The 71,933-nt window shown below is 45.6% G+C and overlaps 1 protein-coding gene across 1 annotated transcript; it reads left to right on the forward strand.

Moving 5' to 3' along the window:
- The first annotated feature begins 7,813 nt into the window (after positions 1-7,813).
- TGM3 (transglutaminase 3) lies at positions 7,814-35,538 on the forward strand. Its single transcript, XM_054574168.1, has 12 exons — positions 7,814-8,042; positions 8,400-8,642; positions 9,267-9,385; positions 10,736-10,864; positions 13,840-14,017; positions 14,126-14,261; positions 22,560-22,663; positions 24,233-24,478; positions 28,011-28,319; positions 30,859-31,016; positions 34,853-34,986; positions 35,391-35,538. Exons 1-12 carry the CDS (start codon positions 7,814-7,816, stop codon positions 35,536-35,538), a joined length of 2,133 nt encoding a protein of 710 aa, XP_054430143.1.
- Positions 35,539-71,933: the final 36,395 nt, after the last annotated feature.

Below are 71,933 nucleotides of genomic sequence, written 5' to 3' on the forward strand. Positions count from 1 at the left end.
TTTCATGAGCCTAAAGAAAAATCCTATGAGGTGAAGTTCATTTTCTACTCAACGGCGATTCTTGGGAACTTCTCCCACTAAGAGCCTCCCCTGCCCCCCTTGCCAGCCCCCCTCACACATTTCCAAGTCCCCAGCGAGCTGTTCTTGTTCACCTCAGATAATCTCTCTGTTCTGCCTCCACCCTGCTGGGCCATGCTCCACAGGTGGGGCAATCACTCTCCTCCCCAGGGCTCACATGCCAGCCTGGGGTGTGAGCTGAAGCTAGGAAATTATTTTCCCTGTTACTCAGGAGTGGAGGGAATGAGGCCCCAGGGTCTTGGGTAGGGGCTAAGAGACGAGGTCAGAAGGAGTCGCACTCCGCGCTCTTAGCCTTAGTTTTCTCCTTTGTAAGAGGAGGCAGCGATGCCCCCCGCCACCCCGCCTCCCTCCCAGAGCTAATCACGAGGCGAGATTATTAATGTGAAAGAGTTCCAGTAAATGTAAAATGATACGTCAGCCTAAGGTAGAGATTCTCTGTCCTGGGTGCTTTCACCAAGAGAATCACCAAGAGAGTTTAAAAAAAGAAAATGTCAATGCTGTCCCTAATCCAGAATTTCTCATTTAATTGGTCTATGGTGGGGCTCAGGCCAGCCTGTGCTCACCAGGTGACTCCATGAGCAGCAAGGGTAGGGGACCGCTGGCCTAAGTCAAGTTCTCTTTGGAAGTGAACTTGTCCAGGAGTCCTTCTTCCTCTTCCCCTGACTGTGTAATGTCGAGACAGACAGTAGGATAAGGGTAGTCCTTTCATCCTGGCAGCTTCCTGGAACCACCCTAAGTCATTGTCACCACAACCACCTTGGTTGGCTGCAGGGTGGCAGCTTGGAGTCCTACATGGTCAGACAAAACTGGTTTCCAGCCTGGGCTTGGGTCCAGGCTCTGCCTGAGTGTGCGATGTTCGGCAAGTGATGTCACCTGACTGGACTTTCAGTCCCTTACCTGTGAAATGAGAATAATAACATCAAAGGGGTTTGTAACTATTAAAGGACATAATGCAAGGAAAATGCTTAGCAAAGTGCCTGGCACAAACGGCATCCTAAATGGCAGCCCATAAAAACCCCAAACCCTCCCGTATAGCTTTTGCCATTATGTATAGAATCCCAAGGGATTTGCATCCCTGACTTCTGGAGGCCCAGAGGCTAGTGATGGGTATATACTGGATCCCAGTAATAATCACACAGGGGAACATGTGCAGGTTTCAGTATCTCCTTCCACGGAGGGGGAAAGCACATTCCAGAAACACTGAGACCTCGCCCAAGGCCTCAGCTTTCCAGGCCACCAGTCCAGGGCTCCCTCACGTCATCCCAGGGAGCCTCCCTGGCCCCTCACTCAGCCACCCTCTGAACTCCCCCCACCCCGGCTCCTCAGCCAGCTGGGGACCAAGCCATCACACCACTAGCGCCGCACAGCGATTGCCAGTATGTGAATGTGGGGGAAAAGGAAAGCAGACAGCCTGGGCTAGAGGAGGAGAACAGAGAGGTGAGAGCCGACAGGGAAGCACCTGGTTCTCGGGGCCTGGGGGCGGGGCACATTGGGAATGACTCACAGCCCCACAGCGACCAGGATCCAAGACCTGAATTCTGGGCCAAGCTTTGCCTCTAAAGTACCCTGTAACCTCAGCAGATGGTTTCCCTGCTGGGGCCTCCACTTTCTTACCTGTAGTATGGGAATATGGGATCACATCACTGTTCTTCAAGCTGCCATATTTCACCCCTTAGCAGCTTGTAAAATCAGAGCAGTGGATTGTGACCAGCAGTTAAAATGAAGCAGAAGAAAAAATCTCAGTAAGAGTTAGTATTGTTTGTGAAACTTTGTGTCAGCTATAGACCCATGTATGAAAAACACTGTGTAAAACGTATTTCTTAACGTGCTCTCTAAAAGTACTTGAAAACACTTGGCTGGATGATGTTTAATATATTTATCAGCGCTAAATTCTAGAAATCTGTGAGATAAAAATATATCTTTGCCTGGAGAAGAAACATAGGGAGGAAGGCCTGGGCAGGTGGGGGAGACGTAGCCCATGGAGTCTCAGTTTTGTCACGAAGGGCCACCTGCCAACAACTCTATGCAGGGGTCCTCCTAGGAACAGGAAGTGAAACAACCCCAGTCACCTGCCCACAGCCAAGTCCTAGTTACCTGTCTGCTGCAGGTGATTCAAGGAGAGAGCCAAGCTGATAAGGACTGAGGCAGCTGACTAGTAACCCCCTTTCACAGTCTGGAATCTGTCCTGAGCTTCTCGTGTTACCCCTGCCAAAGTGGACCCCAGGATAAGTTGGGAGGTGAGGTCACATCATCAGGTATTATATGTGATTAGGCCTGGCTGTGAGTGACAGTGAATCTCCATATAACAGTGGCTTAGAGAAATAAACAAGGCGGAAGTTGACGTTTTCCAACACAGTATGTCTGGATGTAGGCAGTTCTGGGCAGATGAGCCAGCTGCACAACCTCCGGGGGCCCAGGCTTGGGGCAGCCCCCTGCAGCTGTCCTCAGGCCACACGTGGCCCAGGATGACCACCAGAGCTCTGTCCCTGTCACACCCGCAGTCCAGGAAGCAGGGTGGAAAAAGAGGGTAAGCAGGCTAAGGGGACTGGCCAACTGTTTTGAAAAAGTGGCTTCCTCAAAAAACTGGAGAACAGGTATTCAAACAAGCACTTGCCTATGAATGTTCACAGCAGCCAGTCATAAGAGCCAGAAGGTAGAAACAACCCAAATGTCGCTCAGCTGATGAATGGATAAACAAAATATGGTAAATCGATACACAGTTGACCCTTGAACAACACAGTTTTGAACTGCCAGGTCCACTTATATGTGGATTGTTTATAATAAATTCAGTAAATGTATTTTCTCTTACCTATGATTTTCTTAATAACATTTTCGTTTCTCTAGCTTGCTTTATTACAAGAGTGCGGTATATAATACATGTGACATATAAGATACATATTAATTGACTTCATATTTTAGTAAAGTTTCCAGGCAATAGGAGGCTATTAGTAGTTGAGTTTTGGAGGAGTCCAAAGTTTTCGGCGGTGCAGGGGCCAGGGCCCCTTATGCCCGCGTTGTTCAATGGGGTGCTGACAAATGCTACCTCATGGATAAATCTCGAAAATGCTATGCTTGGTGGGGTGGGTGGAAAAGGTGAAGGGAGTAAGTAGTACAAATTGGCAATTACAAAATAGTCACGGGGATGTAAAGCACAGCGTGGGGAATATAGTCAGGAATATTGTAAGAACTGTAATGGTGCCAGGTGGATACTAGATTTATCGAGGGAAATTACTTCGTAAATTACATAAATGTCTAACCACTATGCTATACACCTGAAACTAATATAAAATAATATTGAATGTCAACTATAATTGAAAAATAAGAAACTTTTTAAAGAGGAAAACGTTATGCTAAGTCAACGATTTTCAACCTTCTTCATCGCATGGCACACATAAACTAATTACTGAAATTCTGCAGCACACCAAACAATATATTTTTTGCCGATCCGACAAAACAAATCGGTGTAATTTTGATTCATTCACACTGGATGGCTATTATTATGTTGGCTGTTGTCATTTTTTCATTTGCCAATCTACGGAAAAGAGGTCAGTGCCCCTGACTAAATAGTCCGGTATTGCATAGTTTAAAACCTCTCGCAGCATGCCAGTTGAAAATTGTTGTGCTAAGTGAAAGAAACCAGACCCAAAGACCACATATTTCTGTGAGTCCATTCCTACGAACTGTCCAGAATAGGCAAATCCATGGGAACAGAGAGTAGATTGCGGTTTGCCAGGGGCTGGAATTAAGGGGGAAAAGGGAGTGACTGCTAATGGATGGAGGGGTTCTTTGGAGGATGATTAAAAAGTTTTAAAACTAGATAGTGGTGATGGTTGCACCACACTGTGAATGTACTAATTCCCACTGAATTGTACACTTTAAAATGGTGAACATGATTAATATTATGTTCTGTGAATTTTACCTCATTTAAAAAAATTTAAAAGAGATTGCCTGGAAGTTAACACATTAACTTCCTCCTACAAGTCACTGATCACAACTCATTCACGTGACCCCCAGCTTCAAGGGAGCCTGGGAAATGCAGTGCCCATGAATATGGCGGATTGTATTACCAAGGAAGAAGGAGCAAGTGAATATTGGCATAGACATTGAACCGTCCTGCCACATTAGGACTGCTGGTGGCACTGGTATGCTCAGGGAGGTGGCCTACAATTGGGAGGAGGGTACAGGAATGGGAGTCCAGAGATATCCCTCTGAGGGCAAATCACCTTCCAGGCCTCCATGTCCTCATATGTGGATAAGAGTGGGAGTATATGACCTGTCTCCAAGGACTCTTTCCCTCTGATGTTTTTAAGAGTATATGCTAATGAGTCAATTGTAGGGTCGATGCAGCCCTCCTTTTATTCCTTCCCTTCACTTGGCTGGTGCAGAACACAGCCCTGGGACTAATAAATACCCCCGAAGTTGTAAACTTAGATGTGTACCTCCCCACCCATGCCCTTTCCCTTCCAGAAAACACTCTGGCAAAAGGGGTTGTGATTACTGCTACGCCAAAGCGTGGTAGGTAGGGGAAACTATGGAATTTACGTAATCCACAGACAAGATCATCAGATCCTTGACTTGGGGGCTGGCAGAGCCAGTCCTTGGGTTTAAGGGGTGCTGATGACCACGGGCAGCGGCGAGTGGAAGGAGAGGGTTTCAGAAACCACAGGGGAGGCTTTATGAGCATGCTCTCACCCTGCCCGTCCCACTCCAGGACACAGAGGTAGGCCGTTCCCCTGCTGGTCACCTCCCATGCAGAATGCCCTATTGGAACACATTTTCCCCATCCACAGGCTCACTCTCTCCTCTATCAGGACCCAAATGCCAGAGGGGAGGACAAGGCATAGTGAAGGACCCTTACCCTCTATGTACCTGTTGGACTGAAGGTCCTGCATGGGTCCCCCTTCCAGGCAGAGAACTGGGGACCAGAGCAAAAGGGGAGGGTCAGTAAGACTTGGATTCAGAACCCTGGCTCTGCCAAGCCCTAGGTGTTGACCTCAAATAAGATGCTTATCTTTCTGCACATCGGTTTCTAGTTTCTGTAAGGATTCCATTGATGATATATAAAGTCCTCTGTATGCTGTCAATAGCAGCTGACATGCAAAAGCTTGATGGCAAATGTGAGTCCTGTTTTTCCTCACTCTCTAGCCCAGAGAAGCTTTGCATATCTCACAAGCACCCTAATGGAAAGCCAGGCTCCTTAGTACCAGGGCTCACGTGTGATGTCGGAAGCAGAGATGACTTAGCAGAGAGTGCCCTTCATCTCTTTTCAGTGTCTCTGCAGCCCAGGCACCCAGGAGCTCAGTCTCTTCTTTATCATTTTCCCTATTGATGAGCCACTGTCTCTGGGGTGAAAGGGTAAAGCCTCAGCTACTGGCACAGCTACAACATAGGATGCCTAACCCTTGGCAGATCAAAGAAGGATGTGGACCTGTTGAAGGGGATGCCAGCTGTAGATGTGTCCCACCCTCTTTCCTTAGCCCTGTGTTCAGCAGAGGCTGTCAGGGGACATTCTTTCTGCTCTCAAAGAGCTCGTGGTCTGGAGTGGTGAGCTTCGCCTCGGGAGAAGGCACGCATGCTTTTGTGTTAGAGAGTAGGGGAGGAATCTCTAGGGGGTTTATGTTATCTGAACCCACACGTTCCTTAGGAAGCTCTTCTTTTTTCTAAAACAAGACAAGGAATAGAGGCCTAACAAATCTCAGCTGGCGGGGATGCACAGCTGGTAGCAAGCAAGGTTGAGGAGGGGGCAGGAATTTGCAAGGCAGAGCCATTGCCCCAGAGAACTAGCAACTACAAGCATGCAGAGCTCAGGAATGTCAGAGAGGGTCTAAGATCTGAGCTGCCTCCATTCAATATTCATGTGCAGGAACATTCATCTTCTCTCCTCCCTCACTCTGTCCCTTCGTTCCTCCCTTTGCCCTTCCCTTCATTCAATAGATACTTGTCAATTGCGTGAATATTTTAGTTTCTCTGAGCTTGTGCAAAAACTGATTAATTAATCCTTTCTATAACTATTTGTTGAATGAATGAATGAATGAATGAGAGGATATGTGAATAAATGAATCTTTAGTACCCTGAACTGGTGGCAAGATCACTTCCTGAACCCCCTTCTCCAGTAGCTTTTTTTGGCTGGATTTCACTTGAAACAGTATCTATGATGATTCTCTCTGCCCATGTCCAAAGCTGCGGGGGGCTAGGCCTGCCCTGGAGCCACACTCTCTTTGCCTCACCTTTCTCTTCCGGACAGAGCCTTAACTCTAGCCAAATAACACACCTGCTCCCCTGTGCCTTAGCCTCTTTTCTGTTGTCTGGAATTCAGGCTGCTCCATTGCACCTGACAAAATTCTCTCTTCCTTCAAGGTTCAGGATTTTCATGAAGCTTTTTCTGGTCCCTGCAACTGAAAGTGATTCTTCCCCGCCTGCATCTCCTAGACACACTTCATTGGGGAGGTTGGATTTACCCTTTTCCATCATTCGTTATGCGCTTGTCTTACCCACTGCTGAAGCTCTTTGAGGGCTCAAACTACTTTTCATACTTTTTACACTGCCAACATTGTGCCTAACTAGTGTCTGTAAATAATAGGTTCTCTCTGTATATTTACTGAATGAATGTCCCCATATTCACCTTTTCTTATGGACTAAATCTTGGGCCATAGCCATGATGGTCATTGCATGACATTAGTTTTCGTTTGCTTGTTCATTTAATTCCTTCATTCATTTGTTTATCTGGTTATACTAATGTAATCAGCAATGTGCTAAGCATCAGGATACAAAAATCAAGAAGGCACATCCTGAGAGAGAGAGACAGACACATTTATAAAGAGAAGTTGTGCCTGGCGCTGGGATGTGCCACCAACACTCATAGTTGTGGTCTGATGACCAAGACAGAAGTCAGACCGGTGTGCAGAGGCATGGATGATGAAACGTCTCGAACAAAACACAGAGGAATCAACCTCTTTAAAGGTTTATATGGGGTAAACACCTCAGACCTCGTGGTACATCTCATAAACTCTTCTCAGCTCAGCTCCTACACCTCTACAGTCACATGAGAAGAAGTGGGGGTAGGCAGTGAATTTCGTGGTGTTTGCCTTTCAGGTGGTCTCCGGAGATCTCCTAGGCCTTTGACCTGCTCCTTTATACTGCTTTTGCCAGTGACTATTTGGAAGTCCAATCTCTAGGCCTGCAATTGCTGCCCAGAGTCATGCCGCCCTCCCCAGGCTCAGAGGCCCAGGCCAAGCTGTTGCACTTAGAAAGTACAGAATACACAAGGAAACATTTGCTGGATGTTGGAGTGGTAGATGGCACTTAGTGTCTGGGGAGATGCAAAGTCAACTGGGGTGGTGGATTTGGGAAAAGTAGCCTCCTTCCAATTCTACTTGAGCCCCCACCCACCAAGGAATGGTGTTAAAAGCGGACAGAATGTGGGTGCTCTGGTTACACAGTTCCCCTGGCTGGTTGGGGGAGGCTACACTGAGCACATGGCCTGCTCCATGAGGGCTGAGTGACAGCTGACCAGGCAGAGGGGGAAGCAGTGAGAATGGCAGCTGAGTGGCAGCAATGTGAATAGTGGACGCAGAGGTTCAGCTGCCTGAAAGGGCACATGGGGAATAAGCTGCGAAGTTCTCGCCATGCTGAGTCAAGGTCTTTGGATTTCAATGTGATTTTTCCTAGAAGTTTGGCTTTGCCCTGACTAGCCCTGCTTAAGAGCTATCCCTTTGGTAACTGACACCTTTCCCCCATGCCACTATTCCTTGCCTCCAAGGAACTAAGGTCCTCTCTTTTCTTTCTCACAGATATAAAACTCCAGAATATCAACTGGCAGACGGCTGCCAACCAGCAGGAGCACCACACAGACAAGTACTACAGCCAGGAGCTCGTCTTGAGGAGAGGTCAACCGTTCTCTTTTTCACTGACCTTGAACCGACCTCTTAGTTATGAAGAAAGTCTGGCGTTCATAACCTCCACAGGTACCTACTCATTGCTACCCCCACCCCTCCACACACACCCACACCTGAGTAACCCCAGTGGCTCTGCATCCAGGGGGTGGTGATGGTGACACTGGGGCCACTGGGCTCTGGGCTCTAGCCCAGCTCTGCCATTGACTTTGTGTGACCTTGGGCAAGTTTCCTCCTGTCTCTGAACCCAAGAATCCTAACCTTCAAATCAAGAGGAATTTGGCCCACATGGTCTCCCCAGTAGTCCCAGTGCCATAACGTGGTGCTTCCTTGGATGACGTCCCTCAAAGGGCCCCTGTGGTTGTATTGGAATCTGTTCTCTCCCCACAGTCCAGCCTTGGTTTCCACTGACCTCGTCTTTTTTTTCAGGGCCCTCCCCCTCAGAGTCGGCCAGAACGAAAGCTGTGTTTCCACTCTCCAATGCGCCAAGAAGTGATAGCTGGAATGCACAGCTTGTGCTTCAGAGAGACAGTACTCTGACCATCTCCATCTCCAGTCCTGCCAACGCACCCATAGGATGGTACGCGTTGAGCATGCAGATCTCTTCCGGTGGCAGTAATGCTACCCTAAAGCTTGGGGTGTTTAAACTGCTCTTCAACCCCTGGTTGCAAGGTAGGAGCCTAACCACCCACACTCCCAGCCACAAGCTAAGCAATGCCTATGGGAAGGAGATGAGGCAGGGGGTTTTCATGGGCTCAGGTTCGATTAGGAAAAGTTTTTTTTGATATTGAAAAAGCATGGAAGCTAGAAGTCAGATTTGAGTCCCAGCTCTGCCACTTAACCAGCTATGCTAGTCTGGGCAGTCCCTCTACCTTTGTGAATTTCAAATTCATCACCATTCAATGGGCATCCTGTGATTTCTTCTGGGGTTATTGCAGGAATCTCAGATCTTTTACAAACTGCATGGTATGGTGTAATCACAAGGGACAATGACTGCAGTGCAAATCTGTGGCACCGAGATAGCTTTTTTCCCTAAAGAAGCAAGTGTTTCATTCCTGGGGGTCTCATTTTCACACTCTCAGATCCTCCCAGCTTCTCTCTCAAACTCACAGTTCCCACAATATGAGTTGGAAGCATTATAGCCCAAGGCTCCCTTCCTCAGTGGAAACTGGGGGGAAGGCTGCAGGTACGACCTGCTCCAGCCCCCAGGCCAGTACTCAGGAGTGGGAGGAGGGCTGATCTCTCTAGTCCTCTGTAGGGTTCTAATCCCTGATATCTGATTTTTATGTTAAACAGCGGATACTGTCTTTATGAGTAACCAGGCTGAGAGAGAAGAGTATGTTCTGGAAGATGCTGGAGCCATCTATGTGGGAAGCTCAAATCGCATTAACATGGTTGGCTGGAACTTTGGACAGGTAAAAGGGCCATAGGGAGCCTGGGGTTAATGTCCCTATTGCCCAAGAAGCTCAGCAGCTGGCCTCACAGGCAACTGGAAGTTCCCAAATCTGTCTAGTTGCCTGCCCTTCTGTTTATTTATTCATTCATTCAGAAGACATTTATTGATGACCTACTGTGTGCCAGACCCTGGCTGCACAGTGAGAATACAGGAGATTAATAAATAGATTTCTTGTCTTTGAGAGAGTTGCAGTCTAGTGGACAAAACAGACATATAACTAAACTGGTGCAATGAAGTGATATTGGTGCCACAGTACACAAATGAGGATAAGACCCAGTAGAGACACTTGGGCAAAAAGGTAGTTTCTGTTCATTCATTCCACGTAAGGATGTGATCAAATTTCCTTGCTGTGCACATTTAACCTTCCAAAGTTCTTTCATTACTGTGGTCCCTATCCAAGACCACAGAGTTTCCAGGTTTGCTCAACCTAGAAAATGTTAGGGATTTCCTCCACCATTTCTATTCTAGCAAACGATGGTCTTAGGTTGGGGTAACTTGGGTGTTATACCTTAGATATGTAGGTGGGCAGGTGCATGTTCTGCCTACCTCCAGACCCCATTCTAGTCTGTGATACATTTCCTATGTTGCAGTTTTGTGTCAAATTTCACTGGAAGGGGAAAAAATAGGTTAGGACACAGAAGGCATCCGGGGTGGAAAAGGCGCTACTTTTGATGGCATGGCCTGGGCAATCCTTTCTCAGGAAGGAACTTTTGATCAAAAACCTGAAGGAAGCAAGGGAACCAGGTAGATATCTTGGGGAAGAGCACCGAGGGCAGAAGGAATAACACTTGCAAAGACCCTAAAGCAAGAGAGAGCTTAATCTTCTCCATTTGAGAAACAGTGGCTAAAAGTAAGTCTTATTTTGTGAAAGTACCTCCAAATATCTTGTTCAGCAAGATATTTTATCTTTATTATTACTTCCTCAAGAGTATAAATAATATGCTGAAGATCACAGTCAGAGTTAAATGGAAACTTTAAGATGAACTTGGGCCAATCCTCTGCTATGCAGATGGAACAATTGGGGCCCAGACAGGCTAAGTGATTTGCCTAAGTTCATGACACTGAGAGATCCCTATCCATTTAGGGGCCTCAGCACAAGGCCTCATGTGTCGTAAGAGCTGTGGACAAGCTTGCAGGACTAGAGGCTGGGTGAGGTGGCTGTTCCTCAGTAGCTCTCAGTTCTGGAGGCCACAGAGTGAAATCACCTGGGCAGTTGTTGCGGTTCTCAGCACCGTAGCCCCCGTACCCTTAATTAGCCAACACTTCTTGTCATTTATTTCTTTATAATATATGGTTCCATTTCGAACAGTTTGAAGATGACATTCTGAACATTTGCCTCTCAATCCTGGATAAGAGTCTGAATTTCCGCCGTGATCCTGTTACTGACGTGGCCCGCAGAGGCGACCCCAAATATGTTGGCCGGGTGCTGAGTGCAATGGTGAGTGGTAAGAGGACCATAACAATTAGTTGTTACCATATGGCAAACCCAACTGTGGGTTAGGCACTGGCACTCTTCCACGTCATCTCACAAAAGGCAGCTGGTGGCTGTTAGCATCCCCATTTTGCACACGTGGAGTGTGAGGCTCTTCTAAGTTAAAGGACTTGCCTGATGGCACGGTGAGTGAGTGGCAGAAGCTGAAGTGGAGCCAGGTCTGCCTGATTCCAAAACCCTTTACACTGTATCATGAGGCCTTTCTCAGATGACAAGAGGGCTTGGCCTTTTAGTGTCCATCAGGGCTGGGAGGATGCAAAACTGAGACGTTGCCCCATCCTGGGCCTTCCTGGAAAGGAGGTAAAGTCCTGAGTGAGCCTCAGGCACTAAAATTCTTTGTGGCGATCCATTCCCTCCATGAAAAAGTGCTTGAATGTCAGACTAGAAAGAAAGAAGGTCAACCCACTCATCATCTCTATGGGGAAACTGAAGGCCCAGAAGCTGAAATGCCTCACTCACAGCACACAGCTCATGTGTGAGTCAAACCAGAACAAGGCCTTGAACTGCCCACCCAGGGCCTTTTCACTCATCCAGTTTCCCTACTTGAGACACTGTCCCCCTTCCCCAAACATACACACGCATGTACACACACACACATGCGCACACGCTGGATCCTGGAGGAATCTCCCACTGGTGCACTCTATATGGAGAACACCTCCATCGGAAAGCATCCAAATATGGGAACAACCTGCTCAAGAGCTACACATGAAAAAGCCAAAAGTCAGAGAGTTCTTGATCTTTAATCCTCTGAAACCAAATAATTACCCCAGAGGTGTCTTTAACTGCTTTGTTAATGGACTAGGCATGTCCCAGTCTCTTTACTTTTGAGTTGGAGAATATCCAAGCTAACAAGCTAATTACATGGTTAAGAATTTGAATGATCTTCTAACTGGATGATAAATATCTGGGCGTAATCAAAGAGGGCTTAAACCAAATCGTGCAGGAAAGGAGTGAGGAGGCCCAGGGAACATGGAGGCACTGAGATGTGGGGGAACCAGGGCGGCTGGGGAAAGGTACAGAGAGAAAGTGGGATCTGGGCTGAACCTTGAAAACCAAGTGGCCCAAGAAGGATGGGTTTAAAGCCGAAGCCAAGGTTAAGGGAAGCTGGCCTTCAGGGTGACTTATGAAGCTGAGCATCGTTGGCCCAGAAGAGGGTGGGAGAGGCCAGCAGGCTCCAGCAGCTGCTGACTCACTCTCACCCTTGGGACAAACCAATTTTCTCAGTGCCAATTTCCTCAGCTACAACTCCCTGCTGCTCTCTCCAGGCCTTCTGGTTGGGCTGGGCCCGGAGCTAATTATGGCCTGTGTGGGGCTTTGAAATGCTCAGCTTTCAGCCAGAGATGACCCTGCTGATTACCACTTTGGTGGCTGGGCTACACAATCTTCCACCTGGGAGGAGGCCCCATCTGGCCTGATCCTGTGATCACTGTCCGGGCCCTCCTGGAGTGGGATGCGGAGCTCCCCCGCCACACGGAGGCGCCACAGAAGACTTGGGTGGGCCTGTCCCAGGCAAGGATCCTTCTGTTCCCAGACTGTTTGCTTAGGCCTTGCCACTTGTGGGCACAAAAAGAGGGAGCAGGGCTCACAGGCTGACAGATCCTGGTCTGGCCTCTCGCCTTAGGGTTTGGGTAAATGCTGGTGCGGGTGTCGTAAACTGAAAACTTGGCTGCTGGAGCCACCTGAGAGCTCACTTGTTTCTAACTTTCTCTATATTGGAAGGTGAAGAGCTAAGGCTCAGAATGGTGAATGAACTTGCCCACAATCACTGATGATGGTGATGGTGCCAAGCTGATGAGCTGACGGTGCCAAGGCTGGGCTTGTTATTCCGGTTTCTCTTTCATTTTCTCTTTTAACTTTGTATTATGGAAAAGTTCAGACTTCCACGAAAGTAGAGGGGAAAGTAAAATGAACTCCTACATACTCATCACCAACTTCGGCAATTACCCATTCCAGACCAGTCTTGTTTCATCTCTGACCACCCCCTCCCCTGTCCACAGATTATTTGATAAACCCCAGATGTTACATCATTTCATTAAAAAATATTTCAATATGTATCTCTAAAAGGCAATGGAACTCAGGTCTCTCCATTCCTAGCTCTATGCTCTTTTCACACTGCATCATGGTTGTGTTACTTGTATGAGGATCATGCCTTAAATTGAATGAATGAATGAATGAATGAATGAATAGCAATATTCTTTATTTTTTCCAAGAAGTAGTTAGTTGCTAAAATTCTAAAGTGATCATTTAGAAGACCGGTACACTAAAAGAGAGTTTTAAACGTTGGACCCCCAAGTCAGACATCAGCAATAGCCTGTGCGATAGCCCATCAGTTGTGTGGAGAAATCCTCTGCAGGGCAGCTCATTTGGTTGGAGCATCGTTTCATGCACCAAAAGGTTGCGGGTTTGATTTCTGGTCAGGGCACATACCCAGGCTGCAAGTTGGATTCCCAGTCAGGGTGGGTACAGAAACTGATCAGTGTTTACCACTAACAATGATCTCTCTCTCTCTCTCTCTCTCTCTCTCTCTCTCTCTCTCAGATCAATAAACATATCCTTGAGTGAGGACTGAAAAAAATTTAACAGAAATCCTCTGCAAGCTGGATCTCTGACCTCACTTTGCCACTGATAAGCCATGGAGCCTTCGTTTCCATGTGTGCCCCGCTGCACGCGATTGATACATGGGTTAGGGGCAATTGAACATGACCCATTAAGCAAAGCACTTTTAAATTCATAAACTACTCAATACCCCTAAGGGAACATTATTACAATTACCATTCCCAAGTCTCCTAGAAAGACTTGATTTCCATTTGATTTCCTTCCGTCCTTCCTCATCTCCCCACCTTGTCCCCTCAACTCTGCTTGTCACTCTCCGCTGATTCATTTGAGGTTTTGTTTGTTGTTGTTTTTTTTTGTCTGCCCAGGTCAATAGCAATGATGACAATGGTGTGATAGCTGGGAACTGGAGTGGCAACTACGTAGGTGGCCGGGATCCCAGGAACTGGAACGGCAGTGTCGAGATCCTCAAGGAGTGGAAGAAATCTGGCTTCAGGCCAGTCCGATATGGCCAGTGCTGGGTCTTTGCTGGGACCCTCAACACAGGTACTCTGGGTGTGACGTGTCTCTGCTGGGTCAGTGGGCAGCAGTGGGGTGCTCCAGGGTGTTGTCCCCACTGCCACATGAAGCCTCAGACTGGCCCTTGACTTACAGTGCTGCGGTGTTTTGGGATTCCTTCCCGCGTGATCACGAACTTCAACTCAGCTCACGACACAGACAGAAACCTCAGCGTGGATGTGTACTACGACCCCATGGGAAATCCCCTGGACAAAGGCAGTGATAGTGTATGGTGAGTGTCTAACCTTCTCTGAGCGCCAAATCTGGGCAGCGTCTTGCTCTCCCCGGCCCCTGGGACCTGGCTCCAAACAGGAGTTGGGAGGCAAGTAACATGCCATCATGTAGTTTAAAATAAAAATGCCAACAGTGCTCATCATACAACTAGCAAAACCCAAAACAACTCCTCTCAGGGTTCTGCAGACTCTGATGGGTTGCTCTATCTCGCAGCTGGGTGAACGGGTCAATACCAATTCATACCCCATGGGCTCATGGGCTCATGGGTTCTGCGAAACTGCCCTAATTTACAGGGTCCATTAGACTCTATGCTGCAACTTAAGAAGATAAACATTGACGCTATTGATTTTCCAGTATTAAATTTATCTCATTTCAAGTAATCCATATAACTTATGGACTTTCTTTAAAAAAAAAAGGCTACCCATTTTCTCTTACGCTTATATACTTTTTATGTACCTTGGATGATAGAATAAAAAGTTAATTTATTCTGGATTCCAACTGAAAATAAGAAGCTTTATATGCATATGGGCATATATATTTCTAACCATAAATAGACCATATGCACATGTATCTGCATACACCTACATATGTCATGTATAATACAAGTGAACTAGAAGTTGCATAAAACACATATGCATGTATTTATAGCTTCACAAAGCAGTATATATATATATATATAAAATATATATTATTTCAGCTATTGAAGGTTATACCACATGCCAATTACCAGATGGCAACTAAAAATAATTATTTGTTTATTCACATAAATGTCTATGTGTCTATATAGAAAATATACACATATGTCAGTTATCCATTGTTTTAATCCATTTCAAAAGAAACACACACACACAGTCACATGCACAGATATGGAGGGTAACCTGATAGCAGGTGCCATCTTATTTCCAGATGTTCAACTTTAAGTTAGTCTATACAAAATATCCTTTATTACTTGTTATAATAAATATAACATCCCAGAATAAGTATGTCCAAATTTTCTGAAGCGTGCTTAGCGTACCTAATGGGATAGTCAAAGGAAAATAAAAACTAATGAGAAAAGCTGTTAAAACAAACAACAACCCTGTGCCAGCAACGGAAGTGCATAATATAAGCCACTCCAAAGGAGAGTAAGGTTCATGTGGTTCCTCCAAGGTCCCACAGGTTCAAAGCTTAGTTGGGGTGTTCTTCTGGATCTGCACATACAGCCTTCTCCCCAAAGGCAATGCTGCTTATGGCAAGGTTTTGTTTCCCAGCTTCTCTTAGATGGATATCTTTGCTACTCCTTGGTTTTTTCCTTTTGTTGTTTTGTCCAAAATCCCACTGCAACCTGTTCTGCTTCTTGGGGCAACGCCATTCCTGGCCTTGGTTTCCTTCACTAAACGAAATGATTGGTCCAACAAGGTGACTGATTTGGTGGCAGGATAGGGGGTCCCTTTTGGCATAATCCTGCCACAATTATCCTGCACACGAGGAACTGCAGAGATCAGAAAGCTAAAGACTCATTCCCTCTCCTGAAAGCATTTCTGGTGCTGTTGGCGACCAGGGCATGGCGAAGCCATTAGTAGAGGCTGATTAATGACTCAGGATGGTGTGTGAAGCACCAGGTGAGTGACTCAGACAGTGTGACAACTCAGGGAGGGAGCCACCAAAAAAGGCTTCTTGGGAGCAGGAAGGTGGGGCTTCTAAACTGAACTTGGAATTAGAACCCAGATCTTTTGATTACTGTTTCATGCTGCCACCTCACGTTGGCTTCATAATTCATTCCAAATGTAATCACCATGGGGAAGTATGGTCCCATGGAGACATTCCAGGGTGTTTCTGCTACTGTCTCCTTTCTTTCTTAAGTTCTTTCTTTCTTTAGTTCTTTCTTTCTTTCTTTCTTTTTCTTTCTTTCTTTCTTTCTTTCTTTCTTTCTCTCTTTCTTTTTCTTTCTTTCTCTCTCTTTCTTTTTCTTTCTTTCTCTCTCTTTCTTTTTCTTTCTTTCTCTTCTTTTCCTTCCTTTCTTTTTCTTCCTTCTTTTCTTCTTCTTCTTCTTCTTCTTCTTCTTCTTCTTCTTCTTCTTCTTCTTCTCTCTCTCTCTCTCTCTCTCTCTCTCTCTCTCTCTCTCTCTTTCTTTTTTGCCTCATTGGAGGGTGTAGGTCTCAAAATCTCTGACTTTTGCTGAGAGTCTCACCAACCCTCACCTTCCCAAGACCTACCAGCTTTTTCTGAAGCCTCCTCAGAAAGCGGTGGATGCTGATGTTCCTCCCTCCCCTTTCCCCATTGGCTATGTGTGGGGAATCAGCACCAGAGGGTCTGAGGACAGGGCGTCCTGAGCCCTAGTTTCCACCCCACCACCATCCTGCTCTAGCACTTACGTAAGCCACTTCATCTCTCTGGTCTCAAGTTTCTCCGTCAGTGAACTTGGTTGGCCTAGAACTAGATGTTCACTTAAAGTTTGTACCAGCTTTCATCTTTTGATTCTCTGCCACTTCAGCTCACCCCATTTTTTTGTATGAGGGCTGCCCCTCCCAAGGGAGCTCTCCTCTTCCCTCTACATGGATCCCACTCAGGGTGGGGGCATTAAACCACAGTCATTTTCTGCCTGGAGTGAAATTACTAACCTATTGTTATAAGGAGAGTTTAGGTTTGGAGAGGAAAACTTTGATCCGAGTCTTTGTATGTTGCAAATGTTGAAAGCTTTTAGAAACTTCTCCAGATTTTCCTAAAGTATTCGAATGTATGAATCAAATGAGATTATGCATCAGAAAATAATTAATAATAATAACCACAATAAGTAATAATGCATTAAGCAATTGTGTGCCGGGTACTTTCCTAAGTGCTTACATTTACTCTTCAAAATTGATGAGGTGGGTACTATAATGATCATCCCCATTTTATACTTGAGAAAACTCATTTACCCAAGGACATGTAACTAGAAAATAGTGAGGCTGGACTTTGAACCCAGCTGGCTTTGTAAACTCTGGAGTGGCAGAGAGACGCCAGACAATATTTTTCTCTTTTTCTTTTCTCTTTTTTTTCCAGACAATATTTTTATTATTACTCCTGGCAGATGTTTGAGAAATCTGACATCTTATCTTGAAATTTTTTCAGAAGGGTTGATGGGCACCAGCTGGGGCTCCGGTTAGGTTGGGTCTGTCCAACCTGTTCAGATGGAGAAGCTGGGTTCTCTGGTTACACTTGGGCAGCAAATGCCGCTTCTCTGTAAGACTAAACCCTGTCTCCAGAGCTCGGTAGAGAAATGACTTGCCCAAACTGTGAAGTAGCGCCAAAGCCAGGAGTGGAGCACAGGTTTCTTTCAACAGGACTCTCCCAAGTCAAAGGATATTAGGACTGAAAGGGACCTTAGAGAGAGGACTTCTCATTTCATAAACGAGAACACAGACCTGGAGAGAAGTAAGGGTAAGCAGCTGGAGACATGTAGGCACTCTAAATAAGTGTATGACTCCACATAAGTTCCTTAACTTTTCTGTGCCTTCATTTCCCATCTGCAAAATGAAGGGCTGGGTCAGGGGACCGCAGCAATTTCTTTCAGATCCTTCTTTAAGTCATATTCTTTGAAGCCATTCTGTTCATAAGAATGGTTTGGCTTAAGAGGCACCAGGTTCTGGAATACTCACTTTTCTAGGCCAGATGAGTACAGATGTTTTGTAGGAAGTTATGTTTGGGCTGCTTCTTTTGTACAGTTCCCTTCTGGACCACTGTACAGGAGTCTCTGGGGCCTGCTCTGAAACCAAGTGACCAGGAACAGTCTGGACAAGCTTATCTTTATCTTGACATTTTGGACTTGTTTTCTTAATTTATTTGACTTGATTCCTCTGTCTGTGGACTTTATAGAGCTCTAAGGTGGAAGGCACCAGGATAGCCCTGCCCTGTCAATGGGGAGGTAGAGTTGGCCAGTTCTGGAGAAAAGCTGGCACCCCGCCCCTCAGCCCAAGCCCCTGGCTGCTAGTGCAACCTCTCCACGGCCACTAGTTTCCACCAACATTGAACAAGCCCCCAACGTTCCCAGAGCACCTTGCTCAGATCTGTGGCAAGGAAACCAAGGCTCCAAGAGCGGCCCCAGCCCCAAAGTCATTCAATTCAGGGAACATGATTAAGTATGCCCTGTGTGCCAGACCCCGCACAGGGCACCGGGCACCAAGGGCAGTGAGATGCAGGAACCACACTGGAAAAGTCACAGCTGCATGAGAAGGTTGGCAGTTTTGGAGTAAAAGAAGTCAAATAACTGAATTATGTGCAAGATTCAGAGACAGCACAGAGGTATGGTTGGCACTCTCTAGGCAGGTCTGGAACAGAGTTTTTGGAGGAGGTGGAATCTCAACTGCATTTGGAAGGATGAATAGGTGCTTACCAGTGGGAAAGGTAGGGGTGTGAGGTCACTTCCTAGACCTGGTCTCCCAAGCCCATAAATTCAAAGATAAGTACAACTGAGTTGCTGTCTCTAAGGGCACTGGTTTATAAACTCCCAAGATTTCACTTGAATTGCCTTGGGTGGAGGGAGAGAGGAGAGGCAGGAATGCATCTTTTCATAAGTGCCTTGGGTAGTTCTGACTCCTGCCACCTGTCCTTGTCCTGAGCTCCTGCTACTAAAACCCCTCAAGACAGGAACAGAGGCCAAGTCTGGGAGTATGGCACGCACAGAAACAAACCAAAATTTCCATGGTTGGTGCCCTCGGGCCTTTGAAAGGCACATACATCCCAAAGAAGTGGAGTAAAGTCTTGGCTTCTGAACGAGGGAGGAACCAGGATGTGTTTGTTATCTGCTCTGTCTCAAATTCCCACCTTGCAAATAAGTATTAAAACTGCTACTTACCAATTTTTTAACCAACCCGCCCTTCCCCTAGGGTTCTCCGCCAGGAAAAAAAATGAACATGAAACTCGGTGCTGTTTCTGCTTTCTCACCCCTCTCCTGCCTCCTCCTTTGGTCCAGGACCCTCTTCCCCCACTCCTTTCTCCTGGGTGAATCCTAACTGATCTTAAAGGACCATTCAAAATGGCATTTTGTGGGTCTTCCTAGAGATCATTTTTTATGATGACTTTTTTTCACAAATATAGGAAATTTCAGAATATACAAATCCTCTGCAATCTGATTTTTAACATACTTTAAAGATTTGATCATTTTCTATCCAATCTTTTCTCTATGTGTTGAGTATGGAACTGAGATTACACAGTCTACACCGCATGGTACAAGACAAAGCATATGATAGATACTTCCTACTTTTTCCTACAGTTGGAAGTCCAACACTTCACAGTTTTTATAATTTTTATTATTATTATTATTATTTTAATCCTCACCCAAGGATACTTTCATTGATTGTAGAGAGGAAAGGGTGGGATGGGGGGGGGAGAGACCTTCAGCAAGTCACTTAACTACCCTGTGCCCGAGTCTTCAGAACTGTCAAATAGGGGTAATAATTATTCCTGTCTCCTAAGAGCATTGTGAAGATTAAATGAGTTAATATATATAGGGCTATTAGAATACTTAATAACTTTCTATGTTGACATGTACTGTACTAGCCATTAGTATTTATGTAACATATACATTTTAAATATTCACTTATTTTGTAGTTATAGAAGTAATAAATAATTCTCATTATAGAAACTGAAAACATTACAAAAATAAATAATGGAAAACTCAGCTTAATGTGCACCAATATCTGTTCATATACACACTGTATACACCAAACTGTAATCTAAAATGTGGTTAACTAAGATAGCAAAATTATTGGGGACTAACTTCTGCTGATTTTTTAATGTACAATTTTCTAAATCCAAATAGGTTCATCATATTTGTATATACTTTTATAAACTTATACCTATTTTAGACACCTTTCCCTGTAAGTGCTAGATTGACTTTGCTCACTCTTTTGGACAACGCTGCAACATTCGGTTGCATGGCTGTGCCCACAATTTATCTGACCATTCTGTTCTTGATGAACTTTTCCTCCATTATTTTTGCTATTACCAACAATGCTTCAGTGAACATCTCTCCATGTACATCTATGTGCACTCATGAGACTTTTAATAGGAGAAATCCTTAGAAGTGGAATTACTGGCTCATTGCATCTACAGAGTTTTAAATGTTTTTCATACTCATTTCCAGCTTGCCCTCTGCAAATGTCATACCAATTTAAACTTCCACCAGCAGTGAATGACTGTGCTGCTTTTCCCACAGAACAAACACGTATCACCCAATGCTTTCATTTTTGTTAGTCTAATGGGTATAATGGTATCTCTTTGTCATTTTAATTTTCTTTTAATGGCAGTGAAGTTAAAACTATTCCACGTATTCAGTGATCAGTGATATTTCTTTTGAAAATTGCCTGCTCATTGGCTATTATTTTGTGTATTTTCTTATTGATTTATAAGCCCTTTATAATATTTATTGTAGTAAACTTCTGTCTACCATATATGTCGCATGTGTTTTCCCCACTTGATTGGTTTTTTCCCAACTGTTTTCTGTCTCTTCTTCAGACTAAGTAATTTCTAGTGACCTATCTTTAAGTTTATTGTCTCTTTTCTCTGTTATCTGTATTCAAATAAGCCCACCCATGGAATTATTTAATTTCAGATGTTGATATTTTTTCCAGTTAAAATTTTTTATTTGGTTCTTTTTAAAAATAGTTTCTATTTTTCTTCTAAGAATTCTTCTTTTTATTTGTTATGAGCATATTTTCCTTTATTTCAGTGAGCGTATTTATAATAGCCACTTTAAAGTCCTTGTCCAATAATTCCAAAATCCGGATTATATATGAATTAGTCACTGTTGATTGTCTTTTCCCTTGAGGATAAGTCATGTGAGGATAAGTTACTGGTTCTTTGTATGTTAAGTAATTTAAGATTGTATCCTGGACATTGGGTATGAATGGATTCTGATATTTTATCTTTGTAATCTACCTGAGGTAAACTCTAACTGCAAACTGTCTCACCAGTGGTGAGCAGCAACTCCTGTCTCAGTGTACTTTTGTCTTCAGCTGGACTGCGTGTAGTTGACCTCACACAGATGCATGGTTAAGAGGTCATCCAGAAGCTTGGGCAGAGTTTATATACTAATTGGGATTTCCCTTTCTCTGATTCTTGCCTTTCTAGGACTTCCCCCTCACTCTTTAGTGACCTTGGGTGACCCAGGCTGTTTCTTCAGGTCAGAAAGACGTAGGCTGTCTGTCGGAGTTTTTACTGCCCTGCATTTACCCCAACTGTGGCCTATCTTTAGTGCAAAGTCACCAAAAGTGTAACTCACCCCATGCTCTCCCCTTCCTCCAGGTTTTGACTCTCTTCCAAAGTCCTCCCACTTTGTTCATTCTCAGAGTGTTGTCTTTGTATTTTTTCAGTTCATTGTTATCTGCAGAGGAGACTATCTGCTATGAACTTACTCCTCTGTATTAGAAATAGAACCATAATTTGTTTGTTTGTTTGTATGTTTGTTACATGTAAGTTTAATATTTTTATGTAGTCAAATGAATCAGTCTTTTCCTTTGTGGTGTCTGAAGTTGGTTCTTTGCTTAAAGCTATCTTCTCCACCTCGTGAGTATTTTTAAAAAGTATTTTTTCAAGTTCGTATTTTTTCAAGTTCGATAGAACTTGGATTTACGTCAGACATATTTTCTTCCAGTTGAACCTCAGACTGCCAAAGCCAACGTTAATGTCATTGCTGGGGGATTGGAGAGGAGGAAAGAGGGCAGAATCCAGAGTGAATAAGACTTTGGCTAATTTGGCTGCATCTGGTGAGGGAGGGGATCAGTGACTGAGACATACCAATTGGGATGCCACTGATGAAGAACATTTTAGGACTGGTCATTCCTCAATCCAGAACGCAACCCAAAGGCTTTGTGGCTCCTAGCCAGAGGTGTCACTCTTACAGCAGCCCCATTCATCTTCAGCCAGCATGGAATATAATAGTGTGCCCTAAGAAGATACACAAGAGTAAGCTGTGTAGGTTTACCTGCTGGTTCACTGGCTGGACCTAGATCTGTTCTGCTCCTCAGAAAGGCAGTAGAACATGGTAGTCAAGAGCCTAGGTTTTGGATTTAGGCATACCTGATCACACTGATTCTGTCACTGTGAGCTGCTTAACTTCTCTGAGCCTCAGTTTCCACTTTATGAGATGGATATAAACACAGTACCCATCCCAGTGCTATGAGAATTTAAGTGAGACAATGCTCCACAGGAGCTGGCACAGGGTAAACTCACTTAATGAGTATCAGATCCCTGCACATTCAGATTAGAGATGTGGTTTTTGCCGTTTACCTGCTGTGTGGCCTTGGGCAAGCTCTGCAACCTCTGGTTCTGTCTGCAGGAATTTCCACGTCTGGAATGAAGCCTGGTTTGTGCGGAATGACCTGGGCCCCTCGTACAATGGATGGCAAGTTCTGGACTCCACCCCCCAAGAGAGGAGCCAAGGTAAACCCCTGCTGGCCCACTGAGGACCCCCTTCTCTGGGTTTGGCTCTAAGTCACAGCCTCTCAGTTCTTTATGGTGGTGAACAGTGGCATAGGGAAGTCCTCCAAGTCCTCTCCATCTCTGGAAGGCACAATAGGATTCAAAAAAATATTTTCAAAGTAGATGTCCCCTCCTGCTATTTAACTGAGTGCCTTCCCTGTGCGCACACGCTGCCATCACGGCTGCAGAGGCGACGGTACACGCTGGGCGACAAAGGAAAGATGCTGTTCCTCTGCCAACAGCAGTTTTCCTGCTTCACCTCTAGCTGTCTGTCCTTCCTAGCACAAGATTACGTTACCTTCATTTTCAGTTGCTTCTTTCAAACTTAAAAAATAATTAATTATAGAAGTAATATGTGCACATGGTCAAAAAAAATTTCAAGCCATTCTCAAAAGGTCTATTAATGAAAAATAAGTCCCCAGCGGCAGCCCCTCTACCAGAAGCAACAAATGTGACTAGATTTGGGGATGGAACAGTAACCCTCCAGATAGTATCTGGACCACTGTTTTTCAAACTTTTCACTGCAACCCATCAGTGGTTATAAAGTCCAGTGAGTGGGCTGTAACCATCGTTGTTAGAAATGAAATAGGATGGCATGGAAAGGGGTCGGAGGAAGGAAAGGAAAAGAAAGTCACAGGGTGCAATGGACATAGTGAGAATACATATTGTCTTGTGAAACTTTTGTTTCAGGCTCATATATATGCCAAAATGTAAAATCTATTTCTAGAGGTCATGATTTAAGGGAAAAAAACGTTGAAAGTGACTGTTCAAAGCACATAAAGTTGTGTGTGTATCTTTTTTATTTGTTTTGTAAACACAAGTGGGATAATACTCTTCTTTCTATTATGCTGCACCTTGCTTTTTTCCCAGCTGGGCATATCATGGATGAAACTATATCTCTATCTCTATCTCTATCTCTATCTCTATCTATATCTAATTTATATTCATCCATTTGTTCATCTACGTATTATCTAGCTACCTACTTATCCATCTATCTATGTAGCTATCTGCCTATCTACCCATCCATCTATCTATTATCTATCTATCTGTCAGAGTTATCTATGCTGAGTGCTAGAGAAGGGAGGTGATAGTCAGGGCTTGGGAGCTCAAAGCAGCAAGAGACCCCTGTTGGCTGAATGTTCAGGAAAGTCTTCCAGGGATAGAGGTGTGATGATTTGGGAAGAATGACTTGCAGATGGGGAAAAGAGGCAACCCTGGGCGCAAGAGAGCAAGACCAAGGGCAGTGGGTCAAAACGAATTACGCACCCAACAGAATGGGAGATTGAGCCAGGCTTCCTGAAAGGTGGAGTCTGACCAGGGTGGCACTGCAGAAGATAATGATGGTCTCGGAGGGTCTGTGCCCAGTGCCAAATGAGGGGGGAAGGCTGTTGGGGATGAAGGAGTCTGGCAGGGCAGAGGCAGGGGTGTTGGGTGGTTATGGATGGTCCCCAGAGGAGCGGGCCCTGGGGTGGGCTGTTGCAGATGGACCTGGCTTTGGCTCACACCCAACCTCTGCACCCTGGCCTCTAGGGGTGTTCCAGTGCGGCCCCGCTTCAGTTACCGGCATCCGAGAGGGTGATGTACACCTGGACTTCGACATGCCCTTCGTCTTTGCGGAGGTTAATGCCGACCGCATCACCTGGATCTACGATTCCAGCCGCAACACCTCGAAGCAGAATTCCTCGGACACTAATACCATTGGCAGGTACATCAGCACGAAGGCGGTAGGCAGCTACTCACGCATGGACGTCACGGAGAAGTACAAGTACCCAGAAGGTAGGAGGGGCGCTGGTGGGGCTGTGCCACTCAGGGTTCGGCGACGGGAAGACACCTTATAGGGTGGGGAAGAGAAAACGCCAAATGCTCCTCCCGCTTTCTCAGCCAGTTCGGCCTGAATGGTAGGGCTGCTCCTCCGCACTGAACACCCAGTTCCCCAGAATGTTTCCCGTGGGGACAGAACTGTCGTGGGCAGACTGGCGCCAGCAGAAGTTTGCCACGGGGCACAGGCAGCTCTCATTCCAGCTCATCTCCAGCCGTGTCTCTTTGCCAATTGCACAAACAGGGTGACAGCACGGTGACTGAACAGCACGGAGAGAACCATGGTCCGCATGGGGGGTCCCCAGGGGCTTTAAGAGAGGTTGTTCCATCAGCCCACTCCCCTAGCCTCCAAGACACACAGGCAGGAAATATGATCTGAACAAAAACATGGACAAAGATCCCAAAGCCATGGGGTGGTGCTATGTTCACCTCAGATGCTTCCTAAGAAGTCGGAGGAGGTGGGACCACATCATGCAGAGATTACCCTAGTCCCTGAAATCTTAGCATCCACATGCATGCTGTTCCCCCAAAGTCACTGGGAGGACTAGTTGCAAGGAGGCCACCTTTAACTCAAATGACATTTCTCTGTTTTGGAAATTGCTATCGGAGCCAACAGCCTGTCTCTCTGAGGATTCTTACTAGTGCAAAAGTTCTACATTTGAAGGCGATGTTCATTTTTAGAACTAGCCCGTAGTAAATTAATGCTTGCTCTAGCAGGCCATGGTCACTCCTTAATGGAGCCAACATTGTTGTCTCCCTAAAATGCTTTGAAGTAGTTGCTTCAGTGGATCCTCATAGTTGGCTCTGAGGGGCAAGAAAGGTGCTCTTGTAACAGTGCCCACAGTACATCCTACAGTAAACCTTAAAACTCCGTGCAACTACTGGCTGTTGGTGCTGGCTTCGGTTTGCATAAGAGGAAAACTGAGCACAGGAGACAGGGTTTGACTTCAAGTTTAAGTGGATGATTCCCTCTGGGCATTGTGAGGCACGAGTCTAGGGCAACGAGATTGGTGGCCTCAATTTGGTCCCATCTGTATGTGCTAACCATTTTCCCCATAGGTGTCAGATGGCCCTTCTCTCAGTCCATAAACATGGACTGGGACTCCCCAGGGCCTGCTCTGTGCTCAGCTCTAGGGAGGCAACAAAGACCAACCAGATGGGGCCCCTGCCCTTGCAGAGCTCACAGGCCAGGGGAAGGCAGATGTAGGACGAGCATTTTCAACAATGTCATGATGTTGAAACAAGTGTAGAAGCCAGAGAACAAATCATCCAGGGCAGGAAGTGAACCCCAGCCCTATCACTCAGAGCTGTGCAGGATTCTCAGGGCCTCTGATCCCTCCCTTCCTCTTTTGTGAAATGAGAGTAGCAGGGCCTGCCTTCAGTATAAATGAGCCGGTGTCCATAAAGTGCCAAGTGGAGCACCTGGCACAGAGTGAGGACTTAATATTAATAGTGGTGATTTTTATAACTTAAACATCTGCAGCCTCATTGGAATAATGACTTTTGAAGTGCACGACTTGCATGGATATATAATTCTGTGGGGTGCCTTATCTTACTGTCACATCTTGTGTGCTCTGGCCATCCCAGTCAAACATCCCAAGCGATGAAATGGGGCCAGGTTGTGGCTAGGTTAGGGGAATACCTGCAGGACTCCTGGCAACGCCCCAGCCCCTTTGTGACAGCCGGGCTCATCATCCTGCCTGTTTTTGCCCAGTTCTCCTTACCTAATGATGCCAGTTTGTCCTTGAGGGCCCCGAGGAGGAAAAGCTCATAAAATGACTTGCTAAGCGTTTGTGCAATAGCAATACCAAGAGAGAAAACACTAGCAGGAAGCTTAGTCTTGAGTAAGCCCAGCAGGTGACCTATATAGGTATCTAGGCTCTGAGCCTCATTGTACAAACACGCCTGCTTCGAGGTCCTGGGCACAAAAGGCTCAGCTCCCTGTGTAGACATCAGCCCTGGGTGTGGACTTACCGCCTGGCTAAAGAGTGGGAGGGCACCAAAATGAACCCAGCCCACCAGGAACTATCGGCTTGGGTAATCTGGCTGCCTGCCTCCTTTTAGGTAGGGTGTGTGAGAGGAATCTTAGACTGTGGGTCCTAAGGACTGGCCCCCTCTCTGCCTCTAATCCCCAAATTAGACTATTTGCTTGGGCCAGTCGCTTTCCCACTTAGGGCCTTAATTTTAACATGATGGGCTTTAATGAGCTGGCCTCTCAAGTCACAGCTTGTTGTTACACATAACTTATGGGTAAGAACTTGCTAAGCTATAAAGTGCTTACAATAAGTCATCTGGTGTCTTAAAAATTTCACAGGTTTGTTGGGGAAGGTGGGGACCAAAAATATGGTCTACAGGTATAAACATGATAATTCCTTTTTTAAAAAAAAAAAGATTTTATATATTTATTTTTAGAGAGAGAGGGAGGGAGAAAATGAGGGAGAGAAACATTAATGTGTGGTTGCCTCTTGTGCGCCCTACCAGGGACATGGCCCGCAACCCAGGCGTGTGCCCTGACTGGGAACCAAACCAGTGATCCTTTGGTTTGCAAGCTGGTGCTCAATCCACTGAGCCACACCAGCCAGGGCTAAATATGGTAATTCTTTGTGTACCTCTGTTCATATTCTGTGTTCCTGAAAGGTCAACATCTTCTCACTGCTAGTGGATCTATCTCCCGGTCAAGGCAGAGAGCCTGATGTGAACTAAGTGGTCAACACTGGCTCAGACGCTTGGAGTTGGTTGCTCAGCTCTTGGTGTCCAAGAGCCATGTTCTTTAATGTACGTCATAGCCATTCTCCTGGCGCTCTCCATACCATTACATTGAGCAGGGCCCACAATCTGACCCAGGGTCAGAAAACCTGTCCTTTGTGTTTTTGAAACCTGAACTCTCTCGGCCGTTTGAACTAGTTATGACTTGGATCCATATCAGCTGTGGGAAGTTCACGTCCGCTGGCATGGGCAAAAGTGCCACTCTTCAACTCTTAAAGCACCTTTAGAAACAAAGCGGAATAACATGGTTTAGTGGCTTGAAAAGAAATTTAATGAAGTCCATTCTAAATCATAGCTTTTTTAAAATTTATGAACCCATTCTAACCTTTTCAGCTCAGCTTTTATTTATTTTTAAATTATCTGTTTGTTCTTTAAGTCTTACAAGAGAATTTCTATTTAAAAAAAAAAGAAATGTAACTTAATTGACCTAAGCAAAATATCAGGTCATACAGTAATTTTACACAGCTGCTGATAGAGCTTTTCCTACAGCTCCCTAGAAATTTAGTCTGATTGGGAAAGCACCATAGACCAGCTGGTCTGCGAGCCTCATATTAAGGAGGATGAAATGGAGATGAGGAGAGGCCGAACACTTGCTTGGATCAGAATTTTTGTGCAGCAGCGGAACCAGTGTTAGTCCCAGGCCATGTTTCCAGACAGGCTCTGTCCTTTGTCCAGGTTGCCACTGCATCCCTGAGATGCCTCTCTCTTCGTCCCCCCACCACAGGTTCCAGCCAGGAAAGAAATATATTTGAAAAGGCGCTGGAGAAACTTAAACCCAACAGAACATTTGGCCCAACGTCTGCAACCGAGGCCGAAAGAGAGGAACGGGAGCCCAGCATTTCTGGAAGGTTCAAGGTTGCTGGCATATTGGCGGTGGGCAAAGAAGTCAACCTGGCCCTGATGCTCAAAAATCTGACAAGTGATATGAAGACAGTGACAGTGAACATGACAGCCTGGACCATTGTCTACAACGGCACACTTGTCCATGAGGTGTGGAAGGACTCCATCACAGTATCTCTGGACCCTGAAGAAGGTAACTCATCCTATAGGTTGCTGAGGCCCCGCGCATCCATGGTCCCTAATGTTCTGTTGGAGTTGGAGAGTTCACATTGAAACTGACTCAGTTGTCTAAGGGAGGAGCAGCACACGGCCTCTGTGGTTAAGCCCTGGATTTTGAGGTTTTGGAAATTACTGTCACGGTGAACAGTGCAAGTTAGGGTGTTGCCAACCCAAATTCTTTTACACCCTGGGAGAGGAAGGAGGGAGGCTTGGGAAATCGATAGACATACCACAGTATCCCTTACAGCAGCAATTTTCAACCAGTGTGGCGCACTGGTGTACCGCAAGAATTTCTAAATCGTGTAATGCCTTATTACTTAGTCAAGGACACCGATCACTTTTTCCTCATTGTCAAATTCTTTAAAATGAAAACAACCAACACAACGATAGCTGTCTCATGTGAATAAATCAAAATTATACCTATTTTGGGGGTCAGATCGGCAAAACATTATGTATGTTTTGGTGCACTGCAACATTTTAGTAATTAGATTATGTATGCCATGAGATGAAAAGAGGTTGCAAATCGCTGCCTGATGGGTATATACTTCCCACAGTATGCAGAGCACTTCTTTATGTACTACCTCATTGACCTTCTAGAAATAATAGATTATAGTATCCCTATTTTATGGAGGCCAAAACTGACACTTGGAGAGATTGTGGCTTGCTTAAGAAAGTGTCATAGTAAGTGGCAATGCCAGGGTCTTGGTCCTAGGTTTCCTGCTGCTAGATCCAATGCTAACCTCATTTTCTAGGATGTATAGCTGCCACATACACCCCCTCATGCCACTCCCACCCTACCCTACAATGAATCACTTTTCCGGTTTGACCTGAGAAGGGTTGCAATATACCGCAGGGCATATTGCAGTGACTCCTTGCTCCTGGGTAGCACAGACAAAAAGGGAGCAGATGGAGCAGAGAAAGCCTGGTGCCATGGAAGGATTAGAATGCAGGTGTGCCCACATTGGCAAAATCCCTCAAGCTGTTATGAAGAGTTGGAACTTACCAAGCAGATTAACAAGGGTGGGGTGGTGATTTGATCCACAGACAGAATTAATAAAAACTGATTAATTATACAGCCCATCTTGAAAGAATTCTGTCTGCAGAGAATCTGAGATATGTTACGCCTGTCGGAGGCAGCATTCCCCTAGCAACCTGACTTCTCACAGAATTTTAGCAGAAATCTTCCTGTACCAGAAGCAACTGCCGGGCTGTCGTTTACCTTCAGAGCTCAAAGGAAAAGCTATTTTTGTAGGCCAAAAATTATTCACGAGACAGAAATGGTCCCCCCAAACACATACTTCTGCAAGAGGCAGCAGAGTGAAATGGGAAGGCAGGGAAGAGGCAGATGAAGTGGTTTTGGAGGCCCAATGCTGTCACCTGCTTTCTGGATGATGCTGTTAGTCGCCCTCCCTTTTCAGAAGGGAGCCTCGGCGTTCAGTTCTGAGAGGGCTGGAGCAGTTGGTGCAAGGGCCTGTTGCCTCCACGCTGGGGGCGGACTGGGTAAATTCCCTTAGAGTTAAAGGCAGGGCAGCTTCTTCCTCACAGTCTCACCTCAGAGGGCGTATGACTTGGTGGGTGCCAGGGCACACCCAGGCCACCCAGCATGATCATGTGGGGGAGAGGTGGCGGTGCCCTGGATCGCCAAGAAGGGAGAGGTGCCTGTGCCCTGTGGTGCCAGGGAGAGTCCTGAAGTGTGGGGAGGAGGCAGGTAAATGGAGAAAAGCTGAAGGAGACATTTCCATCTGAGGGAACCCTGCTTTGGCAGGAAGGTGACCATGTGCCTGTTTTGTCAAAGGAACCATGAGAAAGGCAGAGGTTCTTTCAAGAGAGAAGTGAGGTAGGCTCAGTGAGGCAGGGCCAGATTGTGAGCTCTGAACTTTATTTGGCAAGGAGTCGTGGAAGATCTTTGAAGTGACATGGAAGAGGAGTGACATGAAGGGGTGGCGGGGGGCAGGGGAGCTCTTTTAGAGCGTTGTCTGACTGATGTGTGTGGATGACTTGGAAAGAGGAGAGACCCGAGGTGGTGAGGTGGTTCAGATGCTGTCGCAATAGAATCCCACACTATTAGGTGACCTGGGAGGTTCCAAAGCAGTCGTTTTGCCAATCCCTGGCTTCCCTTCCCAGTTATTATTGCATTGTTATCCTCATTGTTATCATCGCGAGACAATGAGTTAACATTCATATTCCTCCCCTGCCCCTTAGAAGGGAACTTGCCTTCTGACATTTTCTGGATCTAGAGGAGGCTTCAGCCCCTCTGAGCCCATCCTCCTAAGAATCTGCCCAGCCAGCCAGAGCCCTGGTCCCTCCCTGGTCCCTCCCCGGTCCCTACCTGGAGTCTGCACGAGACAGGGCGGGGTGTTTCCTCCAGGGCCTGGCCCAGGGAGGGCTCCGTCAAGCCCTGGGCTACAGATATTCCTGGCCAGCTCACACTGACTCGGCTTGGCATCAGCTCTGAAGGTTTCAGAAGCCAACCCCACTCCCTCTCACTCTGCTGCCCTGGCTTCTCCTTCCAGAAATACAGTATCCTGTGAAGATCACATATGCTCAGTATGAGAAGTACCTCAAGGCGGACAACATGATCCGGACCACAGCCGTGTGCCAGGCGCCTGATGAGGCTGAGGTGTTGGTGGAGAGGGACGTCATCCTGGACAACCCGACCCTGACCTTGGAGGTAAAGGGGTAGTGAGGGGTGCCTACGCAGCCGGTCAACCCCCATGAGCCACAGCCCCTTGCAGAGCACAGGGAAGGTCCTTCCCTGCTGGGAGGGGCAGAGGACTGGGCCCAGCTTGGGTCCAGCCTCTGCCAGATGGATCAACCAAGAGATCTTGCTCAGACTAATATCCTTGCTCCCTGGCTGGTGAGGTAAACAGGCACATTGCCCTGTGGCTTCTTTGGTTCCAATTCTAGACCCACTGGGGGTACCAGCTGAGGAATAGCTGCAGGGACTCTTCCGTTCACTCACACACCCACTCAGCTCGGAGCACCTGCTGTGTTCTGGGCCAGCCCAGGCTCAGGGATCACAGAGGGGCACAGGGGGTTTGGGTCCTGCCTGAAGGGTGCCCACTGCCCAGTGCCCAGACACACTTGTGGAGCAGATCAGAAATGGACACAACTCACATGCATCCCTCTACTCTCTAGACCCCAGAACTGCAGAACAGTGGGCCTTAGAAACCTCATGCTCTTATATTTGGTCATTTTGCACAGGACTAAACCAAAGCCCAGAGAGGAAAAGGAAAGAGCTAGTCACTACCAGAGGCAGGTCTAGACCTCGGGCCATTGGACTCCTAGCCCAGAGCCCTTTTCCAGGCAGCCAGGCCCATCAGCAGCCAGCAGCAGCATCCTCACAGTGGCTGCATCAGTTTCTGCTTCTGGTTGCAGGCTCTGCTTCCAGGCTCGCTCCCAGGAGCCCAAACTGTAGAGGCTCACAGGTCTTCAGGAAGTACCTAAGACCACTCTGTCCCTTCCTCAGGACCAGGGCCGGAAATACTTGTGCTGACTCCGAGCCTGTCTTTATTCCTCAAGCCCCTGGGTCCTACCTGCCCCCAGCCCAGGCTGGAGGCCACCATAGCCAGGGAACACAACCCTGAGGGCCGAGGCTGGCAGGCAATGACGGGCAGAGGACATGGGTCTTCCCATGAGGTCCCACAGAGAGCCTCATGGATCACATGTCTGCTGTGTCTTCCATCTGCCTCACCTGTCTAGACAGTCTTTTTCTCTCCTATCACAATGTCATCAGCCTCCCAAGCCCCAGGTTTCTGAAGGAGCTGGATAATTGTGGGAGCCCTGGTCCCACCCCTCCCTAAGCCGCACCCTAGCTGCAGGGGTTCCTGGCCTCAGAGAGAGTCAGGGGACCCAAGGCTCCCACTCCCATGCACCTAGCCTGCAATTGAGCCCTTTCGGTGTCCTTGTTAGTCTGATCTGTGCTTCAGGATGAGGGGGGTGGTCCCCCACCTCAGGGGTTAGGGAACCAGTGACTGGACATCCATTTTGGGGAAAAGCAGAGCAGGGCAGTAATTCAGGTGTCGCGCCTGTAGCCTTTTATCCAGACCCCACCATTTATCAGCAGTGATCCTGAGTGAGTCCCTTAATCTCTACATCTCAGTTGTTCCAACTCTGTCATGAGGGTAATAAAATATTTCCTTTGTAGGGTATCCTTTCCTCAGGAAGACTTTCCTGACATTCCATCCCCTCCCCAAATTAGGCCTGATCCCCCATTCAACACTCTCAGAGCCTGTGTACTCTTACTTCACAGCGTTTGTCCTAGTTGAAGTTATCCCTTTATTTGTGCAATTGCTTGGGGGCAGTCCCCCACTGTTCTGGGCCCCGTGCTGTCTCCCCAGTACAAGATCTGTGAGGAGGTAATCAGTATTCGTAAAATAGAAACACCCTGTCCACTGCAACAGAGACACTTGGCTCCCGGCTTTCATTCTTCACCACCCACAGAGTTTGCATTGTCAGCCCATGCCTGTCCCTGCGTGTTAAGGCCTCCCTTGCTTCCCAGAGTCCCTGTAGACATGATGGACAGCTGAGTGCCGATTCCTACACCTGATGCTGGGAAACGAGGCTGGGTAGCAACCAGTGCAGTTATGGAAACATTCTGCATTAAAACAATCAGTGTTCAAATGAAGTTAGGGTTTTCCCCAATATATTCCCTTTTTTCAATATCCTCAGCCCTTCTTATAGTGTTATCTTTTATTCAACACTTTTGCGCGCCATCTTTGGGATTTCCATATAAAGCCTGCTTTGTATTTAAAGAAACTATAAAATCTTCAGAAAGGAAATCAGAATACACATAGGCTAGAAATGTGCCACGAAGAACTTTCTTACTGAATCTCGTTAAAAGACATCTGCTCTTTCTTCTTTGGGGCATCTTTGTGTGAATTTCCTCCCAACACATTCTCTCCTCTACTTTGGCCTTCAGAGAATCAACACCATCTTATCCCAATTGAACGAGTCAATGCGTAAAGCATGCAGAGCAGGGCACAGATTTTTAACCTCATGAGAGTGATGTGTATGAAAAGATAATAATTTGGGTAAAACTCCATTGTCTTATCTGACACTGATTGGCAGTTAGCACTGAGGACCTTACACTATAAAATCAGTCCACGAAATCTGAATATTGTTCCAAAGGGTGATGTCCTTCCTTAACGCGTGAACCACTGACATCAGACATAGGTTTCTGGTGGCCCTTATCCTCTCCTTGGGTGCATGTATGCATTTGGTTCAATAGGACAGAGTGGTGAACAACAATAAAGAAGCAAACAAATATATGGAAATCCCAAATTGAATATCAATGTGAAAAATGTGGCACCATGTATATAGCCTTGTTGTAACCCAATGGCATAGAATTACGCTTCACCCCTCCAATTATGTCATACTCTTAAATGAGTAGCATGGGAGGAAATTATGGTAGAAATCATGGTCTCCAAAATGTTTTGGTTATGTACAAATTATTGGTGGGCATTGCAGGGCCTAGCGAGCAAAGTCTCTGGAACCAGGGAGGCCCTGGCTATTCAACCTATCTGAACTGGAGCTTTATTTCTATAAAATGGTTGCTGTAAGGATTAGTGGCAAGAAAAAGAAAAACCAAACACAAAAGCAGCCCCCTGTTGTGATTCTCAAGAGAAGAAATCCACCAGCCATATGATTTCATTTTCTATTTTTAAAATGCTTTCCTTCCACCCATGATCTCCCCTGCTCCCTCCTAGCCCAGAGAGGAAGGTAGGAAAGAATGACTAGTCTACTTACCAGATGTCAAAGTTGTGGCCCAATTGTGTCTGCTTCTTGGCAGAACCACAAGTTTTCACCTTCAGGAATGCACAAATCATCCTGGTTGCTCTTCTGACTGGAAACCTAGGCTTCTCTGGCCCCTGACTCGAGACAGTATGATGTTGGAGCCCTGCCCAGACCACAGCGTGGCATGTAGGGAAATTCGGGGCTCCAGAAGTGTAGGAGGACATCACCAGACTGGGCTTGATCACAGCAGAATGGCCCGGATTGAGGTGGAGGCCCAACATCGTGTCCTGTGCAAAGGAGTGGGCCTAAGCAAGCTGAAGCCTCCCAAGGAGGGGGCTTCCAGGCTGGAAGGGGAGAAACAGAACCAGTGAGAGGAGGCTCAAGAAAAGTACTGTTATTAAGTTCAGAGTGAAAGCTTTCCCAGCCCTCATAGCGGCTCAAAGTGGAACCAGGCTGTCCTGGGAGGAAGTGGCTGCCCATCTCAAGATGGAGTGGAAAGGGAACCCGTGAACCCGGCAGGGGAGTTAAAGCCCTGTCCGCCTAAGCCTGGGTGTCCTGTATGTAGCATAGGAGTCATAGCCATGTCCTAGGAACTCCCTGCAAGGATATGCCACTGGCACTTTGGAAGACTAAACAGGCAGTCCTCCCTGCCTTCGTCCCCAGTGACGTCTTCCTCATCACCAAGTCGCCCGCCCCACCCCGTCAGCTCTCACTGAGTGGCAGGCGAGAGGAACAGCTGTGCCCTGACTCCACCGACCTCTCTCCCTGTAGTTGCTGGACCAGGCCCACATGCGGAAGCCCGTGAATGTGCAGATGCTCTTCTCCAACCCGCTGGATGAGCCGGTGAAGAACTGTGTGCTGATGGTGGAGGGGAGCGGCCTGCTGCTGGGAAGCCTCAAGATCGAGTGAGTCCCAGGCCTGAGGGGCCCACGTGGGGTGGCGGGAGGGGGTTGCGGGGGACCTCTGGGAACAGGGCAAGCAGAGATTCTCCATCTCTAAAATCTTAGAGTTCGAGAATCTGTCCATAAGCACACACATTCACATTTGATTAGAACTCATGGGAAGTCTGAGTTACCAGAGCTTGGAGCTGGTCCTTGGGGTTTCGCGTATTTGAGAGATCAGGAGTTCTCTTGCTGATGGGTGCCAGGACTGGAGTGGCCTGGTGACCCAAGGCGGCACCTAGAAGGAGCTAAAGAAGCAGTGACCTTATCCAGTCCCAACCACAGCAGGACTTGAGGCCACAGAGGCCTGTCCACCCTGAGGTCTGTGAATTTCATCATTAACACTGATTCGCGCACTTCCCCCACAGCGTGCCAACCCTGCGTCCCAAGGAGCGGTCCCGGGTCCGTTTTGAGATCCGGCCCACCCGGAGTGGCACCAAGCAGCTTGTTGCTGACTTCTCCTGCAACAAGTTCCCTGCAATCAAGGCCATGCTGTCCGTCGATGTGGCAGAGTGAAGGGTCCAGGTGGCCCCATAAAAACTTGGGTACCACGAAGCAAGCAGGGCTCACCCGTCCAGCCTGGGAAACCCACTCCGTCCCCCGAGGCTGCCTGGACAGGGAGATCCAGCCTCCAGCACACCCTGTCCCTCACTCCCCCGCTGGGCTGGCTCCACCCTGGCCTGAGACTTGATCACTTTTGCACATTCCCCGGCTGTTTCTCCCTGTGGCTGCCTGCTTTGTGAGCCCCATGGCCCTGCCCAGCCCTTTCGTCCATCAGTGCAGCAGGATGAGTGGCACCTGACCCAGCAACTGTCTGAGTGGCTACGGGGAAGAAGACAGTCTGGACTGTTTGCTGATCCATAGCCGGCAGTTGGGACATTCCTGCTCCTCCCGCGGGCCCCTGTGGAGGGGAGGGTTAGCCATCTGTCATGGCACTCACATCCTTACACTCCGAATAAAGTTAAAAAGAGCACGATCACACAGCACCGACTCTGAGACTGCGGCTTCGCCAAAGGTGGTGGAGGGGGAGAGAGGGGCGGGGCATGTCTCTCCTGAGCAGGGGTGGCCTCGGGAAGACTTGTTCTCCACGTTCCAGTGTCCAAAGGGAGTGGGTCTGTTCTGTGCGGCTCCAGATGCAACACTGGGGAGATGTTTGAAGTCAGTTTAGGAAACATTCTAATATGATGTCCAAAAATACATTAGGCTGCCTTGGGAGGGAGCTCCTTGTCACACAGGCTTCCAGAACCCTCAGTGTGGCTGAGCACTCTCCTTTAGGGCCCTTTACAAGTGTCACGGTGAGAAGAGACTTCAGAGTCTTCAGCAGAGCAGGTGCTCACATGGGCTCTTATCTCCTCATGCCACACTCTGCCTCCTGCAGCTGGGAGAGAATGTGGCCTCAGCACAGCCAACTCAGCCAGAACCTTCTCTGCCTTCACACGCGCTCTGATGGTTCCTCAACCTTTGCCCCTTGAAATAACCCCAAGAAGATCCCATAGGCTTCTTGTCACTTGGGCTGACAAATCCCTTTTTGGCAATCATACCTCACTTTCTGAAAGCAAGGGACCAGTCCCACCTTACATCCCGCTCAAAGCTTCCGCCCACGCTCAGCTGGGACCTGATTCAGGCAGGTAGAAGGAGGCACTGTCTGGCCCTTGGCTTCCTTCCCCTCTCACGTGCTGCCTGACCCTTCACAGTTGGAGCAGGGAGAGAGGGAATTAGGAGAGAACGACCAAGCTCTATTTCACCAGTGCTCATGTAGCATGGCCGCCGATGCCCTCTGTGCGGCCTGTGTGTGAATGCAGGCTTTCTGCACCGCATGTTCCCTGATGTGGGCAACATATTGTTCTGTGTCAGCCCCCAGAGTTCACCCGTTACCTCTCACTGCACTGGAAGTTGTGGTGCTTCCACAATGCATGGGCCTAGTTCCCTCTCATGGGGTCCTCACACTGGGAAGCTCACACTCCCTTGCCTCCCCAAACGGTGGGTGAGCAGGATGCCCTGTGGCCCCTTCGCTTCTTCCCGCATCTCAACCTGCTCCAGTCCCAGCTTCCCACCTCTAGGATGTCCTGGGGGAGCAGCCAGTCCAAGAGGCTGAGTCTATCACTTGCTCCTGGCGTCAAGGATCTCCCACTAGCTCTGGTGTCTGGATCCAGCAGAGCCTCACAGTCTCTGAAGCACAGCAGGTCTGCACGTGTTCTTGGGGCCTTGCCCTTGGGCTTGGCCTGGAAACGGGGTGTTCCATCCTTCCTTGGACACCCTGCGCCAGTCCCAGAGGGGAGGGCTAGGGTGAAATAGACAGACTTCTGCTCTGGTTTCTGATAGAAAGAAATCCAAAGGTTTCATTGCCTGCCATCCATGCGAGGCCTGCCCAAGACCTTAATTCTCTCCCGCATGAGCCTCGTCGGCCAGCATTTCCTGAGTGCTAACTTTGTGTCAGGCTCTGCGCTGAGCACAAGGTCCAAAGAGATTCAAAATCAACAACAGCATGATCTCTGCCGGGGCTTCTACCCCCGGGGATGACTCCCTAAGGTGTGGCATGAAAAATCCACGTGGAGTTTTAATCAACCCCAGGCACATGTGTCGTATCTACTAAAACTCCTTCACCCCAGCTTGCGTTCTGAATTTTTAGCAATAAAACAAAGAAATAGAAGACAGAGGCCACAACACTACATTTCTAGCAGAACTGAAGTGGGAAGCTGCAGCATAGGGAGAGATGCAAGGGGACCTGCTGGCTGAACCCCAGAATAGGCAGGTTTGGTTAGCGTATATGCTCAGATGCCACCGCAGGAAACCCCAACACACCAGGGTCCTAAACAAGGCAGTCATTTGCCTCTTTCTTGTGTCAGAGCCCCAGGAGGTAGTTTAAGAACTCAGGCTCCTTTGTCTTAAGAGTCTGTCATGCTCCACTGATAATTTCCACCTAGTGGTTCCAGGCGGCTGTTCCAGGCAAAATGCCCACAGTCCATCCAATGAGAAGGAAATGGGTGGGCACCATTTTTCCCACTAAGAGAACAATCTGACAGTTGAAAGTTAAAATGATGCATTTCACTTCTGCTCACATCCCCTTGGCCAGAACTTAGGCCACATCTGCAAGGGAAGTTGGGAAATGTGGTCATTAGCTTAGTGGACATTTCTCCAGCTAGTAGTCAGGGTTTCTGTTAGTACAGAAAGAAGGGGACTAGGAACTGGGGTAGCCAGCAGTCTCCATTACCCTGACCCACCAAGACAGGAGCCATGCAGGCCTAGGGTGGCACTGTCCTCCATGGTGGCAGAAAATCCAGAGGAGTATGGAAGACCCTTGAGCCAAGAGCAGCAAAGGCGAAGCTGAGTCACATACATACACACCAAGTAAGACTCAAGAGGCCTGTGTGCTTCTGTCCTCACCCTTTTACAACAGAATGCTGCCCAAGACCACTGTGGGAAGAAGTCTAGTCTATCTTCGTGTCAGCCATGGATGGGTGTCACCTTGTGATAAGATAGTAAGAAGCTAAGAAAAGTCCTGAGCAAGTGGAACAGGGAAACTGAGACAAAATTAAACAAGTTCAAACAATTTGAACAACTTACAGCTTGCCAGTGAATCACAAGACCTTATTTTCTCCAACTAAGAACACTTGAGAGCAAATGGTTTATACCTCTCCTCCCTGACCAGAAAATACATAGTTTAAATCACACTGGTTGGGGAGGTAAAGGACAGAGACCCAATTAACGCCTGCTGTGCCAACTAAACCCAAGGACAGATGAAGACAGGGAAACAAATAACAAAAACCCCCTTAGAGCCAGGCAGACCCAAGATAAAAGTGAAACAGTGAAGCTGACCAAAGAATAACCCCAACCGTCCACCCCATGTGTTCGTTTTGATGCATCAGCATATTCAAATGCACCTGGAAAGCTGATGAATATTCTGCTGAAACCCTCCCCTAAGATTCTTACCTGCAGAAGGGAGAATAAAACCCTCAGGACAAAGACCTGGTGCGCCTCACTCTAGAGCACGCCCATGACCCTTATCAGACATGAACTTTTTACTTTCTCCTAGACTCGAAGGGTCTCCACAAGGCTTGCAACCAGGGGAGTAGTGGGCAGTGGCAGCTCATCCTGGGCTTACCCCCGATCCTGTCTCTAAAACTCTCTTTTTCTCTCACTCTCCAGTGAGCTAAGAGCAGCCCCACCTTGGCTCACTTCTTCCCTATCAGATTTGAAGGCAGCCAAAGCAGAGCACTGCCTAGGTGCTCTCCTGTTACATCTTCTACCCTAAGCCCTGCCTTGTCTCGCCATCCCCAGCTTTAATAAACACACCCTCAAAATCACCTGGACTCATGTTGTGAAATCTTTCCGACACAAAGTCAAGAACCCACACACTACAGGCCCACCTGAGGCAAACCCACTCCGGGCTGGTCCCTGTCCGGGAACAAGCATGCTGGAAGTGACATACTATAAGGGTCCAGGAGATTCTCCCCTACCCCCATCAGAAGATTATGTTCCATTGAGGGGTGCAAAGGACACGCCCACCATTCATTAGGCCGACAGCAATGTGTTAGTGACAGATGCATGGACATCACTAACTCAGTGGTGGCTTTCTCCACATTTAAAGCAAAAGTAATAGCAATGTGTTTTGGGGCTTATTACATTATAGAAGTAAAATGTATGAAAATAATAGTACAATGGCTGGGAAGGGGAAACTGAACTATACTGATATAAATTACTTATACATGAAGTGATTAAATATCATTTGAAGACAATGACTGATAAGTTAAAGATGTACACTATAAACCTAAAGCAACCATTAAAAAAATAAAACAATCAGAAGACCCAAATATTTATGATTAATAAACCAACAAAGTAGAGACAATGTGAGGAAAGAGTGAAGATACTAAAAATATAAAATGGAGTCATTTTAACCAACCTGCTAAATTATTAACATTATGAAGTTCGAGACAGGAGGAAACAATTCTTTTTCTTGTCTTAATTAGCCTGGAAGCTCAAACATTTGAAGTTTCCAGTCCTGCGCCAATACCTCGAGATACAGCAGTTTGTTGCGTATCAATGCCTGGACAGATATCAAACCTGAAGATAACCCTTGACTACTCTATAAAGGACATAGGTCCACTTGGCGCCCATCCTCCAGGTCACTGGCATCCATCACCCAGACAGCCTGACATCTAACTGATAACTGTCTTGTACCAGTCCAAGGGCGAGGAATGCAGGACTGCTAAGACTTCGTTATAAGAACTCAGCTTTTCTTTCCTCTTCAGAACTCTCTAGGTGTTGCCTTGTTGTGTTTCCTGTTTGCCATCTCTAAGACTCTTGAATAAATCTTTGTCATTTATTTCTAACCAAAGCCTCCTGACTCTTTGAGTACGTTTAACAAAGAGTAAAGAATACTCAATTAATTTAAAAAAGAAGGCAGAAAAGAGGAAGAGGGGAATGAATGACAGATGAAACAGATAAAAAAATAAGTAACAAGATAGTAGATTAAAACCCAAACCCATTAATAATTGTTTAATTATTATAATCAATAGTGAAATGTAAATGGCCCAAACATCTCCATTAATAAGCAAATTTTGTCAGATTGGATTTCAAAAAGCAACAACCAACTATATTCTGCTATAAAACACAACTTTAAGTATAAAATCAGAAATAATAAATGTTAAATGATAGGAAATGCTGTACCATTCAAACAGGAATTAAAAGAAAACCAGAGTAGTTATACAAACATCAAACAAAATAGATGAAAATTGTTACAGAAAATAACATCTAGGAAAAAAAGGTATAATTGTCCATCAAGAAGAAGGACATTTATAAATAGTCTTAATGTTCTTTGGCCACAATGAAAGTAAATGAAAAGTCAGTAACATTATCTGAAAGTTCTCAAATATTTAGAAACTAAAGAAAAACATTCTGAATAACCCATGAGTCAAAGAAGTTAAAAAGAGAATTATGAAATATTTTAAACTGAAATCACAAATACAAAAACTTGTAGAATACAGTTTAAGCGGTATTTAGAGAGAAACGTACAACATTAAAACACATTTACTATGAACAAAGAAAGAAATCAATTAATTCAGACTGCACCTAAGGAAACTAGAAAAAGAAGAGGAAATTAAACCCAAAATAAACAGATGAAAAGAAATAACAAGGAGTATAAGTCAATAAGATAGAAGACAGAAAAACAAAAATAGTACAGCAATGAAACTAAAGGTGGGTTCTTTGAGAAGAATAACATTGACATATCGCTAGCCAGACTGATCAAGAAAAAAACAAAGAAGACACATGTTACTAATTTCAGGAATGAGGGACCGTACAGCTATTTGAAGAATAATAAAGGTATATCATAAAAAATTTTGTGTCAATAAATTAGACAACTTAGAGGAAATGGACAAATTCCTTGAATGACACAAACTATCAAAATTTCATTCAAGAAAAATAGATATCCAGAATATCCCCATGTCTATTAAAGAAACTAAATTTCAAGTAAAGACCATCATAAACTGTCCAGCTGAGCCTAACCCAAATTGCCAAGCAATAGAACTGGTTGTTGTTTTGTCACTACATTTTTGTGCGATTTCTTATGCAGCAAAGACTATTATTAACTATTTTTATTCTTTGTCTCCATGGAAACATTAATTTACTCTTTAGCATTCAGCTCAAATATTCTTTCTTCTAAATAACTTTCCCCACATTCTGCCACCCTGCTGCATCCTAAGGACAGTTGGTTCTTCCTCTCTCTGTGCTTCCCTTCACGATGCACACATCTTTTTAGACCACATTGGCTTTTAAGGCCACCTGGGCCTGTCTATTCCTTTCCCCCTCTTAGACTAAGTGCTTGTCATAGGCAGAAACCGTGTTTCCTTTGGCCCTTCACCCCCTACACTTAGCACAGTGCCCAGTATAGATTAAGCATTCTTAAATATTCATGAAGGGTTAAAGAAATGAATGAGATTGTAAATTAGAAATGAATAAATAAATGAATGAAATGACTAATTGAAGTAATTGAAAAAAATGTAAGCGTAACGTTCATTGAGAGTCTATAATCTGTTAGTCACTGTTTCAGTTATTTTAAAAAATTTATTATGTGCCTACTATGTGCCAGATATTGTCCTCAAATTTTCATATTCATTGTTTTTACTGAATTCTATATAACTTTCTTGAGTAGCAATCAATGTTATTCATATTTTTGTCCTACTTTTTCTTTAAATAGACTTTATTTTTAGAGTATTTTTGGGTTCGCAGCAGAATAGAACAGATGGGACAGAGATTTCTCATATATTTCTTGCCCCTACATATGCACAGCCTCCCCTATTACCCACATTTCCTGTTAGAATAGCACATTTGATACCATTGATGAACCTATATTGACACACCGTTACCACTCAAAAACCATTGTTAACATTAGGTTTCACTCTTGGAGTTATACGTTTTATAGGTTTGGACAACTCTACAACGACATGTATCCACCATTATAGCATCACACAGACTAGTTTCCCTGCCCTAAGGATCCCCTGTGCTCTGCCTGCTCATCACTCCCCCTCCTCTAGCACCTGGCGACCACTGATCCTCTTACTGTCTCCATAGTTTTGCCTTTTTCAGAATGTCATATAGTTGGAATTGTACATAGGCTTTTCAGCCAGGCTTCTTTCACTTAGTAATATACATTTAAGTTTCCTCTATCTGCCCTGGCTGGTATGGCTCAGTGGATTGAGTGCCAGCCTGAGGACCATAAAGGCTGCTGGTTTGATTCCCAGGTAGGGCACATGCCTGGGTTATGGGCCAGGTCGCCGCTTGGGGTCATGTGAGAGGCAACTCGAACACATCGATGTTTCCCTTCCTCTCTTTTCCCCTCCCTTCCCCTCTCTCTATAAAAGTAAATAAAATCTTTTTTTTTAAGTCTCCTCTATCACTCCTCACAGTTTGATGACTCACTTCTTTTTAGTACCAAATCATATTCATTTGTCTAGATGGGCCACAATTCATTTATACGTACTAGAGGAGATTTTGGATGCTGGAGGACACACTAGAGGAGATTTTGGATGCTTCCAATTTGGGGCCATTATGAATAAAGTTACCATAAACATCCCTGTACAGATTTTTTTCTGTGGACATAAGTTTTCGGTTCTTTTGGGTAAATACCAATGAGTGTGACTACTGGATTGTATGGTAAGAGTATGTTCAATTTTGTAAGAAACCACCAAACTGTCTGTCTTCCTATGTGGCTGTACATTTTGCCTTCCCCCAGCAGTGAGTGAGGGTTGCTGCCGCTGCACATTCGCACTAGCATTCGTGTTGTTGCTGTTCTGGGTTTCGGCCATTCTCACAGGTGTGTAATGGTATCTCACTGTTGTTTTAATTTTCATTTCTCCGATGACATATGATGTGGACCATCTTCTCATATGCTTATTTACTTTCTAATATATATCATCTCTGCTGAGATGTTTATTAAATTCTTTGGCCTGTTTTTAAATCAGCTTGTTCTCTTCTTGCTGAGCTTTAAGAGTTCTTTGTATAGTTTGGATAACAGGTCTTTATCCAGTATGTCATTTGGAAATATTTTCTAATAGTGTGTGGCTTAGCTTTTCATTCTCTCGATAGTGTCTTTTGTAGACAAAAAATTTTTAATTTTGGTGAAGCACAGCTTATGGACTCTTTCATAGATTGTGCCTTTGGTGTTGTATCTAAAAAATCCCTGCCAAGCCCAAGGTCATCTAGGTTTTCTTTTATGCCGTTTTCTAGACGTTTTATAGTTTTGCATTTTTCTGTGATTCGTTTTGAGTTAATTTTTATGAAGGGCGTAAGGTCTGTGCCTAGCTTCATTTTTTTTTTTTTTTGCATATAAATGTTCAGTTGTTCCAGCACCATTTGTTGAAAATACAGTCTTTGCTTCATTGTATTGCTTTTATTCTTTTGTGAGAGATCAGTTGACTATCCTTATGTGGGTCTATTTCTGGGCCCTCTATTCCAATCCATTGATTTATTTGTCTATTTTCTGTGGCTTTATGGTCAAAGTTGAGTAGTGTCTGTCCTTTGATGTTGTTCTTCTCCTTAAATGTTGTGTTGGCTATTCTGGGTCTTTTGCTTCTCTGCGTAAACTTTAGAATCAGTTTGTTGATATCCACAGAATAACTCAATTGGATTTTGATTGGGATTGCATTGACTCTGTAGGTCAAGTTGGGAAGAGCTGACATCTTGACAATATTGAGTTTTCCTATCCAGGAACACAGAATATCTGTTTTATATTCAGTGCTCCGATTTTTTTCATTAGAGTTTTGTAGTGTCCCTTGTGTACAACTTACACATATTTTCTTAGAGTCATACCATTTACTCTAGGGCCTCACTTCTCTCACAGTTCTAAGAAGTTGATTTCGCAACTCATTCAGCTTTTTACTTGTTGTTAGAAGAGAATGGCAACTTCCAAGCTTCTTAGATGCTGGAAACCAGAAGTCTATTCTATGCACTTTATGTGTTTTTTTATCCTTTCAATGCTCCTTTGAAGAAAGGATGAAAATTATCTTTATTTTTCAGATGAGGGGAATGAAGCTTAAGAGAGTTAACTAGGTCACAGGAGAGCTAGCGAACGGCAGCATTGGTACCCAGGCAGACTGGCTCTAGTGCCCAACCTCTGTGTTACGCAGTCCTACCCACACAAATTCTAAAATGCTATCCAGTGTTAAGTGCTGCCACAAGTTTACAAAGAGACAGGAAAGTAAATGGTGCAGAAACTCAAGGAGGTCTGCTCTGGTCCGGCACCCAGCCCTCCGGAGGCATTCGTGGATGCCACCCAGCCCGCTTTCCTGTACTCATTAGCGATTGGCACTCTCAGCTCTATACTGAGGAAGTGCCGTCGGCAGGGAAACTAAGAGTCCCTCTTCCCAGAAGCAGCCTGTTCACCCACCCTGCTTCTGGCTCTAGGCCACCCCTTCTCCCAACCTTGATCACACCAGCCTAGGAGCCAGCCTCCGACAGCTGGCTTCTACCAGCACGTCCTGGAGGTCACTCAGGAGGAGGGGCTCCTCCTGCCATCATGTCACATCTCCTTCTAGCAAACTTCAAAGACGGACATTATTTACCCCTCTTGTACCAATGGGGAATGGAGGCTTCGAGTAGCTTTGCTTCATTTTTTACTTTCACCCTAGCTTTAACATACCTTTATAATAACCTACAGCACTTTTTGCAATCACTTGATTATCTAACCGTGATTGCCAATCAACAGGTAGAAACAGGCAAATGTGCATAAATATGATTTATTGATATCACATTATAATATATAATGTTCAGTGACATTACATGATAAGTTCAACGTGTTTGAATTCTTACACAGAATAACTTGTGGGATGCAAAAGTGCGATGAAATTTGAACATTAACACAGTGATTTCATTAATCCTGCACGCTGCCTTTGATGATCCGAGTCTCTGGTTTTCACTGAATAAACCTGTTCCATTAGCACGCCTCCGAAGATGTAATCAAGGGGTTCTAATCTGGAACAAAATAAAATAATATCACTTTGTATTCTGACTTTATGGACACTGTGTAGTAAATTAGCCTTCCCTCTTATAAAATAAAAAATTCTAAATATATGCAGACACATTTATGAAAATATATTATACAAATATATTCACAGAATAAAGATTCTTTAGGTACATAGCATATAAGAGTGAAAAAACAGACAGCTCCCCATGCCCACTTTTCTTGCACTCCTTTGTCCAGTGGACACCCAAGTTGTCAGGGACACCCAGTGCAGCCTTCCCAGTATTTCTGGGCCCTTGAGGGATGAGAGCCAGGTGCCTCCTACTGTTTCATCATGGGAATTACAAACTTTCATAAAATCATCTGATGGCCCGTCCTTCAGACTGAGCACCCAGCCTTCTGTCAAAACTTAAAATGGCTGTGGGGGCTGAGGCATAACTCTACGGAAAAACTTGGTATCTCTGTGTATGACATTGGCAGAGCGACTCACCTGACCCTGGAAGGTGGGCCTTCTCAGGGTGACCAAGCCATTAACCCCCATGGCCAAGATTTCACTGAATCGCACGTGATTAATAAGCCCCTACTGTGACCAGATAATATGTCTGGAATTTTGTCATCATGGGGAAACAGAGGTGTAGGGCTGGATGTGGGAAGGGAGATGATAAAATGAGTAATCAAATAAATACAAAATATAGGTCAGGATGGGGTGTGTGTTGGGGAGGGACTGGATAGGGCAGGCCCTCTGGTAGGTGATATTTGGGTAGAAGCTAACATGAACTATGAGGGTGAGCCATGTGAAGATCTAAAGGAGTGAGTTCCAGGAACGTGGGGCAAGGTCCGAGGTGGGGGATTTCCCCGGTGCGCAGCAGAACATAGAAGAAGCGATGTTCCTGTAGTGAAGTGGAGAGGGTGAGAATCATCAAAGTGAAGACAGAGAGGTAACAGGAGGGGGGCCCATAACTGATAGGGCCTTGTAGGCTACTGTAAGGACATTAGCTTCTATTCTGCATGAGATGGGGGGCCCGGGGCAGGGGAGATCTGAGCAGAGAGGTGACAGGTTTTGACTTGTGTTTTAAAAGAAACTCCCCCATCTTGATGCAGCCACTATGAGTAACAGTATGGAGGAGAATCCTTTAAAAACTAAAAATAGAGCCACCATATTATCCAGCAATTCCAGTTCTGGGTATTTACCCAAAGAACAAAAACACTAACTAGGAAAGATATATGCACCCCTATGTTCACTGCAGCATTATTTACAATTGCTAAGATATGGAAATAATCTAAGTGTCTATAGGTAGATAAATGGATAAGAAATTGTGGTACATACATACAGGGTCTGGCAGAAGTAATACCTGCTTGAGTATGGTTGGTAGGGTAATAATATGGGTATAATAATTTATAGTTTTAATTTGGACATTTCACCTAAACTGTCACATGGTGTGCTTGAGTGTGATATTGTTATATTACAGAATTAAGTGCTTATGATTTTGTAATAAGAGATTTTGTAATAAAAAGGGCATTATTTGTGTTGGGCCCTGTATATGTACAACAGAACATTATTCAGCAGGAAAAAAAAATGGAAGTCTTGCTCTTTGAGGCAACATAGATGGGCCTCGAGGGCATTATGCTAAGTGAAACAAGTGAGACAGAGAAAGACACATATCACATTGTCTCCCTGATATGTGGAATCTAAGAACAAACAAACAAACAAACAAAGACAAGGTCATAGATATAGAGAAAAAATTGGTGGCTGCCAGAGGCAGGGGATGGTGAGTAGGAGAAATGGGTGAAGGGGTCCAAAAGGTAAAAAAGAAAAAATCAGATTAAAGAAAGAAACATCTGGTTCTGGCAGAGAGTCCAGTGAGGGGGGAACCACCCAGGTGGAGGTGATGGTGACCCGGACCAGGATGGTAGCAACAGGTCAGGTGAAAAGCGGTGCAAAGAGCAGAACCTACCAGATGTCCTGAGAGATTGGATGTGAAGAAAGGAGTCGTCCACCTGACGCCGACGTCTGCTGGCCAATTTGGTGATTCCAGGTCTCACCAAAAATAGCTTTTTGATTCTCCCTCCACCAGGTGAGCCCTGGGGGCTGTAAAGTGGGAGCTCATTATCCCCCCCTCCAGAGTCACTCCGACTCCCATAGCCACCTCTGTGTCTGGCCCCCTAACTACTGTGCTGGGACCCTGGCCTATACCCAGGGAGCACCTTCGTTGCTGGAGGTCCCAGGTTCTCAGAGCTCCACACCAGTCCTGCAAAGAAGGAGCAGGTTTCAGAAGGAAGGGAGGCTGGAGGTCTAGCTGGGAGGCTAGAGCAATGAAGGACTTTCTCGGATGAGTTGGCCTCGAAAGATGTTAAGACATCCTCATTTTAGGGAAGGGGACTTGGACCATGGCAGGCAGGGACATGAGAAGGGAAGATGCGTTACTAAACCTGAGGGACATGAGGCTGGAGAGGCAGGTGAACAAGGACCCGGGGGGAGCCCTGCACTGAGTGGCCAGAGTTAATTTCAGGGTGACACAATGGAACAGGAGAAGGGGCCCTGTGGCAGATGATATTTTCCAAAAATGGCCATAGTGATAGTTCTGATTCCACATGCTCTCCCAGACTCGATCAAAAGGTAGAATCTCATTTCCTCGCTTCTCAAAGGTTGTCCTTTGAGACTACCTTGATGAAGACAATGCAGTGGAGGGGATGCTATGAGACTCCTGATAAATCATAAAAGACAACATGGCCTCTGCTTGCCTCACTGTCTCAGGACAATTACCTCCGACCCAACCTCTATGTTGTGAGAAAGCCCAGGCCACGTGGAAAGGTCTCGTGTAGGTGTGCCAGCCGAAAACCCAGCCAACATTCCTGCCGCCAACCAGATTCGGCCGCCAGCCATGTGAGCGAATGAGCTTCAGTAGCTTCAGCCCCAGACACTGAGTTACATCAAGTCTTCGAGCTGAGGCCCCAGACATCATGGAGCAGAGGCAAGGCATCCCACCACGCCCTGTCTGAAGTCCTCACCCCTAGAAACAGTGCATGTAGTTTGTTATGAAACCATAGTAACTAGAACAAGCTCCAGCACATGTCAGCCTGGTGAATAATCTCCTCGTATCATTAATTTCTCCCTATTATTTACAGGGTTATCAATGTCTAAGTAGGCATTATACACAGGCATTAAAGCCAATTATAGCCTCTTATGTGAATATTATTTTATTATTGTTCCCCATTGTTCTTGGCTTGTACCTATTTTGGGGGGAGGCAGCCAGAGCAGGAACAAGTGTCATGATTCTGTTTAAGAACTGGGTTTTCTCTTCATGATGTTCTCTCATAGTCAATGATGCACCTGCTCATCTTGAAGGAAGAGAACCGGAGACTCCAGGTGACACTGGAGGAAGGAATGTGACCTGAGGTAAGGGGTTATCTGCCCATCTGTGACTGCCAGGTTAGCCCTATCCCGACACAAGCCTCTTTAACCATCCATGCATCCACCAGTCATCTCTGCCTCTATTCAATCACAATGATCTTGAACACCTACTATCCATCAGGCTCTGTTCTACACACACGAGGTCACAGTGGTTCATAGCCTCCTGGAGTTTACACCCTGAAGCGGAGCCAGGCAGAAGCAGATAAACAAACAAATAAAATACTGGCAGGTTGTGGTAAGTGCAATGAAGGAAAGGCTTGGGTGTGGTCCTGGGAAACAGCAGGCTGCCTTTCCCTGTGGCCAGGGCTGGCCAGTCTGAGGAGAGAGTGCCATCGACCCACTGAGGCCCGAAGGAGCCAAGCATGGTAAACCTATCTACGAGCAAGGGCAACTGACCCTGGCTGGGCCAGGAGAGGAAAAATATTGAAAGGACACCAGGAAACTCATAGACTAAGTAGAGCGCTTTGAAGAGCAAGCTCAGAAAGTGGGCAGGAGCAAAGGGTGGCCATACAGTCAGCTTCACTGTCAAAGTTGCATTGCAAAACCCACAGAGTTAGGTCACATCCCCGCTTGACCTAAGAGTAATATGGTACTAGAATCTATTATGACCACCAGAACCATCACCATGGACTCCCAGAATGGAATCCCCACTGTCCCTGCTGCTTCTTGCCACCAGCTCCCAATTAAAAATTCTAGGTGATGATGAAGACACAATATAATAAACAGATGATGCTATTATACAGTTTTACTCCTGAAACCTATACAATTTTATTAAACAATGTCACCTCAATAAGTTCAATTTAAAAAGGTTTTTAAAAATAAAAAATAAGCTCTGGCTGGCGTGGCTCAGTGGACAGACTGCCGGCCTGCGAGCCAAGAAGTTGCTGGTTCGATTCCCTGTCAGGGCACATGCCTGTGTTTCAGGACAGGTTCAGCACTGCCTCTTGGGGGTGTGCGGGAGGCAATCAACTAATGTTTCTCTCCCACATCAATGTTTCTCTCCCTCTCTTTCTCCCTCTCTTTCCCATTCTCTGAAAAATAAATAAAATCTTTTAAAAATTAAAAAAAAATAAAAGCTTCCTCTTGAATCCACTGAAGTTTGTGCAATATGGTGGTATGATGGCCAACAAACCAAAGAAAAACATTCTATAGATTGTAAGAACACAGGGCTATAATATTTGTGGCAAAAGAGAGCTGCCTGTTGGAGAGCTGCCATTTGGTAAATGGACTTCCACTGACATTTCCAGATATTTGTTGTCCATCTGAATCACTGAAATACAAGCTTATTAAGGGTAGAGAGATCTCTGTTGTTGTTGTTGTTGTTTTTACTTCTACAGCTTCACTATCTAGAACATTGCCGAGAAATGAGCAAGTTGACCAAAAATATTTTGAATGACAAAAAAAGAAAAAATCCAGGTGAGAACATGTGCTTGGCTGAGCCTAGGTCATGTGACTATGCTCTTCCTCCAGCAAAGTGTGGGGACTTTGGACAAGATTCCTGGATGTGCAGTAGCCCTCTTGAGACTATGAAACAGCAAGCATGAAGAAGAAAAGCCAACAGCCAAGGACAGCAGAACAGAAAGCTTGAAAGAACTCGTTCTTTGATGGCGCTGCTGAACTGCTATGCCAGTCAAGGACTGTCTAATTCTGGGCATTTTATTAAATAAACAATAAAGGCCTTTAGAATTGTAGCCACCACAAGCATATGTTGTATTATTGCACTTCGCTTTATTGTGCTCCACAGATGTCGCGGTGTGGTTTTGTTTTGTTACAAACTGAAGGCAAGACCCTCTACCAGCAAAAAGATTTCTATTTTATTGCGATACTCACTTTATTGCAGTGCTCTGGGGCCAAACTCACAATATCGCCACCGTGTGCCCGTAGTGTCAAAGATTCCATCACTTGCAGCAAAAGCACTATGAACTGTTACAGAAGGAAAGCGACATGCTCAAGGAATTTTTATCTAAGGTGACTGCACTCTAACAGGTGGAGGGGGAAGGGCAGTAAGGTTTCTCAAAGGTTTCTGTAAATCAGGATCCGCTGGGAATGCTTACGAAAATGCAGATTCTCAAAACCCATCCCCCAGTGATCCTGGTTCTGAATAACGAGGCATATGCCTTCTTATGGTACCCAAATTCATCTCGGCCACGTACTGGACGTACTCGATATTGCCTCTTGCTGGGGCTTCTCTCATCAACCACCAGCTCCTGTCCAGTAAAGGGGAGAAGTGATGGGCTGTTCTGTGGGACACATAAATACCTCAGTAAAACTCAAAGGCAAGGGTCAGGTCATGACTAATCCAGAAATGTGTGTAAAAGGTGAATGCAAATCACTGTTGTGTCTGTTCTCTAGCCCCTAATTAAATGATATTATTTAGTGTACCAGACTGCCTGGGGATCCTGGCTCTGTCTCTCAACTGACTGTAGGACTGAGCGAATTATTTCAACTCTGTGTGCCTCAGTTTCTTCATTTGTACAGTGCAGATAATAACAGCGCCCACCTCACAGAGCTGTGCTGATCAGTGAGTTAATCATGTTGAGCACTTAGAACAGTGCCTGGCAGAGCGTGAGGGTTCAGTAAAGGTCAGCTTTCATTACTGTTGCCAGGGTCAGTCCCGGCTCAAAGCATCGTCTTAGTCAAAGAGGTCTGCTGCCCCACCTTACTAGGGTTTGAGAGTACCACAGGGGACACTCTCATTCTACCTGGAGGTCATTAGGGGGCCTTTGGAAAGCAGGACATTTGGTTTCCCCTGTGGTCAGAAGTGGTTACCCAGGTCTGAGTCTGCGGCACCAGGGAGAGGCCTAGGCTGAGGCTCGGCTCAGCAGTGAGGGTTTGCCTAGAGTGGAGCAGAGGCCCACGCCTCGGGGGAATCTCAGGAGCAGACACTAAGAGGTGCAACCTGGAAATAAAGGAGAGCCCCAAGGATGCTGAGGGCTGAGGACAGTGTGCCGCAATCTTAAAGATAACCAACAGAGGGAGACCTAGACCAGAACCGGTCTCCAGAACTTAGCAATTAGCAAATGCCAGACACAGGAAACCATGTGATTTCCATGTGCACTCAAGACTGAGAACCAGCACCCTAGAGAGCGCATTAAAAGCCCCTGAGGAGATTGTTATGACTGCATGTAATAATCCAGTGTGGGAGGAGGAGTGGAGTAGAACATAGATGTGTATTCAATATTTCAAATTCCCTTGGCCTCACCTGTCACCTGTCCCAGTCGCTACTACACCCTGGAATTGAGGCTGGCATCTGACGGAGTACTTTCCCTTGTATCCCCACGTTAGACTCATCCCCTGTGTTTGTCATTCTAAGGACCCAGCTCAGCATCCACTGAACTATACACTTAAAAACAGTTAAAATGGTCAATTTTATTTTATGCATATTTTACCAATTTTTTTAAAAAATAACTTTTAAAAGACAACAGCATAAAACAGTCATTATGAAACTATGTTGATGTGTTTATAATGTATAAAGATGTCATTTGTATGACAGATAATAATTACACAAAAGATTGAGAAGGGAATGGAGCTACGTAGGAGTAGTTTCTCTATGTAATTCACATTAAGGTACCATTAATTCAAACTAGCTTGTTTCAAGTGTAGATGCTAATTGTAATCCCAGGGCAATCCCTAAGAAAATAACTTAAAAATTATAGGGAAAGAACAACAAGAAAATTATAAAGTTACACAAGAAGTACCCATGTAACCCAAAGTCAGTAATGGAGGAACAATGACATAAGACAAAACAAATAGCAAAATGGCAGATGTAAATCCTATATTAATGGCAATTACATTAAATGTAAATAGGTTAAACTGTCCAATTAAAATGCAGAGGCTAGCAGAATGGATTATAAATGACCAAACTACGTACTGTCTACAAGAGGCACAGTTCAGATTCAAAGAAAAAACATGTTAAAAGTAAAAGGATGGGCAAATACATACCATGCAAACAGTAACCAAAAGAGAGCTGAAGTGATCATACTAATATTAGACAAAATAGACATGAAGACCAAAATTCTTACTAGAGGAAAAATAATGAATGTTCTTTGGGCAGGATCTCTGTAGACAAAGCCCAGAAATACATACACTTAACTTTCACTCCAGAAAGTTCTCCTGAACACTAATGCTTAAGAAACTTTGGTGGGTGTAGTAGTGCCAGGAATGATTTAATTTGTCCCATACTTCACTTTAAAAGTGTTTGAATTTATTGCTAACTTTTAAAAATTAAGAGATGGCATAACATTCAAACCAGCTGCTTCTCATATAAAACCTGACCACACTGGGTCTGCATTTCTGCCTGATAAACACTGGCTCCCTCTGAAACCAGCTTCCTCTTTAGATGAGTCTGTTGTCCAATTCTCCATAGTTCCCACCTGGAAGAGACGTGTTACTTGACCACAGCAACACTTTTCTCCACCCTTGCTGTCCACTGTCAGTTCATAGATGGGGAAACAGACCTAGCAAGGCAGGACATTGCCAAGGCTGGCACAGGGAGGCTCAGGCAAGAGCAGGTCCTCTGCTCCTGTTCACCGCCACCCTCTCCAGAGCACTAGCCTGGGTCACCATAAAGAAGCAGAAATGGTGCCTTTGAACTCTTACCCTCCAGCTGGGGCCGATCTGGGCTCCTCCTTCACCCTTCCCTGTTGTCTGGGGTCTGCAGGTTTTTTCTCCCCTGTCAAAACAATCTTTGGAGACCCCAACAATTACAATAACACTGAGAGTTGTATGGAGGACAGAGACTGAGGGAGGGTACTCTCAGGGGCACCTGTAACCTGATAGAGGTCCGGTGTGAGTTGAATGAGTGACTGAGATTCCAATGCTGGAGTTTCAGGCAGATGCCAGAGAATTAGGGCTATACATTCAGACGTATACTGCGCAGGGGACACATAGAGAATCTTCACATTAGTGCTGAATTGACATCAGACTGTAAAGAGAAGTATCCTTCAGGTGATTCCAGTTGTAAAACCCTTTCTTCAAATCAAACTACTAATGGGACTTTCATGTATATAAAGTTATCAGCGAAGTCCCATGATTTGGTGGGAGTAGGGGCCAGGAGCCAGGTTTACTATACTTCCCCTTGTAGTAGACACATGCTAGACCACGCCTTCCCCTCAGCACAGCGGGAGGAGGTGGAGACCCATGCCCCATTGCTGGGGTTCCTCAGCAAGTGTATGCCATGGCATTTCTCCGCTCTGCTTTCAGATAAGCTTCAAACAGCTGCTCAGCCATGTGCAAGCACGTCCCAGAAGTGTGGGGGAGGTGACATCTCTGAGTAACTCGCTGCCAGAAGAGACCGAAATCAGCCCTACCATCTCCTGGAGGGCCCATTCCAAGGTGTATCCATTCAGTTCTTCAGAGAGGGCCCTGCAGGATGAAGCCCCCCTTGCCCACAGTAATCGTCTTAGTCCGTTCGGGCTGCTATTACAAAGCACCATAGACTGGATGACTTGTAAACAACAGAAATTTATTTCTCACAGTTCTGGAGGTTGGAAGTCTGAGATCAGGGAACAAGAATGATAAGGTTCTACTAAGAGTCCCTTCCCCATTGCAGACCCCGACTTCTTATTGTCCTCGCAAGGCAGAAAGGGGGAGGGAGCCCCGTGGGGCCTCATGATCGGATCACCCCCAGAGGCCGTGCTTCCTAATACCACCACATCAGCAGCTGATGTTCAACACATTCAAACCTTCAGTCTGTAACAGTCATCCATGTATTAACTCACGCTTTATTTACATTTCTTCCTCTGTGTTACACTCCTTCACTTCTGCCTCCTTGGACCACCTCCCAAATCAACTATTGGCATCCAAGCCCTTGCCTTCGGTTCTGCTTTCAGGAGAATCCAAAGACATCCCTAATCACTGTCCCCAACGTGCCTCCCAGACGTGTGCCAAGACTGCTCTGTGTGGGTGGCACCCTCAGCCCTAAGCATCTCTAGACCCCAGGCTTCTCAACAACTGTAGCTTTTCCCCCGTCACCTCCCAGAAGCCACCTGAACTCAGGAAGAAGTAGCCAAAAAGAAAATATCAACACATTTGACTTTATACAACGTTTAAAATGCTTTATATATAATTAGACCCCAAACAGCCCGTGGTAACTAGAAACGGGAGTTGAGCAGATTGCAGGGAGATAAAAAGATTGGTTTGGGACATATGTTTTTGGTGCCCAATCTTCGTGGAGTTTCCAGTAGATGTTAGTTATTTCCAGTAGACATTACATCGGTTTCTGGAATTCAGGAGACAGAGATTTGAAAGACATCAAACTATAAGTGATATTCAAAGTTCTGCATATGAATGAGATCACTCAAGGTGAATACTGAGAGCAGAAATAAAGGTTAAGAATCACTTTTATAACTTAACCATGGTGATTTCTGAAGGCTGAAGCTTTAGTGGTAATGGAATGAAGGAACTTACAGTTTAACTTTAGACACTTTTTTTCAGCTTTACTGAAGCATAATTGGCAAACAAAATTGCATGGTATCTAAAATGTACACTGTGACGATTTGATACATGGGTACGTTATGAAAGGATTCTCATCATCTAGTTAATTAATGCACCCATTGATGCACATATTTATCTCTCTCTCTCATTTTTTGGGGGGGGTGAGAATATTTAAGTTCTATTCTCATAGCAATTTAAATTATGCAAGACAGTGTTATGAACTGTAGGCACCATGTTTTACATCAGATTCTCAGACCTCATTCATCTTAAATCTGAAAGTTAGTACCTTGCCAGCCTCTCCCGTTCTTCCCCACTCCTCAGTCTCTGGCAACCGCCATTCTACTCTCTGTTTCTATGCGTTCGACTTCTTAACACACCTTTGATTTGTTGCTTCATACATATTTATCTGTAGTAGTTGAGAGTGAGAGAGCCAGAGACAGGGTCATGGAGACCCCATGTGGTACCGGCTGGATGCTCCGCCTGACATCCTCTCAGCACCTGGAAGAGGGGGGCCAGCCCACACTACGCACCCGGCTCAGTGGCAGGTCAGTTTCACCCTCTCAGAGTTAGCCGCCCCAGGCCTGCCCGGCACCCCAGACACTGCACACCGTGTGGTTTGCTCAGGGAGGCAGAAAGGGTTTATTTGTTCTTTACAGTCACCACCTGATGGCTGCCAAGTCCCCCTGGGCTGTTTTGGAAGGCAGCTCCCACGATTGGCATCAGTCTGCTCTGCTGCTGAAGGGTGCCACCTATAAAACTCAAGATGAGACGCTAACTCCACCAAAGGCTTTGTGCACCGGGAAGAGAGGCCCCGCCCGCGGTGCTGGGGGGACAGCCGGGGCCAGGACGCAGAGATGGCGGAGGCTGGGCACGGCTCCCCATCCTGCCACAACCACGCTGGCACTGTCCTTGGCCAAAACACCCGTCCTCCGAGTCACACCCGTCCACACTCGTTCTGCAGGGAACACCCTGTCATCGTCCTCATGCCTCTCTTAAAAACATGCAAAGAAGAAATAAAATTAAGTGCGCTTTTTCAAATCTACTCACTAAATGGTCAGACAAGAAAAAACGTTTCCTCTTTTATTGTATTTGTATTTTTTTATCAATGTTTTATTTACATGCCCATCAAGCCTGCCCCTAGCATTTGCCATTTGGGGCAAAAATAGAAATGGAGGCCCATGAATTATGTATGTAAATATTTAAGAGTCAAAAATCAAGATAATAGGCTGTTCAAGAAATATATACATTTTCTCCTCTAGCCTTGACAAATGCATCTTCAAAATTACCTAGAAATAGCCCTGGCTGGTGTGGCTCAGTGGATTGAGTGCCAGCCTGTGAACCGAAGGGTCGCTGCTTTGATTCCCAGTCAGGGCACAGGCCTGGGCTGCGAGCCAGGTCCCCAGGTCGGGGGCGGGTCATGAGAGGCAACCACACACTGATGTTTCTCTCCCTCTCTTTCTTCCTCCCTTTCTCTAAAAATAAAATCATTTTAAAAAATGACGTAGAAATATTATTTAGCCTTAAAAAGGAAGGAAATTCTGACACATGTTACAACATGGATAAACCCTGAGAATGTTATGTTAAGTGAAATAAGCTGGTCACAAAAAGACAAATACAGAATGATTCTACTTAGATGAGGTACTTCGAGCAGCAAATTCAGAGGCAGAATGGAGAACGGTAGTTGCCAGGGGCTGGGAACAGGGTGGGAGGAAGGTCAGGAGGAAGCTCTTTAGTGGATAGAGTTTCAGTTTTACAAGATGAAAAGCTGTGGAGCTCCAGGGTGGTGAAGGTCGCACAGCACTGGCAACACACTCAGCACCAATGAACTGCACACGTAAAAATGGTTAAGAGGGTATTTTATCACAATTTTTTTTTTTAAAAAACAATGGCCTGGAAGACCAGGCATGAAATTTTTATTAAATTTATTGAGGTAACATTGGTTAATAAATTATGTAGGTTTCAAGTGTATACTTCTATGTATGATACTGCGCCTGGCCATGGATCAGCTTCCTCTTCCCTCCCACCCATGGCCCCAGGCCACCCTTCAGAGAGCAGGAGGACACTCCAGGACTCCCATCCAGTCAAGATGACATGGACTTGATCTCCCTGCCTGTCCTCGCTCAGTACAACTATAAATGGTAGAAGTGACACAAGAGGCAACCGAAGGAGAACCTTCCAGAGGAAAGGGGGTAAGAAGAAGGCAAACTGGCTAGAGGCCCCGGGACTAGAGGAACAACACAACATCAGGTTGTTTAACAACCCCCACCCAGCAGAAGAAGGCAATCCCGACCCACCACAACGTAGCAACTGAAGGTGGCCCTGGTTGGCCCCTTCCTCCCCAGACCAAATGGGGCGTCACTCCAACGCCACTGGGCAGATCCCAGCACTGACGAGGGGGGACCGTCCGGACCCCACTGAAAACAGGCAGCCAGGCAAGCCCTCTCCTCCCGCCTCCAGACCTGGGATCTTCCTTCCCACCCGGAGACGCCCGGCGCTGGGCGGCCCTGGCCATGGGGACCCTGCCCAGAGGGTTTCACTGGAGAATTCTACCAAACATTAAAGAAGAATTAACATGAATTTTGTGCTACCCCCTGCAGAAAATAGAGAGGAGAAAGTCTTTCCTGATTATTTTTTTGTCCTGCCTTCATTTCATTTGGGTCAGAGTAATACTGACCTCCAGGTTGTTGTGTGCTGTGTCTCAACAGTTCATCTCTCTTTCTTGCCACATAGAAGGCCAAGGTGCGGATGCACCACAGGTTGCTAAGCAATTCACCCACTGAAGGACTAGTTGTTTTCAGCTTTGGAATGTTAGAAATAAAACTGCTAAGGATGTTCGTGCACACTTTTTTGAATGAACATAGTTTTCATTTCTCTGGGATAAATGCCAAAGAGTATGGTTGCTGGGTCAAATGGGAATTGCATGTTTTGTTTTATAAGAAGCTGCTAAACTCTTTCCAGAGTGACTGTACCATTTTACATTGCCTCCAGGACCATATGAGTGATTCAGGTTCTGCACATCCTCACCAGCACTTAGAGCAAACTATTTATTGATACACACAACACCTTGGATGAATCTCATAGGGATTATACTGTGTAAAGAAGGGGGTGAAGTCAAACCCAACAGATCACATACTGTGTGATCCTATATTAGTAGAATAATCTTGAAATGACAGGATTATAGAAGTGGAGAACAGATTAGTAGTTGCCAGGGGTTAGAGATGGGAATCAGGGGATGAGAGAGAGGTTGTTGTGGTTATAAAAGAGCAATCTTCTTATAATTAAGATTCTTACAGTGATGGAACTGTGCTCTATCTTTGTTGTGGTGGTGGAGTTACAAACTTACATGCAATAAAAACTTGCATAAAGTAAATACACACACACACCAATATGAGTAAAATGGGAAATGAGCTGTTACCTTTGAGAGAAACTGAGTACCTAGGAATCTGTGTGTTATGTCTTAAAATTGCCTGTGATTTTAGAATTATCTCAAAATTCAAAGTTTAATTTAAAAATAGCCATGTCAGCCACCATGTTCCATTGCCATCTGCACCCATCTGCCAATAGCCAGCCTTGGTCCCTTTGTCAAATCCAGGGCTGCACTCAACAATGTCCAGCCACCAGTCTGGGGAAGGGACCCACGCAGGACTGAGATGCAGGCTTGGAGATTTTTGATCAGGGCATTCAATGGTCCCAGAGCATGTGTCTAGATAAAATATGGGGTCACAGGTTCCATGTGGTCATGGCCTTTTGACTCCACAGAATTCTCTGCCGGTGAGGAGGGACATGGCCCAGGTCTAAGAACAAATCCAATATCTGAACAAGGTTTGTATGAAAATCATCAGTTGCCCACTCCCCCTGATGCCTCCTCTCCAGTGGCAACATCTTCCCCTTGTTATGGTAGGCAGAATTCTAAGATGGCCACTGTGATGATTAACTTTATGTGTCAACTTGACTGAGCCACAAGACTCTCAGCTATTTGATCAAACATTATGCTGAATGTTTCCCCAAAAGTCTTTTTGGATGAGATTAATATTCAGATCGGTAGACTGAGTAAAGCAGATTGCTCCACCCCAATGTGGGTGGGCCTTAGCCAATCAGTTGAAGTCCTGACTAAAACAAAAGGGCTGGCCCTCCTGTGAGCCAGAGAGAACGCCTCCTGCCTGACTCCTTTCAAGCTGGGACATTGGTTCTTTCTGCCTTTAGACTCAAACTGAAACATTGGCTCTTCTTGGGTCTCGAGGTTGCAGACTTTCAGGCTGGAAGCACATCGTTGTCTTTCCTGGGTCTCAGGCCTTCAGATTTGAACTACAATTACACTATGAGCTCTCTGGGTCTCCAGCTTGCCAATTCACTCTGTTGCTCTTGGGACTTGTTGGCCTCCATAATCCCATGAACAAATTCTTTATAATTAATCTCTCTCTCTCTCTCTCTCATTAGTTCTGTTTCTCTGGAGAGCCCTGACTAATACAACCACTAAAGACACTTGCCTTTATAAAATCCCCTCTCCTCAGCGTGTGAACAGAAACTATGAGTGTATCATTTCCATGATGGTGTTACATTATAGGGCAAAAGAGAAATTTTTTCTGGGTGGGCTTGACCTAATCAGGCAAGTCCTTTGAAAGCAAAGAGTTTTCCGGCCTGGTCGCAGCAAAGGAAATCAGAAAGACCTGCTCCAGCCAGCCTGGAAAAGAGCAGACATCCAGGTTGCAAACTGCCTTTGGGGCCACTTGGCAGGTGGCTGTGAATGGTTTCTAGGAGCTGAGAGCAGTCCCCAGCTGACAGCTCATAAGAAAACAAGGATCATGGTGTCACAATTGCAGGGTTCAGCTTGGAAGAGAACCCCAAGCCTCCAACAAGAGAGCAGCCCTGGCCGCCATCTTCATCTTAGTCAGGTGAGTCCCTGAGCCGAGAATCCAGTTAAACTAATCCTAGACCTACAGAATCTGTGAAATAATAGGGGGCGGGGTTTTGCTGTTGTTGCTGTTTTGATATGGGTTTTTCTCTCTTCTGTTTTTCTGAAACAGAATTTCCTTTCACATACACAAAGTCATAATTTTTGGATATTCCTCCTCAAGCTGGAGAATGTAGACTTGTTGAATTTGCTAACTATTCAAGTAAAGGGAGCCCAGAATATTTTCAAAAGACACTAATAACACACCCCTCCCTCCACTCTTTAAAAGGAAGTGAGATTCTTAGAGGGAAGTGTACCACTCTATATTTTGGAATCGAATTAAATGGGAAAACAGAATGCAACAGCCAAAGAAGGAGGAAAAGGAGGGAAAACGAGAAGGGAGATAGCGAGGGCAGAGGGAGGGCAAGGGGGGAGGAGGAGGAGAACGAAAATCATGTCATAATTCTACCTCATGGTAGGTTCTCTTCATCAGGTTAGTGGGCTGTTACACACACTGACCCAGAACAATACATACGATTAGATTATATAGGGGTTTTCTTAATTGAGGCAAAATTCACATAAAACTAACCACTTCAAAGTGAACAATCCAGTGGCATTTGGTGCATTCACAGTGTTATACAACCATCACCTCCATATAGTTCTAAAACATTTCATTCCCCAAACAAGAACCTCACACCCATTAAGCAGTCACTCCCCTTCCCCCGCCCTCCAGCCCTTGGCAACCGTCTGTCTGCTTTGTGTCTCTCTGGATAGTTCACATGAAAGGAATCATTACAGTATGTGAGCTTTTTTGTCTAGCTTCTCTCATTTAGCATCATGGTTTATTCATGATGTAGCCTGTATTGGTGCTTTATTCCTTTTCATAGCTGAATAATATTCCATTGTATGCCCATCTCACAATTTGTTCATCCAGCAACATCCCCCGAGACCCCTCTGGGCCGTTCCCCTCTTTCTGCCGTTGTGAATCACGCTGCCACAAACGGGGGTACATGTACTCCTTTGGGGACTGGCTTTGGATTCTTTGAAACAGCCAGGAGTAGACTCACAGGGTCATATGGTGACTTTAGGTTTAACTTTTTGAGGAGCCTCCAAAATGTTTTCCATGGGTGTTGTTTTAAGCCATTGTTTGTGGTCATTTATTATGCAAAATTACAAAACAAATACACTTTTATGTTACCTGACTTTTAAAAAATGTGTATTCATGTCTCCCAATAACATGCTCAGTTAATATAATTGCTAACTTTTTATATTTTTCAGAAGTACAGTGACAACTGTCCAGTGACTTCCCACCGTACAAATGACTGGCACGCCCTCTGAACCCCCACCGCCGTCACCCAAAGGCGCCCTCCCCAGGTTTACCCTCCCAGCTGACTGTGCTGTAGCTTCGGTTAGTTACCATGTGGTGCTTACATTACTAAAACATCCACGTTGATGAACCCTGCCATTTTTTCCTTTCTTGCACAACATTTCCCACCGCCTACCCACCCCGGCATTAATGATTTAAAATCTAAGCTTTATATTTGCTTCATTTTCCATATGTTTATTATTATTTCAAAAACAAAGCACTTTGTCACTTGTTGAAATAGTCTCTCAAAACTCTCAGACACCCTAGGTATTCTATCGGTTTTAACCTGCTGAGGGAGTTTTTCTCAGAGCCCCCTGACCCCTGTTCCCCGAACTGGTTGCTCCTTATGCCCCCTGCCCAGATGGCCTCCTGCGGTTTCCCTTCTGAATCATCCTGGAATTTGCTTTTCTTCTATGTTGGAGCTCTTGTTTCCGTATCACATACATCTTCTCCTTACCTGCCTTACTCCCTCTTTTATGTTGCAGGATAGTCCCCAGTAATTTTCCAAGAAAGGGTCCCTGGAGGGAAACAAATGACTTGACTTTACCATCACACTTAGCTTATAGTTTGGCTCGGTGGAGAATTCTAAAATGGAAATTATTTTTCCTCAGAATTTTCTGTATTCTGCCCTGGCTGGTGTGGCTCAGTGGATTGAGTGCCAGCCTGTGAAGCAAAGGGTCGCCGCTTTGATTCCCAGTCAGGGCACATGCCTGGGTTGTGGGCCAAGTCCCCAGTAGGGGGCACACGAGATGCAACCACACATTGATGTTTCTCTCCCTCTTTCTCCTTTTCCCCTCTCTCTAAAAATAAATAAATCAAATTTTTTTTAAAAAAAGACTTTTCTGCATTCTAGTGTTATTATTTTTTTTTAATATTACATAATAACTAGCTTTAAAGACTTTGGTTCAAACAAAAACAGGTACATGACTGTCCAGATCAGCAATATTTACAATAGCCAAAAGTGGGAACAACTCAATGTCCATCAAATGATGAACAGATAAACAAAATATGGCATATCCACACAATGGAATGTTATTTGACCATAAAAAAGGAATGAAGTACTGATACGTGCTATTGTGACAGAAATGTTCTGGAGCAAGATAGTGATAGTAGCTGCACAGCATGGTGGATGTACTAAATGCCACTGAATTGTACCCTTTAAAATGGTTTAAAAAATAAATTTTATGTTATATACTTTTATCTCAGTTAAAAAAAGATTTTGGGACATTAAAGTTAGGGCTGTGACATTCCATGGTTATTGTTGAAAAAAATTGAAACCACTTTTGTTTCTAATGTTTTGTGTGTCATCTATTGTTCTCCCTCTGAAACCCTGTAGGATGTTCTCTTTGTCTCTAGTATTATCTAATTTCACAAGACTTGCTGAATATTCATATTCATCCATTATCCATTCTATTTGGCATTCAGTGATGCCTTTCAACCAGGAAAGTCATGTCCTTTGATTCTGACATTTTTTTAAAATACTTTATTGGTAATTTATCTCTGTCTCAATCTCTCTCTCTCTCTTTCTGAAAATTTCATTGATCAAATACTGGACCTTGTGGACTGGTCTTTGAGTTTTCATATCTTTTCTTGTGCATTCTTTCTTATTTTTCTTTTTATACTACCTGTTGAGCAATATATTAAACTTTATTTTTCAACACTTATATTCAAAGTTTTCACTTCTGCGCTCATATTTGTAGTTTCCTAGAGCTTTTGTTTGTTTGTTTAGAATTATTTAAAAATATTATATCCTGGTTTTGTTTCGTGGTTGCAATATCTTTTCACAGCTATGAAGAGATCCAAAATAGTTTATTTTCCTGAAATGTTTCTCTTCAAATAGACTGTTTCCTCCAGGGTTCTTGTTTCGGTATGTTTATTTTTCCCTCTCTCTTGCATATTAGAAGTTTTCTTCAGATGCCTGGTAACTCTTGTCTGTTCATATTTAAGAGTGGGGACAGACAGCATCATATGGGGAAAGTAAGAGGAGAAGGTAAAGAGGGCTGGGCCAGCATCTCAACATCCAGAATGTAAAATCTCCTTAATACCCCTATGTTTAGGGCCGTACCCCAGCCCTCAGCTGTGCATGTTGTGCTTTAGCTTTTGTTGTATTCTCTCCAAAGAATAAAGCTTCAGTCTTTATTGAGCCAGGGGGAAAGGAAGTCATTCAGCTCACAGAGTGGGGGAAGGGGCCCAGGACTGGCTCCTTCACAAACAGTGAACTCTTAACCAATTCTTATTTTATTACTGTAAGCCCCTCCCCACAACCTCCAGTTACACAGGTGTCTGGTGCTGTCAGTTCCAGAGCCTGTTGGGGGACTTGGCAATGACTATTGAATTGGTTTTCATCACTGTCTGGTTTTCTCCACTGCCAGATGAGAAGTAGTTTTTTTCAGATCTGCTAGTTATTTGCCATTTTTCCCTCTGCCTGGAAGTGCCTATTGACATATTCCCAAACTCACTAATTCTTTCCTTAGCCTTGTCCAGTCTACTAATGAGCCCATCAAAGACATTGGTCATTCCTATTAACAGTATCTGTACCATTTCTTTTTTATTCACTCTTAGGATTTCCATCCCTTGGCTTACATTACCTATCTGTTTTTGCATGTTGTCTACTTCTCCCATGAGAGCTCTTAGCATATTAATCACAGTTCATTTAAATTCTCAGTCTGATAATTCCAACATTCCTGCTCTATCTGAGTCAGGTTCTGATGTATTTTCTGTCTCTTCAAACTGTGATTTTGACTTTTAGCATGTATTAATTTTTTTTGTTGAAAGCTGGGCTGAGTAAAAGGTACTTTAGTAAATAGGCTTTCAGTGCTGTGGTGGTAAGGTGTAAGGGAGGGGAAGCATTCTATAATCCTATGATTAGGTCTCAGGCCTTTAGAAGCACTGAGACCTCGGCTTTCGTGGGTGGGGAGTCCTAGGGCAACATAATTTACAGGAAATACAGCTGGGAATACTTCAAAAATGCTGTCCCCATTACAGGATGACTGAACCAATATAAACCAAGGGAAGGATCTAGAATCGGTTGAGATTGTCAGGGAGGAAAAAATGTTCTTTCTCCTCTTCCTGGTTCTTCTGACTGGTTTGAGAATTAAATTGACATGACACAGATAAACAAGAGAAAATCAAGTTTAATTTCATATGTATAGAGGTCTCATAGATATGGGACGTAAAGAAATAACCAAAGCAGGAAGCTTTTATTCTTTTAAACAAAGAAACAATAAATTTGTGAAGAACTGACAAGATTCAGAAACTTAGGTTTAGATACTATTCAGTGAAGAATCAGAGCAGAGGTATTGACACAGCTTTCTCGGCCCCCAATGCCCTATGTCTGGTGATAAAGATGTCTCTGCTTCCAGGTGCAAGGAGGACACCTTTCACATGAGAGACTTATTTCTTGCTTTCAGAGAAACAGAGAGGAGGGTCAGGGGGTCCTTCTTGTACAAGCTGCTTCTCAAGTAACTTTAATTCCAAATAATCAATATGTCAACGTGGCACTTTCTGGGGTGGCAAATTTTGCTCCTCCACAATATCTACACATTGATAGAAAAAGTGCCACAAGGACCAATGCCTCTGTAGGCTCCGCAGTGATTTGCCCATTAGTGGGCATAAAGAAATATTTGTTGAGTCCTAGCTGGGGTGGCTCAGTGGATTGAGCGCCAGCCTGTGAACCAAAGGGTCACCGATTGGATTCCCAGTGCAGGGCACATGCCTGGGTTGCAGGCCAGGTCCCCAGTATGGGGTGCAGGAAATGCAATCACACATTGATGTTTCTCCTACTCTCTTTCTCTTTCCCTTCCCTTCTGTAAAAATAAAGAAATAAAATCTTTAAAAAAGAAAAGAAATATTTGTTGAATGAATTTTGGAAGGAGTGAATGAATGTATAAGTAGACGAGTGGATCACGAACACTCAAAACAAGAATACAGTAAGCTCTGAATGCTCTGTAGCTTCATAGCAGCTTCTAGATGCTGATGATGTTTGATAGATGGGTAGATGAATGAACAGGGCAACACCTGGACACTGGGGACAGGGTGAGGCCATCTCTAACCTGCTGGCTTGCCCCACAGCTTCTGGCCTGCAGACAGTAGACAATGACAAGGTCTGGGGACAATGGTAGAAGTGTAACTTGCCTTCTGGCTGGACAAGCACCTCCCTCCCACCGTTTGAATTCTGACTGTCTGTGTTACTGTGGTTATTATTCTGAGTATAAGGTGATGTGAAGATGACTTAGAGCTTCTCAGTCCTTTATTAGTTGCCCTATGACTTCGCCCAGGGGTGGAGGGAAGCAGTATCATCCATTTTACAGCCTGGTTGGCGGAGACCCAGAGAGGGGAACAGACAGCCTGCCACGAGACCAGTCCAAGTCTAGCTTTGAATGGTCTTCTGACTCATTGTCCTATGAGGATGAATTTCCAGGACAATGTAAGTGACTCCCAGCCTCAGCACACGTATGTCTGGCTGGCTGCTCAGACCTTGCAATTCACCCGTAGGAGGCAAACCTGCCACTTCCCCTTGCCCCTATGTTTTTCTGATGCACGGCCCATTTTACTTGGCCACAGCCTCAGGCCCCCTCCCCTGTGACTGTCAGCTTATGATTTTCTCTTGAGGGATAGAACTAGAATCCTAAAGGGCAGGCATATTCTAGACCAGCAGTTCTCAAACATTTTGGTTTCAAGACCTCTTTACACTCATAAAAATTACCGAGAATCCCAGAGTGCTTGCTTATGGGGGTTATATCTATGAATATTTACCAATTTGGAAATTAACACTAAGAACCTTACAAAAGGGTTTATTCAGTGACTAATTTAAAAACTAATAAACTCACTACATCTTAACACAAGTAACATGTATTTATGAAAAATATAACTATATTTTCCAAAACTAAATATAATATTAATAAGTGACATTGTTTTACTTTTTTTAAACGAGTGTCATTAACTATATAGAAGGCTTACTAGAAAAACAGCTGTGTTCTCATATCTGCCTTTACATTAAATTTTTTGCAACATCATGTATCATGTCATCTCTGGAAAACTCCACTGTACACTCATGAGAGAATGAGTTGGAATGGGTTCCCCCAAAAGCCTTAAGAATATTATGAAAATAATTTTGGCTTCACAGATCCCTTAAGAGTTTTAAGGACCCTGGACCTCCCTTTGAGTACAGCTGCCCTGGATAGAGCTTCTTTCTCAAACTTTAATGTGCATGGGATTCACTTGAGGAGCTGTTAAAATGCGGACTCTGGCCCAGGGGTCTGCAGTAGGCCCAGGAGTCTGCCTTTCTAACCAGCTCCCACGGGGTGCGGATACCACTGTTCTGTGGACCTCACACTCGTGGATTCACACTCACGGGCCTCTGACCCTGCCAGATAGATGCCCCGAGTCCTAAAAAAGTCACAGTGCTTTCCCATCCCTATCAAGCCCCAGTCCCAGAACACGAGTAAATTTGAAATTAAACGAACCCAACAAAGGTCTTATTTTTTCCCAAGGCGATCACTGATTTTATTGTAAATTTTTGTAATTGTTTTTGGTGCCCACACTTTGCTGTTCTTAAGCATGTGAGTAATCCACTACCCGCTGGAAGGGCAAGCGCCCTGCTCAGGCCTCTGCTGTTTGCCCCCTGGAGAGTGCCCCTCCCCCATCCTTCACTGCTCCTTTTCTCTGCATTCACCCCACCAGAAGGACAGGGCACTTTAGCACGACCTCCTCTCCACCATGTGAGGACTTGGTGCTGGAGAGTAAGAGGGACAGGGAGACCCGAAGCCCCAGGAGACCTTCAGCCAAGGAGCCAGAAATGGGAGGTACCCAAAAATACCTGTAAAAATAGCATTACATTTTTTTATAAGGACAAAACACTGGAAACAACCTAAATTCCCATTGATTTGAGAAGGGTTAGCTAAATTATGTAAATTCACACAAATGCCACCAGTGAAGACAGTGCCTGTTTATACCCTGTGATTTGAAACAGAATACAATGTAAGCACAACATGCGGTTAAGACACAGTTACAAATCCTCTTCTCCGTACAATAGAATTTATTGTGCTAATTGATTTAAATAGGCATATATGCTTTATCTGAGTTGCTTGCATTTTCTACAGGAGTACGTATTATCTCTGCAATCAGAAAAACAATTAAACTATCTTCAAAACATCCTACGTTTACTTCACAGACGTGGATTTTAGTTTGCGAAGCAGCAGCTAACTACCAGGCATTGGTCCAAGCGGTTCTGGGGTACACTGAGTTGCCCCAGTGTTTGGATCCTCTCTGGTCATTTTAGAATCAGAGGATGTTGGAACTGGTAAGATGCAACCAGCACCCTTATTTCACAGATGAGAGATCCAAGGCCCAGAGAAGCTGACAGACTCCCAGAGGGTTGCACAGCCAGTTTGGCCCGCAGACAACAGAGCTCCCTTTCCTGGCCTTCATCCCAGGCCTCCACAGCGAGGCTACACTGCTCTCCCTTATAGCTGCGTATGGACTGTTACTTGGGTTGCTGCAAGGTGGACGGGGGGAGGCAGAGGACAGGGAGTACTTTTAAATGGCCCCTGTTCTGGAAGCCCCAGTTCAGGCAAATCCAAGATGAAAGATAAAAGGTCCCTGAATAAACCATCATTAGTGGGGAGGAGCCTGGCCCTGCACAGGCAGAAAAGCAGCTTTGGTAGTGCTCAGGTCTGTCCATTAAAGATGTTTGCCCTGAGTCACAATAACAAGCACAGCTCAGCACCTCTGTCACTTTCTAGAAGAAAGCCAACCGCATCAAATACTTTGGGGTTTGTATACACTTTCCCGAATGCTTGAGTGCTCTCACAGAGCAATAGCACGCAGCACACAACCAGCGCCCGCCCCCTTCCCTCCCACTTCCCCTTTCCTGGCCCGCCCAGCCCAACCCAGTCTCCGAAGACGGTCCAGGTTATCCCCTCGAGGCCTTTCCCAACAAAGAGAAACTCCCCTCCCAGCTTCCATGAAAATAAAATTCTATTTCATTGCTCATAAGACTGTAGAAGCTTTGAAGTCCAGAGCTTCTGAACCCTGGAATCTTAGCCATTGAGCCAGAATAGCCCTTAAGAACACTTTCATTCAATTCCTCTAGTCTATAGGCGGAGAAGCCAGGTTCTGAGAAGAGAGAGGTCTTGCTCAAGGTCACGGGGTACCTAGGACTTCACCCTCGAATCAGAGAACCATTCCTCTCTTTTTCTTATCCCCCTCCTCCCAGGAGCCGAGGCCGACATCACTCCTGACAGTTGCGGTGTCGCAGGGGGCCCTGAAAGGTCAAGCTGAGGGTCTCCTCCCAATGTCTGGGGTAGATCTAACCAAGGCAGATGCATAAGATCAGAAACAGTCCAACTTGCAAAGTACAGAGAGGAGGGACAGGCAAGCCAGGTTCCCTAAGCCATGTCCTCGAGTTATCCCGATCATCCACTTTATGCTCCATAAAGAGAGGTCACTGTCATTATTTACCAAAGCCCAGGGAGGACCACAGACCTAGCCGGAGTCACAGGGTAACCAGGGGTAGGAGCTGGTCTTCATACCCAGGTCTGTGCGGGTCTGAAGTTTGTCCCTCTGACACTCAGGGCTCCCCATGAAGGCTGAGCCTGCTGGTGGGAGTGTGCGGCAGGCTGTGGCATTACAGGGGCATGTCCCTGTGAGAGGAACATGGGCCTTTGCCCCTCCAGATGCCTCTCCTCACAGAAGAGAGAAGAGCAGTGGTCCCTGGAACTTCCTCATCTCACCCAGCATGAGGGAGGTAGTCCCTGACTGAATGCCATGAGGCTGGATCCTAGTTCCAGCTCTGCATTTTGTAACTACGTACCTTTAGGGTCCCTTCATCTGAGAATCATTGTGAGGAGTGAAAAAGGCTCACCATAAACCTAGTTCTGTTTTACTTTCCTCTCCTTCCTCCTCTGTTCCTTGCCCGGCTTGTGATCTCTCTGGGCCTCAGTTTCTCCCATAGAGACTTTGGAAGGCCCCTTGGCTGGAGCCACTCCCACCCTGGACACCTTCGAGGTACAAACCAAGGCAATTATTGGGTGACTAGGTGTCTCGTAGGTGTTGTTGTTGGGGTGAAAAGGACCACACCTCTCTTGAATCCTGTCGTCTCAGGAGTGCTCCCAGATATGCCTTGTTAACCTTGGTCTGGCCGGCAGCTCCGACACACCGTCCTGACGGTCCACACACCGCTGTGCAGAGGAAGCAAGTAGTCGGGCCGGCCCTGGCATGGCTGGTGAGTGGGCAGCCCGGGGGGCCTCAGGAAAGAGGGGGGGCGTGGTGAATGGACCTTGATCATTGATTGTTAGGATTGCAGAGCTGTATGATCCCTGAGTTGTTCCCTCATGTTCATGAGAACACGTAGACCCAGAGATAGAAAGGGCCGACCCCAGACCACCCAGAAGTCTGTGGCAGAGCCTTTCTTGGGCTGGAGTCAGGTCTTCCCCACATGCCTTGCTGGGCTGGAGGAGGCGGGGAGAAGAAAGGGAAGGGTAGAAAAACCAAAATCTTCTCCTACCCCGCATACATGACATGGGTCAGAAACATTTCTGGGCAGCGCTGGGGATTGTGGTCTGTCCGCAGAGAAAAAGAGGCCCCGGGAGCTACATCCTTTTCTAATTCCCACCCCCAAGGGCTTGAGGGCAAGAGCAGTTCTATGTGAAGTGAAAAGAGCTATGGAACCTTGAACTCTCAAGAGAACTCGCCCTTGGTGCCTCCATTTTCTCATCTGTAAAATGGGAATTATAAATCATCTCACAGGCCTGCTGTGAGGAATTGATGGACCAAGTAGGGGGCCTGGTAGACAGTGCACTTAAAAAGTATGCCTCCTATGGCCTCAGTATACTGAGGGGTAAATCCCCCTCCCTCCGTGGGAACTTGTCTCTTAGTTAACAATTATCTACTTCGTACCACCTCTGTGGCAGGAGCTGGGATCCAGGTCTTGAAAGGATGTTTCCAATTCTATGCTTCTTGTTTTCCATTGCTCAGTATTATGTGACAATTATGTGAGTCAACTCTTGTTTACTTTTTGATTTTCAGAGGCAAATATTTTAATTTCTTTGTCATACTTGAACATCCTCTTCTTACTGTCCCCTGGCAGTTACAAACATTACTGGCATCCTGGCCCTTCTGGCTCTTGGGGTGGGTCTGTGTCTTGAGAACCAGACCTTACCACCCCAGCTCACACCTCATACCACAGTTTCTAGAGCTGGGGTGGCTTCTCACTATTAGCCCTGGTTTACAGGGGACTAGCTTTGTTTCTTTCAGGATCTGTTTTTCGGGGCTCACCTAGAAGTCCTCTTCCGTATCAGCCTTAAACTTGACCAAGTTTAATTGCTTAGAAAGGATCCTTCTAGGAGAAAGGTCAGTGATGAGGATTCCAATGTCGGGTCTGTTATTAATTTGCTGAGTGACCATTCCTCTTTCTGAACTTCAATTTCTCCATCTGTAAAACATCAGGGACCTCCCTCTCAGAGCAGCAGACCAAGCCTACTATGTGGTCTGTGCACGGATGACAGATATCAGATTTTGGATGGAGAGCGTGTGACCCATGTGCTGCTCTTCCTCTCCCCTCCCTCACACCTCCTTACAGACATCACTAGCTGACCCCAGAGCTCCTCCCTACAGGACCTGGATGTGGCCCACAATTCTCCTCAACATAGTTCAAGTAGTCCCTACCACTTGATCAGTGTTAGTCTTTGAAATGAGACCCTTTTGCCATTGTTGAAGTATAATAACCTTCCGGCTCAGAAATTCTAAGCATCAAGAATACTCTTGCCCTGGCCAGGTGGCTCAGTTGGTTGGAGCATCGTCCTGTACACCAAAAGGTTGTGGGTTGGATTTCTGTCAGGACACATATGTAGATTGTAGGTTTGATCCCTCGTGAGGACGCAATTGGGAGGCAACGGATTGATGTTTCTCTCTCAAATTAATGTTTCTCTCTCTCTCTCTCTCTCTCATTCCCCACCCCTAAAAGCAATAATAACACACCCTTGGGTGAGGATTAAAAAAAAGAAGGATCCTCTCTGCAAGGGTGGCTGTGGCTGGGATATTGGGTTGGAGTTGACAGGCCACTGCCTACTGATGAGAGAGAGACCTGCATCTTCCAACAGGACCAGGAAGGAAAGGGAGATTGACAGTGGCCCCAGGCAACTCTCCAAGTCATCGTTTAGCTGTGGAGGTCAGGTGCCCATGATGCACAGTAAGGGTAGGGTCATAATGGGGCCCATTAAAAACCAATTACATGGAGTCCAGAGTCTGGGAGATGTTGCTGGCTTCAGCAAAGCTTCCTGGGTTCAGTCCAACTAGGTGCCATTCCTGGGCTGGGACAGAGATCTGGGGAGGAGAGCATCATCCTCTCTTC

Source organism: Pteronotus mesoamericanus, unplaced genomic scaffold (genome assembly GCF_021234165.1).
Source record: "Pteronotus mesoamericanus isolate MK-2021 breed Mesoamerican mustached bat unplaced genomic scaffold, CSHL_Meso_final contig_25, whole genome shotgun sequence".
Lineage (NCBI taxonomy): Eukaryota > Metazoa > Chordata > Mammalia > Chiroptera > Mormoopidae > Pteronotus > Pteronotus mesoamericanus.

What these genes read in the sequence shown, in the direction of transcription:
- TGM3 (XM_054574168.1), top strand. Translation starts at nt 7,814, where the DNA reads ATGCCACTATTCCTTGCCTCCAAGGAACTAAGGTCCTCTCTTTTCTTT. An exon ending in GGCGTTCATAACCTCCACAG is followed by an intron (nt 8,043 to 8,399) that starts GTACCTACTCAT and finishes CTTTTTTTTCAG; the next exon opens with GGCCCTCCCCCTCAGAGTCG. An exon ending in CTGGGAAGCCTCAAGATCGA is followed by an intron (nt 34,987 to 35,390) that starts GTGAGTCCCAGG and finishes CTTCCCCCACAG; the next exon opens with CGTGCCAACCCTGCGTCCCA.